Below are 72,089 nucleotides of genomic sequence, written 5' to 3' on the forward strand. Positions count from 1 at the left end.
GTATGGATGTGGAGCAACTGAAATTGTTATACATTTCTGGCGGATGTGTAAAATAGTATAACTGATGTGGGCTATGGGTGGAAGGCTCTTTGTCTCTTCAGAGATAACTAAGCTGTTTGACTTGTGAGTGTGGAACGGTAAGAGGCTGCAGTCCTGCCCTTAGGGAAAATGGCAACAGGCTCCAGTCCCAGGAAATGTTTAACAATGCAAGGGCTATAAACTTTAAGTATTTAGGGGAAATGCAAAAAGTAAATATGCTAAAAGCTTATCTGGAATATCTGGAGTCCATGCTAAAAGCTTACCTAAGATGTGGAAGAGATATATGCTAATTGAAGCCTATTGAGAACTGAAACAAAGGGACCATTTGGCCTTCCTCTCTGTATAAAAGACTTTTGAAAATCTTGTTCGGAGCTCGGGATTCAAACAGAAGTTCCCGAGTCCGGCCGGCCGTCAATAAACCATTTTTCCTTCTCAAAATCATTCCTGAGTCCTGGCCTCTCTATACTCAAATAATTGAACTTCTCTCAAATTCTACAACATAACCTCTTAAGCAAACTGGCATTTGTCAAAAGTTAAATATACACAATGACCCAATTTTAATTTCTAAATATTTATCAAAAAGATGTATGTCCACAAAATGGCTTGTACAAAAATGATCATCATAGTTTTTTCACCATAGTAGCCCAAAGCGGAAACAATTCCAAATAACCATCATCAGATGGACATGTTGTGATATATTCATGGAGTCAGCAATAAAATAGCACAAGCTATTAATATATGAAACAACATGACTACATCTCAAAAATATTATGCTGATCCCTCTATGGAATATAAATATGGTCATAGGGTGTTGTCTTGATGGGTGCAGACCCACAGAATAACCAATGGAACATGGAATTCCCATCCTGGGGAGTCCAGCTACATTCTCTCATAGAGTAACAAGAATCTCTAGAGTACATGGGCAACGTCTGGTGAAGGAGGACAGACCAATACACCAGGCCCTTGATATTGATACTTGTACTTAGGAACCTTATTCTTATGAAATTGAAACTTAGCCTAGTATATATTGCTTAAGAGTTACCTCCTGAAAACCTCCTGTCACTCAGACATGGCGTCTCTCTAAGCCAAACTCAGCACATAAATTCACTACCCTCCCCCCAATATGGGACATGACTCCTGGAGATGAGCCTCACTGAGGGATTATTACCAAGCACTAACAAGCAATGCATTTGGAAAAAGATCTAGAAAAAAGGGGGAAATATTAAATACAAATGAGTTTTTATGGCTAAGAGATTTTTTAAATGAGTCAGGAGGACATTCCTGAGATTACACTTATGCATGTCTCAGGAGGATCGCACTGACTGACATTGAAAACAGTACCTCAGACAAAGGTATTCTCAAGGGCTCTAGAGATATCTAGACACTATAGGCAGGGCAGACAACCCCAGGAAATCGGTACCCCATCAGCAGCCCTTACTTTGGAATATATGATAGCCCATCTCCCTAAAGTATCAGAGTCTTGGACTCATTTATAATTTTCCTACAAATGATTCTTCTGCCCCCATTTATTTGAAGCTATAATTAACAGTATACCTATTAAATAAATATGACCCAGAGACTTAAATCTGACTGAGTCCTGAATCTCAGGAGAGTTGCACCTAACACCTGTTCTCCAGTTCATTGGACTCACCCTGGACAGCTAACAAAAGTATGATGATGGACAGTGCCCATCCTCCCAAAACAGAGAGCATTTACAAATGCAAGCAACACAGTTCTATCCATCTGCCCCATGAGATCTAAGCCTCTTCTCAATCGGAAGCAGAATGAGCATCACCACCCCCAAATCCTCAAGATTGAGGAACGAAAAAACATAAAGGAGGGAATGCAACTATGGACTAATGTAGACTTATTATTATTCTAGTAAGGGAAGAGCTTGTAATATTGATATAAAGACAGTGGTCACCAGAGGTTCTCAGGGGAGGGAGAGAGAAGAATAGGTATAACATGGGATATTTTGGGGACATTGGTATTGTTCTGCATGACATTGCAATGACGGATACAAGCCATTATACATTTTGTCAAAACCTGTGAAATTGTGCAGGGCAAAGTGTAAACCATAATGTTAATTACAGACCATGATTAGTGGCAATACTTCAATATGTGTTCATCAATTGTAACAAATGAACCACACTATTGAAAGATGTTGTTAATGGGGGAAAGTGGGTGGGGAGGGGATATACAGGAATCCCCTGTATTTTCAGTGAAACATTTATGTAATTTAAAGCTCCTTTAAAAATAAAGAAAAAAGTGCTTATATAAAAGGAACCTATTAAATTCAGTTTTAGAATGTCAAAATTAAATACAATAAACTATGTTCTCAGTAAAAAAAAAAGTATTCTGCTAATGAAAAGAATCCAGGTAAAACAATAGTACATACTTTATACTTCCATTTATAAAGTTCTAAGACAGAAATAAACTAAGGTAGAAGCTAAATGTAATGTAAAGGCCGTGTTGGACTGACTGAAAAAGGGGTATAAGGGAACTTTCTGGATTGATGGAAATGCTATATAATGTGATTTGTGTGATGATTACACAAGTATATGCACTTGTCAAAACTCATCAAAGTGATAACTTACATGGGTACATTTTTTTGTTTGGAAATTATATTTTAATTTACAAGATAGAAGAGGGAATTCAGATTAATAACTGTTTATACAATTATGAGGACAATCCCTTCTTAAGAAAATAATATTCAGTTTCTTCTGAATCACCTGAAATAGTCTTAAAAGTAGCTCCAAATGCACAAAGTTTATGTCACTCAAGCTTCTCTATATTTGATAAGTAAATAGAGAAAGAAGGGTGTATAGCCAGGACCAAGCAGGGTCCTTCTGCTCGTGGTCTCATGGTGCTTTCCATCACCTCCACTTCTTCCTCTGCTCTCCCATCCCACCGATCCTTCCCTCCTCTTTCCTTTTCTCTTCTGTCTTTTCCTGTTTTTCTTTCTTTCCCCCTCACACATAAATGTTCATTTTAACAATTGTGTTGCACACATACACACATGAAAAGCAGCAGGAAATACTCATTTATACCTCATATCAATATTTCTAGATCTTTCCATCAGTCAGATAATTTCTCTCTCTTATTATATATATGAGTGATGATTATATAGTTTTGAAGTCTGTTTCTCTCTATTAACATTTGATTATGTCTACTGAAGCCCTTTCTAAAGATCATTTTATTGGCTGTATATTCCATTATGTAGTTTATAGTAATTTAGCTATTCATTCTGTGAATATGGATATTTAGGTGGTTTAATTTTTGATTTTTATAAACAACTCTGATAAGCATCTTTGTATATAGATCTTTTTACATTTATTTTAAAATTTTATTGAAGTTATGCATATATATATTTTAAAGGGTCAGACACTTGTATGAGGCATATTAATTAAAACAAAACAAAACACCAACCCTTCCTCACTGCATGTTTTCTCTCCCTGGAGGCAACCATTTTCTATTATTGTAGCTCCTACTTTTGGTATTTATTTCCATATTTCTAATAACTGTGCTTATGATGTCACTTGTTAATTTTTAAATTTTGAGCAGGGTCTGTTCAATTCTCACTATGGAAAATGAGATTGAATTATCTACACAATTCCTCACCATGTACCACACATATATCCCATCTACATGTCATCCCAATAGAGATTTGAAGGTCTGTCATCCATTAAATATGACTTGTCTTGCATTGAAAAGGCAGTTATGCCTGAGTAGTATTTGGACATTCCTTGTTCCTCTTATGAAATACTATCATAATATGATTTTAATGGCATGTCGATTTCAATATGCCTTTTAATGTGTATGGATATATTTAAAGCTATAGCATATTGAGAGATAAATCAACTTTTTATGGTCTTGGATTTTCTCAGACTTTTAATTGGCTTTCTGGTAAAAGGGAAAAATAGGCTCCCATGGGGTTTTCTCATTAGATAGACTTCAGTGTTGACAATAATATGTATCAGTCAGTCTTCAATCAGAGAAGTGGAATCACAGGCAGAACTATACATACATATACTTGTTACAGGGCTTTGATCTTATACAATTGTGGGAGCCAGATAAACAGTTTCTTTATGACTGTTGACTTTGTGTCTGATTCTGGAATTTGAAATCCACAGGATTGGCTGTTGGGAAGAGAAGATGGCTATAAAGTGGAGGACAGCAAGAAGAGGTTGGAACCCACAAATATGAGCTTGGGTCCATGAAGACAGACAGAAACTCATGCCTATTCATGTTGTTTGTTTAGTGGTGAGTAGGCTGCAGAAACTGGATTTCTCTTGGAGCTAAATACACACACACTTTTGGCCCAGGAGAAAGAGAAGCTGAAGGAAGATTGAAGGGAAGAGGAAGCACTTGTAGGCCTAGTTGCTGCCTCTTTGCTAAAGAGGTGAGTTAACAATTCAGCAACAACCTATCTGAGCTACAAAATAGCTGTTGCTTCTCTTCGCCCTCCAAATCTCCCACAGACTCTCTCTTTTGCATCCCCCTAACCAATCAGAAACATAGGAAAGGACTCTTAGGAAATGTAGTTCAGCTTGGCTAGAATGACATTTCACAAAGCCACTACATTATCTAATCAGGTGTCTCTCTCTCTCTGAGATGCTGTTCTTCTTTATGAGATTCTTTGAGTTCATAATTTGCTCCATAACCAAAATGGGGGGGTGGGCGGGGGACTGGCAGCTACATACATGCTCAGTGGTCGTCCATGGAGATAGTTTTCAGGTTCTGATAATAACCTTTAGGAGAACCACTGTCCAGGACTTCATGATCTTAAGTCTAAGCTTTACACTTACAGAACCCTTTTGAGAGTCCATTTTAACAAGACTTGCTGTGTCTGAAATGTAAGGTTTACAAAATACTTTCAGAAATACTCTTGAAAATCCTTTAATAAATGATAGTATACCATGTCATTACAGCTAGCCAAATAATATATGTATTTATAAGCCCTAATTGCAAGCTAACCTTTGTTGAAAACATACTACATGTCAGCCACTGTGAAAGGTACTTTTATATATGTTGTTATTCAGTTATCAAAACATATGAGAGATCGGTAGCATTAACCCCATTTGAAACCAAAACAACCAAGGCATGTCATGGCTAAACTCTATCCCACATACTTACATACAATAAGTGTTGGAGGCATGATTTAAACCACATCTACTAGATTTCGCTTCATGAGATTTTGAAGGTTGACTTAATGAATGAGGGACTAAATTCACTGCATCTATAAAAAGTTGCTTCTTAAGACAATTCCAACAGTTAAGAGCTTTTAAAGGATTATATGTAGCTATTTTTGTTTTGTTTATGAACCAGAGGAAAATATACACTTGCATCAAGAGTTTCAGTGAATCCAAATTTTCATTCTAATGCCTTGGCCAGTGTTCAGGACATGAAATAAAAGCTATAATGGAAAAATTTTGTAACATTTCATTCTGTTATGGTTTAGACATAGATATAAGACATTAAATGAGCAATTGCAGTCATTTTTGTTCTTGTCATTTGGTGATGAGAATCCTGTTCTTACAACTCAAAGGATCTCAAAACATTCATCATCTGGGGTGCTTCATTGATATCTTCTTCCTCCTGGTGATCATTATCACATTATCAGGGACACCAAGGGAGGATCAATCTCAAGATGGGGCCAGCTGCATTAGATACAAAGACTTGAGGAAGGCAGTGGAAGGTAGAGGTCTTGTGTTCTGCAGTTAGGTAGACCTCAGATCATAACCAAACTCTGCTGTCAATTAGCTATGTGAACTCTTTCATATTACTTAATCTTGATAAGTCTTGTTTTCATCTGTAACTTGGGATTAATTATAGTTGCTAGCTTATAGACATGTTGCAGGAAGTAAGAACCAAATGAAATTATGTATGAGAAAGTCTTACTACAATGAATGATGAATAGTAAATTTCAATAAATGTTAGCTGTGCTATCATCTTCATCACTGCCATAGTCATTATTGGCACAAAATTGCCAGAAAACAGTCCTAAAGGAAATGGGAGGTTCCTACAGCTGGTTCTGATGGAAAGAGCCTGTAGAGAAGCCATGTAGACTCATTCATGGGAAATACCCAGAGTGAGAGACAGGAGGCATGAGTCTGCCTTATACCTTAGCCTTCTCATCTGTAGAGGTAGAGACCTTGAACTGAGTGATCTTGAAGATCATTGAGTATTATGGTTGTTTGATGCTCAACCATTACGTAAATATTTCGGGCTATTCAATATGAAAGGTATACGTTTATTATTCATTCATTATATATATATGTGTGTGTGTGCGTGTGCGTATATTATATTAAAGACCAATTCTGTGTCTGCTACACACTATTTTAGGAACTGGCACACAACCTTGAATGAAAGAGAGAAAAATTCTTGACTTCATGGAGTTTGCATATATGGGGGGAGACATAATATATCAAAAGGAGTAAAATGTGTAGTATGTCAGATAGTGATAAGCATTAACAAGAAAAATGAAAAAATCAAGGAGGAAAGAGTGATAGGTAATTCTGGAAGGGTGAGGTTGCAATTTAAAATAACGTGGTCAGGGAAAGCCTCACAGAGAAGGTGACATTTTTATCCAAGACTCAAAGGAGGTGAGGATCCAGGGAAAGAACGTTGTGAGTAGAGGAAAGAGCAAGCATAAAACTCAAAAATTGGGGCCAGACTGTCAAGGAACATCCAGGAGAGGCCATTGTGCTGGTGTGGAGTGAGCCAGACATAGAATTGTAGAGCATAAGGTCAGAGAGGCAAGAGTGGAATAAGGTAAAAAGGCAGGGACATCATTTAAGGCTCTCTAAGCCCCTGTAAGGACTTTAGATTTTACTCCATATGAAATAAAAGAACATCTGCAGGATTTAAATAGATGAGTAACCTAATTTGATGTACTTAAAAAAATTATTACTCTAGTTTTTTTTATTGAACATAGAATGCAGATGAGTAAAGTAAAAAACAGGAGCTCTGTTTGGCTAATCCAGATAAGCATCTTGGTTTAGAGTGGTAGTGGTGGGTATGATAACAACCACCACACTAAGGAGCCAAGAATGCATATAACTGCAAGCAGGAGAATTGCATCCAAGTGGAATCTAAGCACCCTCTTGATATAGAGGTGGAGTAGACATCACCATCCCAGGGTCCACAGAATGGAGGAATAGAGTATGGATTAGAGTGGACTTACTGATATTCTATTCTGGAACTATTGTGATTAGTAATGGAAGTAAATGTAGCATTGATGTGGAGAAAATGGCCTCAGTAGCTGCTGAGGGTTGGAAGTAGGAAAAAGAGATGTGATGTGGGGGCATTTTCAGGACTTGGAGTTGTCCTGGGTGGTACTGCAGGGACAGTTACTGGATCCTCCCATGGCTCACTCGGTGGACTTGGGGAGAGTGTAAACTATAATGTGGACCATTGACCATGTGGTGGCAGCAGTGCTCAGAGATGTATTCACCAAGTGCAATGAATGTCCTTGATGATGGAGGAGGTTGTTGTTATGGGAGAAGTGAGGTGAGGGGGATGTGGGTATATGGGGACCTCATATTTTTCGAATGTAACATTAAAAAAATAAATAAAAACCAAAAAAAAGCAATAGGTTTCTGGATATACTTTAAAGGGACATCCATCAAGATTTGTTGCTGAGTTGAATTTGGAATATGAGAAATAGAGACAAAAGAAGTATGACTCCAAGTCCAGGGTTTTTTCCTTGTGCTGCTGGAAGTATAGAATTGCCCTTTACTGTGATGATGTGTGTGATGGGGATATGAGTGAGAAACAAATTGATTGATTTATAGATGATAGTTAGATAGATAGATAGCTACAGATAGAGATGTAATATACGTATCTGTTAAATTTCAGATGCCTATTGGCCATCTAAGTGAAGGTGTTGGTTACTTAGAAAAACTGAGTCTTGAGTTCAGGAAATAATTTAGATCAGGACTGGGCAAATACATTTGTGAGTCATCACCATATAAATGCCCTTTTACACCATGATATTAGATGAGATACTAAGTGAGTGAATGCAGATAGAAAAGATAGGAAACTCAACAAATGATACCCAGAATGCTCTAAAATTTCCAGGGCAGATTGATGAGGAGGAATCAGCACAGAATTCTGAGAGTCATAGAAAGACGGGTAAAACCAAGAGGATGTGGCATCCTGGAAATTGAATGAAATATGTGTTTCAAGGACCAGGGACAGACCAGGGAGTGGAAACATGAAGGTCATTGGCGATCTTGACACTAAATGAATAGAAAGCTGATTTGATTTAAAAATCAGCTTCAGTTCCTGTTCAGTAGTACAACTCCAGGTGGACACACTGAACTAAATGCTTGGACACAAAGAGAAATAGGACATGGCGTCAGAAGTACCAGCCATGTTGGGTAAAGTAATGAGAAATTTGCCCAAGGGAGCTCATTGATGAACAGAAGCTAATAGAACTGCAGTGCTCATATTGAATTCCATATGATATCCTGGAGAGTCAATGACGGCTAAAAATAAGCTTGCTTCTTACTTGGCCAGGCGATACTGAGGGTTTTTTAAAAAAATTAACAATTAATATTCTTTTATTTAAAGGTATTGTCTATCTGTGTAATCCTATATAAGATGGTTTTGAGTCTCATTTAAGGTTGTGATATCTCTCCCTTATGTCTTCTGAAAGCAGTTCTTTTTAGTGCTCATAGCATCAAACTGCTGTCTTGATAATTAAGTTTATTAAATGAATTAGTGAGTGGAGAAAGATGTAGCCATTTATTTTTCCTTTGGTGCAATCAGAAAGTTCAGTTTAGTCTGCATATTCATCTTTATTCAGCTTTACAACTTGGGATTTTTCAACAAAACTGATTTAATTTTACAGTGTGTCCTGTGATACTGTCATAAGAGCTGGGAGGTGCCTATAGAACAGACCGGTTAGTGCTCTTACTAACTGGATTATACCTGAGATACAACTTCTACCTTTCTTATTATAGCAAGCGTCTGTGCATGGTAATTACCTAACACCATTAAAATATCTCCTCCTAGCCTATCCCAGGGTCCCTGGTCATTTGCAGCTATGATGTATGGCTTTCATTATTTGTAAAACTAGTGATAGAATTTCACCTTGGGTGTTCTCTGGAATTGGGTTATCTGTAATGGTATTGTTGGGATTAGACCAAGGCAGAAGAATGTAATCATATTATTAGCAAGGGGTGGGTATTCCAAAGTATTGGTAGAGCTACAAAAAGCTTCTGATTAATTTAAGCAGACTGAAAGAAGTTCTGTACACATTGCTATGCCTCTTTCTCTTCCATTGGTCAATTTGTTTTTGCACCTACTATGTGCAATATTATCATGTTTTTTACAAAGGCACACCTTGCACTTTTTTCTGTTTGTGTCTCTACTGCTGCCTTCACCCTTCAGAGGCAGTGTATCAACCAAGTAAGAACAATATCACAATTTGTCTCACAAGCCCAGTTTTATTATTCTGAAGGTGATGTGACTCTGAGCCAGTTGTTTGTTCTTTCAGAGCCATAGTTTACTTATGTATAAAATGGAAACAACTTACCTCATTTGATGCAAACCAGCAGTGCCTTGCACTCAATAGAAATTTTGATTTTTATTTATTCCTAAACATAACTCAAGAACCAGATTTGGCTGTAAATGATACTCAACAGTTACTACAAAATAAAGTCATCTTTCAAAGGATTTGTCTTACAACAATCATCCCATTTGAAAGTGTGCCTTAAACACTGTCTGTGTAATATTCTCTCATTAATGTAACAGCAGATCCATTTATTTATTTACTTATTTTTGAAAAATCATGTGGTAGATGTTTATTTAATTTTAGTAAATCTCAAACTGTTTCTTGAAGTGGATTAACATTTTAATTTCCTACCAGCAATGAATAGCATTCTAGTTCTCCCACAATCTTGAAAGCATTTGAAATGGGCTACCTTTTGAACTGCCCATTCTAATACATACATTGTTGTACAACAATGTAGTTTTAATTTTTATTTTTTTAATTGTATTTTTTTGAAGAGACATAGATCACAAAAAATGTCACATTAAAGAATATAAGAGGTTTCCATATACCTCACACCCCACCCACCCCACTCCTCCCACATCAACAACCTCTTTCATCATTGTGGCACATTCATTGCATTTGGCGAATATATTTTGGAGCACTGCTGCACCATATGGATAATAGTTTACATTGTAGTTTACACTCTTCTCCAGTACATTCAGTGGGTTATGGCAGGATATATTATGTCCCGCTCCTGTCCCTGCAATATCATTTAGGACAACTCCAAGTCCTGAAAATGCCCCCACATCACATCTCTTCTTCCCTCTCCCTGCCCTCAGCAACTACCATGGCCGCTTTCTCCACATCAGTGCTACAATTTCTTCCATCACTAGTCACAATAATTCTATAGTAGAATACCAGTAAGTCCACTCTAATCCATATTTTATTCCTTCTAACTGAAGGTTTTCCGAATATAGGTATTTAAGATTCCCCCTTCAACTTGCCTCTAAAGCCCCTCTTCTAGAATAATCCTTGGAGTACATTTGTTCTTTGGGCACTACAGGGAAGCAACCTTCAGGGGCATCAACACAGTGGCAGAATTATCTCCTGACATTGACTGCATGCTACTCTTGTTCAGGGTTGACTGCTGATGGGGACTTGGTGCGGACAGAGGGAAGTTCCTGTCCACATGATATCTGGGCACAGGTGCAGGCCAATCTGTTTGCCTGAGAGGACATTGAGTAGCTTCTTGGACACTCACAGCAAGCCTTTCTTGGCCACCAGCCAACATATAATTATCAGTGTTTCCCCTTAGATCTTGTTTCCAGTGCTGGTCTCCTGGAAACTATCTTATCCCTGACTGTATCGACCTCTCTGAGCTTCCCATCCACTTTTCCTTTATCCAGTCACACCAAAAGCTCTCCTCACTCCTTCTCCCAGGCTCCTATACAAGCACCCTCTCACTTTCTCACTCTCTTTCCTTCTCACAGTAGCCCTTAAGATCAAGAAGTGTCTGCATTGAAATCATTGTCAAAATCAAATTATCATTCATAGAGTAAATGGCTCCCTTTTACTCTACAATCAGTTTTGAAATAAACACAATGGCTATCTTCCTACATTTTGAGAGAATGGAGAATTTTCCCAGCCTTCTTCGACAAAATGTCTAATGATTTCCAGAAATCACAGTCAAGCATAGCCTTGAAGTATTTCATGTCAGAAAATAGGTTGAACTTTTATTTCTTGCCGCATTTAGTGGGCACAACAGGAAGAAACTTTCACAGAATAAAACAACTCTGGCATATTATTTCTGTCTCTTCATTTTTGCAGCAAAGCATTTGATGTAGCAGATTCTTTAGTCTTCATCCTACCTGGAGATTAAGGTAATCAGGAATGATGTGTCTATATTGAAAGAAAAATCTAGAAGGAATAGATTTCCTCGCAGGGAAATATCACCTGTGTCTTCAGATGATTGAACAAAAAATGTTGTAAATGTATGCAAGAGAGAAAAATGTTCTATTTTCTTGGCCTGGAGGTTCATGGTCAAAGATTCCTGCCTGAAGTATTTTAGCATTTCTTTTTTTAATAGCTTATAGAGATATAATTTATCTTACAGTACCAATCATTCATTTAAAGTGTGAAATTCACTGATTTTCAATATTAAATTTACAATTCTTTTGTTAATTTTTTTCTTAAGTATTTTATTTTTTTAAAACTTTTATAAATTAAATAGTTTTCTTAAGTCCATTTTTGAATTGTTCATTGCAAATGATATAAATGCAGTTGAATTTTGTATGTTATTCTTGTACAGTAAAGCCTTGCTAAACATTTTTATTCTAATAGTTTTTAGTGGATTCCTTTGAATTTTCTATATACAAATCATGTCAACTGTGAATAGAAATACTTTTACTTCTTCATTTCCAATCTAGATGCCTTTTATTTCATTTTCTTGCCTAATTTTCCTGGTTAGAACCTCCAATACAATGCTGAATAAAGGTTATGAGAACAGACATCCTTGCCTTGTTCCTGATTTTAGGAGAGCATTTAGATGTACCATTAATATGAAGCTAGCTGTGGGTTTTCATAGTTGCCCTTTATCAGTAGAAATTCTCTTCTATTCCCAGTTTGTTAAGGTGTTTATCTTGAAGGGGTATCAGATTTTGTCAAAAACCTTTTTTTACATTTATTGACATGATCATGTGGGTTTTGTCCTTTTTCTATTGGCATGGTTCATTTTATTAATTAATTGTTCAGATATTAAACCAACCTTGTCTTCCTGGTATAAATTCCACTTGGTCACTTACATAACCCTTTACTATATTGCTGGGTTTAGTTTGCTAATATTTTGTTGAACTCTGCCTGAAATTTAATAGAAAAAGTAAAGGGAGAAAAAAGTTCACCTTCAATATTTTTCTCTTCTTTTTCCTCTAGAAGTAAGACAGATACACACACACACACACCAAACATGAAAAAAATACATTGAAAAACACATCCTTGTTTTTTTTTTCTTCAATTTGATGACAATAATATTTTTTCTCTTGCTTGTTTAATGACCTTGGCTCCATTATCAATAGAGTTTATTTGGGGTAGGATCTCTTTCCTCTCCCAGAGCACAGTGATATGTTGTAAGCAAGCAGAATTGTTTTGAGTTAGAAAAAGGCAAAAGGAGAAGAATGAAAATGCTGAGCCAATATCTGTGCAACTTAAAAAAATACATTATGAAAGTATACAGGCAAATACTTCAAATGGTTCCTACCTCCATAGGACTTGAAATTGTGTAAGGCTTAGTGCCAATTTGATTAGAGGATTTAGAAACATGGGGGGCAGTAGCCTTGGAAAGAAGGAACAGTGCTGAGTATAGGTTTTATGATATTTGAGATCTCATTTTTCCAAACTTTTATGTCTTAAATTTCATAATGTTATAGCAATAGACTTAGCAACTCCCTTGTATGTAATGCTATTAAACATAGTCACACTGGAACTTTTAGTAAAGGTTTGGCATAATAAATCTTTCCTATCCTATAATAGGGATACATGAGCAGTCTATTCTCATCCATAAAACAAAAATACAATTGCAAAAACAACTCTTCAAACCAAGCCTGAACTCCTGAATATATTTGACTCTCTTATCTCAATAATAACTATAGCTAAGATTCATAGTTCCTTATATTCAGTACTTTATTTAATAAGCAACAACATTATGAGATAGAGACTATTATCACTCACATTTTACAGATGACAAAGATAAGACACTTGGCAAACTCAGACTTAAATTTAAAATAATAACATTTGTTCCTAGTGCATATTCAAGGAAATAGACCTGAGTAAAAATTGATTATTTTCCTGGAGCATAATTTGGCAGTATTGACCAAGAGGCTGTTTATTTTTCACTATATTGTCATTGGCATATTCAAATCTCATTTATTTGCTAATGGCTGCATTATATTCTCGTATACAAATATACCGAAATATTATTATTATTGGACTCTTAGTTTTGTTTCCACTTTTCCATTACCATACATGCATTTTCTAGTAAGAGATGGCAAACCATATATTTTTAAAAATTTTTATATAATTTGTGAATACATATAAAAATAATGAAATGAAAAGATGCAAGGTTGGTTTATCTTTCAGAGGTAGACTTAGGGGACATTTAAATTTTCCTCTTCTTATGTTTTTTTAGTTTCCAAGATTTTCATAAATGAGCATGTAATATATGAAATTAATGTCAAAAGATTATAAAATACATATTTTCACTAAAAATAAAGATTTCTAGAGTTGCACCAAATGTACTCAAGAGCCTACTTGAAGAGGCTCCCTCTTTCCAAATTTTGGACAATTTGAAGCATTAAAAAGAATAACAAAAATAGATTATACAAATAAAATACATTTAAACCCATCATAATTACACTATACATGAAAAAAACACCTGTTGCTCATCATGGAGGATTCTAGGAATCAAGTCAGGTTTTGAAAACTAGTAAATAAGGGAAAAGAATCAAACATTTATTCTCCTTTTCCTTTAGGAACTTTACCTGAGGGTAATCAAATATTACTAAATACTAATTTCTATTTATTGAAGCATTCTAGTTAATAAATGAAGAAGAAATTGTAGAATATTTTTTATCTCAAATAAAATAATACAGATAATGATCATCAGTGGCTCCTAACATTTCACAAAGGAAGACAACCTACATGTGCGTCTCTTGATGGAAGTGCACATGATCTATAAAATATTCTTGATGAAATATCAACTCTGAATCTGATTAACCTAGATTCAGATATCAATTTGCAAAAAATAGAAAGGACAAAGGAAAACATTAAATGACACCACAGGGATGCATTCAGAAATGGGAAATTCTACAGTTTCTGCAATTTAGGTTTTAAGAAAAAGAAACCAAAAAGGAGGGAAAGTGTGAGTTAAAAGTGACTTAAATGACATATTGACCATTCAGATCTTATGTGAATACTGATTTGAATGAATACTTGTAGAGTTACTCTTTGAGACAGAGTATGGACAAGATATTTGATATTAGGAAATAATCTTATATTTTAATGGACATGATAATGGTATTGTAGTTAAGAGTGTTTTTGAGTTCTTATATTTTAAACATACATTTTGAAACATTTCTTTATGCAGTGATATGATGTCTGGGATTTTTCACAATAAGCCAATGGGAGAAGGAGAAAACGATAGGGATGCTGGGACAAGATTGGTCAGAATAGATGCCTGAGAAACCTGGGTGTTAGGTACAGAGAGATTTATTATAGGAGTCTCCCTACTTTTGTATATGTTCATAATTTTTCATAGTAATTTAAAAATGATCAGTCTGTATAATTTGGGGAGGGAGGGGTCAACCTTGGGTGGGAGACTCAGAATTAAAAGTCACTAGGACTGCAGGAATACTCAAAGTTAGGTGGATTTTGGTGCCAAAATGGTAGACAGTCAATCCATTTGGGATTAAAAGACTGAAAATTGTGGCAGCAGAAGGCTGGCAAGAGCTAGTAGAGTCATGGAAGTTGAATGGTGCATCCTATTTCCAGCCAAAAGCTGTAATGGCAGAAATATAGAACAGCATTTAATAGCACAGGCTTTGAAATTAGACAATCTATTCTGAATTTAACCCGTTCCACTTTCCCAGATCTTAAGCTTTCTGAACCTTATTTTTCTCATTTGTAAAATGGTGATATTGATGGTTCTCAGAGGTTTGTTTGAAGATTTCAAGATCATTCCTGTCACATAGCCCATTGCCCAGCCCATAACAAACCTTAATAAACATTAGCTCTTATTATTATAAACTAGATGTCATCTTGGCACCCAAATTCCATGGACTCTAACTAAAATTGCTCAAATTGCCATTCCACGCCAAGTGGAAAACTCAGTGCCCTCCCCCAGCTGTCTGCAAATTTCTTGGGTGGATATAAACGTCCTCACGTTGTCATGGTCCTTTCTCCTCCAAGCCAGACTTGCCCACTGAGTTGATTCATATTTCTGATCACGTCATTATCTGCATGCACTCTCACTCATCAACTCTCTCACTCATCAACCTACTCAGAGAAAAGAGCCCAGTTCCTCAATTCATTTACACAAAAAATGACATAAGTTATTTGCAAGTAGGATGACTTATTAAGTGCTGAGGCATATGGGTGAGTTACTCATGTAGCAATGCACACAGAGTCAAATGGAAAATAATAATAGCCTTCATACTAGCATACATACCAGATGCCAGGTGTCAGGCATATTACATCTGTTTTTCATTAATTTTATTCCCATTTTTCAGTTGAGAAAATTGAGAATTAGGAATATAAGCAACTTGATCAAAGATTATAAAAGAAGTAAATGACAGAACAGTTTTCTCCAAATCTGTGAGAACACCTGGCCCTCTTCATTTCAACTAGCTTTGAGAATTACCTCCCCACCTCCACCTCTGTCCGGGCACTCAGAACCCTGACTTGGGACACATCACCTGGAAAGTATATTGATCCTTTTATAAAATGTGTCCTAGGCATAGAATGTCATAGTCTTGGCTAGGTGCTATGTATCAAAATGATATTAATGATTTTGATTCCTCAAAAAACATTGTAAATATGTTGATCACAATTAGAATGTAAACAAATTGAGGAAAACACATTTTCATAACCAGACATTTATGTGAGAATGTGATATGTACTGGCTTGATGCCATCGAGAAGGGCACTTTCTATAAAATCTAGTGCAGAAGCTGCTTTGGTGAGCATAAAGTGAGAGGCAGGCTGACACCTGCCACTCTGACTGCTGTCTGCAATGCCCATTTCATGCTGTGAGATTTGCTGCTGTTCTTACTGAGGCACAGCTACCAAACCAGCACCTCCCACCATAGACTTTAGAATCTCTGCTGAATGCCAAGTCAGACCCCGGCTTAAAGGTACACCTGCTTTCTTTCAGCCCTCAGGCAGATGGACTTCTGCGACTTTGGTATCTACCACCTCTCAGTGTATTGGTTATTGCACGTTGACCAAGCAAGGAAACATATTGCATTGAACTAGAGTTCTGTCAGATCTGCTTTCAAGTGCTGAATTTACTTTGGATTTTGATCTTTTAGTTTGTTACAACAGCTACATAACATGGCAATGGGCAGAGTCAGCAGGATTCCAATACCAATGCAAAATATCTTTGTAGGACACTACAACTGCAATATTTTTCTTTAAATTCTAAATTATAAAAGTGAAAATAAAAAATCTTATAGGAAGTGAGAATTAGTTGGTCCCCAGACCAATGGGAAAAATTAGTCAGAAGTCATACATAGATGCCATAGGGCACACACCAGTTTAAAGAAGAATCCTGACAACTGGTCACAACTCAGACACAGATGCTTTAGAGTGCTTGCCAGTTTAAAGAAGAATCTTGTGAAATGCTTGTGCAAAAGCATAGCATCTGAACCAATCAATGGGATATAGAGTTCTTATTCAGACATATTCTCACCACTTATTTTGGAATTATCTATGTTCTTATTTTAGCATTTATACTCAGAAAAAAAGTGAGAAAAAGTAAAGATAGGAAAATACTCAAGATGTGGAAAAGTCTTTTTAAACAACAAAGAAAAGAAACTATGGGTTAAAAATGAACATCTTTGAAGACCAATAGAGACTGTCATAATACAAAAATTTAGGATTAAAGACTCTCCAGATGTTAGACTGATTACCCAATCAGAAGAATTATATAATTAAAAGACCCAGAATGGATGAAATATGTTCTTTATTGCTGGGAGTAATAAGCAACATAGACAAAGATAGAGATAGAGAGGAAGTTCTGGCCAGAAGGATTGTGTCTAAAAGACCAATCTCAAATCTTAAATGCTTTGCTCCAGATAATGACCCAGGTCCCTTGTCAGGTAATGATGACCTGGGTGATCATCTGGGTAAGCAATCCAGATGATACTTACGGCCTGGATGGAGGGGTAGCAAGACTTGTGATTATAGTTAAAACTACTAAGGACAGTAATGGTCATAACCCTATTGTAGCAATGAGCCAAGGATATTTACCAGCTAAGAAATTGTAAAATTAAGGCAAGAATTCTCACGAATTGGAGAAACAACTGAAGCACAGGATGTTAGATGTACGTTCCAAAGGAAGAGGTAAGTTTTGCCATTCATAGGTAGTGAATTAATACAATTAGGATACATATCTAATAATGGTAGCCTGCAACAAATACTTAGAATCTTGGAGAAAAATATTCAGAAATAGAAAGATCATTGTTTGATTGGATATCTAGGGCCTAGAAATTAAGGTGGCCCTAATCAAATCTAACAGCAGTAAAAACAGGGATTTGGTCCTCTCCTGTGGTTGCCGCTAATCTCCTCATGAAACTGGAGCTATTGACAATGATTTACAATGCTCATACTAGTAGTGTTAGAAGCAGGAGCAATAGACCAAATTAAGAAAATTATACTAAGATCAGCACAAGGTCATTAGAGAACAGTACTCTTCAAAATTTCCACAGGTGCTCAAACAGTTGGCAAATGGATATAATAAGAACAGCTAAAGAATTATCAAGATTAAAAAAATGCATTCAGAGCATTTTTCAGGTTTGTAAACCCAATGTGACCACTGCCATTGATTCAGAGTAGGAAAAAAACAGCAACAACCCTATAGCAATGCAGAAACAAAATGGGATACAAAATTTGAGGAATCCCTTCAATTAGGAATAGGGAATTTAGGCAGATAAGAATACCATTTAGAAACAATAGTGACGGCATACAAAACTTTAGACCACCTAGGACTCCTTACATAACAAGGAAGTAAGGAGTTAAATGCAAGATAAACCAAGAAAAAGTATGGTGACACATAGTGACCTGATTTCTCCAGAGAGACTTAACAGTCCGCCTCCTGGCCAAAAATGGAGACAATCGCCCATATGTAAGGATGGCCATTTTGAAAAATGATGGTAAATATGAATGATATTTAATGTGAGTAGACACTGGATCCAAGATCACAATGATTAAAATCCAGATTAACAAAGATGAAGAAAATAATAACGAAAAAGTTTATATTGAAGCTCTGGTAAGCAAAATCAGTGTAGAAACTTGGGATAATAGGTATAATAGAAGAAATGTAACCCATGCAAGCCAAATGCTTAATAGATCTTAATGTAGAAAACATATTGGTAATGGGCACTGTGGCACCAAATGTAAATAAAAATAAGGAATATAGGACAGCTGCATTAGCAAAGGCTAAATGGATCATTGTAGTATTGTTGAATGTAAATAGAATAATTAATACCCCTCAATATAATTTAAAAGGAGGTTTCCAGAATATCACCATAAAGATACAGGTGCTACTAGAAGAAAGCATAATATTTCTACCATTTCACCTTATAATAATCCATTTTGGCCAGTTAAAAAAATAAATTACTATATAGATTCACTATAAATTTCAGAAATCTCAGTAATCTACTCCTAAACTTGAATGAGTAATATCAGATATTGGTCACTAATTAACAAAGTTACTATAGGAAAAGAACATGGTATACAACCATAGATCTTAATGATGTATGTTTGCAATGCCTACTGCTAGTCAATGTCAACCCGTGATAGCATTCTCATGGGAAGGAAGAAAATATATATGTTCACTAGATTATCACAAAGATATATTTTTTTTCACAAGGTACAATAGTAGCTTAGTAATAGTAAACAACCTATTAACACAAGACTTACATACATTTTCTAGCACATATCCACACCAGGATACTATCTTATTACACTTTAGTGGCATCATTATTATTGGAACAAACAAGAACAGAAGAATACTAAATAGCAAATAATTTGCTTTCTAATGAAAAAAGACTGAATTACAATTCTTAATAAGTAACAGGAATTAGATAGTACTGTAAAATTTGTAGGAATATATTGGTTCTCCAAAGGACAAACCATACCTCATCCAATCATAAACAGTTACAACCACTCAACGCAAAGGAAGTGGCACAAAAATTGATTGGTAGTTTTATTCTGCTAATGGAAACAGCATATACCCCATATGGGTATACTGCTGAAACCAATATATGAAACTATAAGGAAAAGAAAATCATATTCCTGGGAAGAAAAGCAGGATTTAGTATTACAACACCTAAAAGTCACAATTACAACTTGCTAGACACTAGCCTTGCTCATACCAGGCTGTAAGTTTAGATTGAATGCATATTTATACAACACAAAATTAACTTGGGCATCAGAGGCTGATGCTCTTCCCAAGACTTCTGGTCTACCTTATTGACGTCTGGGTTCTTTGTGCTGAGCCACTTAACTCCTTTCAATTCTCCCACCTCCCACTCTCCCCACTGCTATTTTGGAGGTAGAAATTCTTGGAATATCCTTCAGAAAAGTGCCATTAGTCCCCTCAAGGGCAGGACTCATACTCCGGAAGTCAAAATAATTGAAAACAAACCCCCGAGGTCTTGGCAAATTAACAACAGCTCCTGGGCCAGTATAGGTGGGGCTCCACTGGTGATCCCTCTGAAATTACATGCTAATTGAACTTAAAGAAATCTAACTGTATGTTAATTTTCTTTGGAAGAAATCTAAAGTTAAGAGTCTCCTAATACATTTTTAACACAATGAATCATCCCACCTTCACTTTTCTCTTTTGTAAATCCACGTGGGGGGTATGAAAAATCAAAAGTGTATACCTGGAGTTGGCTTTTGTGAACATCTTAACAGCATCAACTCATCTCCCATTTAACTCCTCTAGGTAATATAAAGAGTAATCTATAGACTTCAACCTGTTTTGCAAGTAGAAGTCTGGAGAGGCAATTAATATAGTGAATGGCATGTAAGGAGGGCTTTTGAGCCAGAGAGACTTATTTTTGAATTCCATTTCTATCATCAGCTTGGTAAATTTATGTGAAGGGCTAACTCCCTTCTAATCAGAAAACACTAGATATTGGTGCCTCATCTGTTAAGAGGTCTAATAATACATACCTTTGGAAATAGTGAAAATGAATGAGAATGATCTAAATAGTGCTTGATAAGTGGTAGACTTCAGTGTCTTACAGCATTCTGTGAATTCTTAACAAAGTATGTATTTAATGTAATTGTTAATGTAATGATACATTATCTTTAATTGTTTAAACTGAGGGCTCATGGAGCTCAATTCTCTGAATTTACCTTTGAAGGTGATTCTTAGAGTGACCAAGTCACTCAGCAGAAGTCATAAAACTGGTTTGGGTATAGATTCAACCAGCATTTATTGAGTTAAGCACTGTTTTTATATATTTATAAAAACAGTACCAAGAGAAAATATAAACATGCATGGCTATAAGCCAAGTACTAGATATTATACTTTACTGGCATTTTATTTGATCCATACAAGAATGCTTTGAAGTGTTCTGTTATTATTTCCATTTTATATATTAAGGAATGGAAGGTGTGAGAATTAAGCATCTTAGCCAATATGCACTAAGAGTAGACATCTAGGACTGTCTACCTTCTAAGCTCCTGTTCCCTGTGGGATGCCTCCAATCTTTCTTCAAAAGAAGCTCTTCAAATTATTATCTGGGTGTGGGAACTGAAAATACTCATGGATAGCTTAGTAGAAAGATCTCAGGCCCTGAAATCCTCTAGCCTAATTAAACTATCATTCAGTTCATCCTCTTAGTCACTATGTGACCATTAGTAAGTTTCAGTTTCCTAATCTCTCTGTGTCTAGGTATGGTAATACCCATAGCACCATCAATGATTCTGATAATTCTAGTTCTGAGAACTGAATGAATTAACACATGAAAGTCACCTTACACATGTGAAAAAGAGCTCAATCAATGTACCAGCTATAAAATATTAACAGATGAATAAGCTGAAGCCTGGAACTGTGAGCAGCAGAGTGACTTGAACTCAAGTCTTCTAATTCCAAATGTGGCTTCCTTGCCACAGTTATAAGCTGCTTTCCAAACTGCTTTAGCTCATCTTTAAATATACATCTGCTTTCTTATCTATGAGGAAATCCCAGGATGTCCTAATTCAGTCAGAAAACTCTTCCTGTAGGTTCCTTTTTGCACGTGCTTTCCAGATGGGTATGCTCTGAAATGAAAGTCTCTTTCCTCACCCAGGACTGTCCAGGGGAGAATGTGCCTTATTGCACTTGGCTTTTTCTTAAACCTACATCTGGAAGCTTCCTGCAGATCCCCTTCCCTTCTGTTTTAAGCAACTTAATATATAATTTACATACCATATAAGCCATACTTAACCTGTCTTGAGTATAAGATCAATTGATTTTAGGATATTTACATAGTTGCCCAACCATCACCACAATCTTATTTTAGAACATTTCCATTACCAGAAAAAGAAACCTCTTCCATTTGTAGTCACCCTCTAATCTCAACCCTAGCCCTAGGCAACCGTTAATCTACTTTAGTCTCTGTAGATGCATTTTTACTGGACATTTGATATTCATGGAATTATACCATATTGTTCTTTCATGTCTGGCTTTTTTCATTGAGTATAATGTTTCTGAGATTCATCCATGCTGTAGTGTGTATCAATACTTTGTTCCTTTTCATTGCCAAATAGTATTCCATTACATATATATATTACATATTGTTTATTAATCTACCAACTGATGGGCATTTAGGTTATTTCCACAGTTTGGCTATTGTAAACAATGCTGCTGTGAACAATTGTTAACAAATCATTGTGTGACCATATATTTTCGTATCTTCTGGGTAGATACCTACGAGAGGAAATTGAGGCTCATATGGCATTTCTATGTTTAACTAAAGAAACCGCCAAATTGTTTTCCAAAATGTCTGTATCATTTTACATTTCCACCAGCAATATATGATGGTTCTAATTTCTCAACATCATTTTCAACACTTGCTATTGTCTTTTGGGCAACAACCATTTTAGGGTGGGAAACAGTGGGCTCGGGGGAGGCATTTTAGATGAGGCTTCCTACTTTCTTCTCTTTAACTTTGTTCCTGCTTTAGAAACTCAGAAGTGTTCACAACACACGTAGCCATTTTTAAACAGGATTCCAATAAAGTGCTTATAAGTGTGTTTACACATGCGTGTATACACAGTAGGTGTTTTGTCCATTGGAGATAGTGTTTTTTGTTTTAGTAGATTTTTTGTGTAATATTTCGTGCAAGTCTTTCATCTTCAGTAAATTCAAGTAAAGCATTAATTTTAGTTTATGGAACTCATTTTTATACTTCTTCATATCTGGTTAATTGCTTACCAGTAAAGAGCCATGCCATTAATGAAAAGAATGAATGTCTATGAGATTGTGCAACTTCACTAGTAAAAACTGAAGAGATGAATGGGACTTTAAGGTCAGTAGGTGGCCTTTCCAGCAGAACATGAGTCACACTTTGAGAATGATATCATCTTTCTCTAATGTTGCTTTACCAAATGGCATTAGATTGTCAGCATGAGCTTTTTCCAACAATTTAGAAATTGCATTTTCCCTTTTTGAGTTGTAGATATGTGCACCACACAAGCCTGCTCTCCACAACCTTGGAGAGTCTCACAACCCCACTGTCAATTCATCAAAGTCGTTCAATGCTGGGTGCCATGGGATACAGGAAAGAAGTAAAAGTTGTGCCCTGTCCTTAATGCATTAGGTGGGAAGACATGACTTAGGATAGTAAATTGTAAGGATTTAAAATCCAGGGCTAAACTCATTGCACTCTGGGAACACAAGAGTAGGCTCTGGGTGGTGACAGAATTATGAAGGGTTTCTAGACTTTCTTCTATTCTAGAGTTGGAAGAAGCCTAAGATATCCTAATATCAGGATGATCTGACATTATATCTTCAGTCATAGGAGCACTTTTGAGAATTGCAAACCTCTCAGCAATTGGAAGAAAGGAAATTTGAATAGAGGTAGGTAGACATTATCTCTGTACTTCAATTACCTATATTTTATGATCTCTAGTATTAGGTAGGAGAGAGGAAAGGGAGGGAGGGGTCTCGTTCCAGGACACCTTTTTTATGGGTTGCTTCCCTGTGGCTGAACATTGTCCCTTAAATGGGTGGTTCAGTAGACTTCCTCAATTACCTTTAACCCAGTCTCTACTTTATTTGAAACAAAGGAATGTTTTATTCTGGGACTATGACAGAAGTTGGAGAATTCTGATAATTACATCAATTAATAATAAAATCTACCAAACAACAAACACACAAATTAAACCAATCATTCCTATAACTTAAATCCCTTCTAAGATTAAATATTTGCTTTTTAAAAAGGACTTTTAAAAAAGACTTAATTACTTGTTGATTTCAATTCAACTAGACTTGAAAATAGATTAGGAGAGGTTGAGGAATTCTTTTTTAGTTTTGATTTTAAAAATTCCATTTATTTAGAAGCACTCAGAATGTCAATAAAACAGCTGAAACTTTTTTTCTCTGCACAATTACAGAGTGGTAGTCAGTTCACAGAAAGTCAAATATTTTGGATAAGCTGCAGTTCCGAGACAACTGAAGATGAAAACACTACCATCCCCATATATAACTAATTTGTGCTGTGCACCAGCAAGGACCTGCTTTAAATTTTCACGCCAGTTTACAACCCCCATACTGTACCAAGCAAGATTAGTGGCTATTGAAAAGATTACCAGGACAGGGCTACTGAAAGACACATTTGGTAGTGTGTTAACTATAAAAAAAAAGTACACTATACAGTTTAAAAACAAATTTTAGCTTTACATTTCGATTTCTTTCTTTAGGAAGGAGTTGTGTAGAGGGGGATTAAATACTTTATAGACAAGAAAAAAAAAACTATGCTAGAACCAAATTACTCATCCTCATCTTCATCTTCTTCATCTTCCTCCTCCTCCTCATCTTCTTGCCCTTCCACCTCTTCCTTCTTTTTCTTGCTTTTTTCAGCCTTGACGACTCTCATTTTGCTCCATCAGTCTTTTCTTTAGCCTGGAATGCAGCGATTTCCTTTATGTATTTGTCCTTCACCTTCTTTTCCTAAGGCTGCCTGTCTTCTGCTGTGATGTCATTCCATGCCTCTCCCGGCTTCTTTGCAAGAACATCACCAATGGAAAAGCCATGTTTGCCTCTTATTTTTTTTAAAGATTTATTTATTTATTTTTCCCCTTCCCCTCCCCCGGCCCTGCTGTTTTTGCTGTGTCCATTTGCTGTGTGATCTTCTGTATGTATTTCTCTTTGTCTTCTCTTCTTCACTTTTTCTTCACTAGGATTCACCAGGATTTGATCCTGGGGACTTCTGATATGGACAGAGGTTCCCTGTCAGCTGTGCCACCTCAGTTCCTGGTTTCTACTGTGCTTCACCTTTGACTCTCCCCTTCATCTCTCTTTTGTTGCATCATCATCTTGCTGCGTGATTCACTTGTGCAGCATTGGCTTGCCTTTGATTTGGGGATAATACACAGAACAACACAAACAAAAGGCCGAAGAAGGCCTCTTGGGTGCACTGGGATCTTTGAACTACTTGTTTGTTTCCTCTTTAGGAGGGATATAGGTTTTCATTTCTCTTTCATAAGGGGCCTTGGCTGTCTTGGCCATATCTTCAAATTTTCCTTTCCCTTTAGCAGACATGGTGTTCCACCTCTCTGAGCACTCCTTAGAAATTTCTGAAAAGTTCACTGAACCATCTGGGTGCTTCTTCTTATGCTCCTCCCAGAAAGTTTGCATGAAGAATGCATATGATGATGTTTTGCCTCTTGATTTCTTAGGGTCTCCTTTGCCCACATCTACTTATTTTTCAACTGTGAGGCTCAGGGTCATTTACCACCGACCCAGCTCGCACTGGTGTGGACTCTATGGAACTCCATCGAGGCTGAGGAATTCTGCGGTCAATTTAGCATGTTTTATGGTGTTATTATATTTTTATTATAAATTATTAAAATATACATATTTTTCTGAGTGACTTCCTAGGTAAATGCATACATTTAAAAATTCTGCCTACAGAATTGTCATAAGCCCACCATAAAATATGAGACAGGCATTTTTAATTTCATAAAATAGAAAAATTCCATACTCCCTTAGACATAGAAATAAGTGAATTATACATAGAACCTTAACTAAATTTGGAGATGAAAAAACTGAATCTTAGAGGGGAGAAGTAACTTTTTCCAAGATCACACAGCTAGAGGTAGAGCCTAGAGTCACAATGAGGTTTGCTCCAAAACCTATTTTAGCATAATATTGTGGCCAAATTTATTCCAATATTAAAATATCCTCATGATCTAAAAATTTGGCCATGAATTTATGTATATGAAAGTAAGAAAAATAATTATAAGTATTTTGGTATATTAATTTGTAACATATTCTTGTAGAAAGCTCAATGTTTATCGTTCCATTGCTTTTAGTTTTAGCTTTAGCTAAATTATTATTGTTCACAAATGAAATTTGGCTTTATATAGCAGATAAGACTATGGGACTTAAAAAAATCCCCTTTTCTCTATTCCCCAAATTTCTGCACTTCTGTTCTTTAAAATATAACTATTTTTTTGGGATTTTTTTTTGGAATGACTTTTGTAAGCTCTTTTACCATGTGTCCTCTTACCGTTATGCCACTAGTGTCTGACTCAGATTATTGCTCAGTAAACACATGTTATCTTGACAAAATGAATGGATGAAAACAATGAGTGAACCTAACTTTCTTATATAAATGGTTTCTTCCTCTAATCGTCTTTTATTATAAAGAAACTTCATTATTTAACATGAAGAAACTGAAACTCAGAGTGGTTAAATAACTTAAATGACATCAAGTAGCTCACAAGAGGCAACATTCAAAATGATTTTGTTTGACCCCCAAACCTATCCCATTATGATAGTGATAGCAGTATAAGTATTTATTCTTTAAATGAGAAACTCAGTATTTCTGAAAACTTAACATGAACTTTTCAGGAAGGTGAAAGATGGATTGGAACCAGTTGTAAGGTTTTTGGTGAACTTTGCTTAGCATTTGGACTTTACCCCAGGGGTTGCCCAAACCTTCCCTGCCCTGTGGTGGGAACATGTGAGGTGCTACTGGGGAAGGAGAGCTCTAGAACTTCTCCTGTGAAATTAGGGAATTTCTACTTGGAAGAGGAAGAGGAAGTACCAACTTTAACTAACAAAAAGTTTCCAGTTGTTTTTGAAAATTAAAAAAAGGGACAAAGAAATAGCTGATAAGTTTTTCTCTTCTCCAAGCTTACATTTCTTTATAGCAGTGAAAGGGTGGTGGAAAGTAGCATGCCTTCAGCTCCTGCCTTCCTAATTGACTGTGTTGTGTTCTGGGCTCTCACTGACTTTTTCATGGAGGCATGAGAATAAGCCCCAGATGGTTCCTCTGAAACTAACCTTTGTGCTCCAAGTCTTGGCCAGTCCATCTGGCCTTTTGTGCCTATTAATAGATTTTTCACCTGAACCCTGGTAGTCAGGAGTGGAAATGTGCTTGCTGCATAGGTTCCTTTGTTGCCAAGAGATAAATCATCAAAGAGTACTGGAGAAGTTTAAACCAAGCAGTGTCTTTTCCCAAAGATAGCAATTCCTGGCTGTTTAGGATTGTGCTAAAGGTTTTGTCCAGCAGTGTTTACCAGGTCTTTGAGAGTCATTAGACCATATTTTAAATTCTTATTCTCCATTTGAACTTCTCTCATTTTCCTCTAATACTTCCTTCTTTTTCAACCTTCTTTGGACTATGATAATGCTACCTCTTTTAATTTTTTTGCTTTTCAGTGACCAGATGCTTCAAGAAACAGTACTCATAATAATAGTTTTCATTTTTGGGTATCACTAGTTTTATAAGGCAATTATAAGGATACCTCTAAAGTATCCCCATTTTATAGCTGACTATACTATGTCTAAGAGAGTAAATGACTTCCCTATATGTGGCAGATCTAAAATATATACATATATAAAGTCATGCTTTTTAAAGAAACTAAGCTAAAGTCTTTATTAAAACCCATAATCATTATTGCTATAGCCATGGCCATGACCCTTAGTATTTTATTAATCTTTTCAACCTGAGTATGGCTTGCAGCAAGGAGAACCCCAGGTATAATAAAAAGAGCAGGATAAACTGGTATTGTGGGAGCATGTATCTGAACCCTCTCAGACCACATTAATATGCCAGTGGAATAAAACTGTAAGAGGAAGACATATATCAACATCGAAGCCACAGAAGGAGTGTCAGCAGTCAAACAAGAAAAAACAAAAAATAAAAAGCAACCAACTAGGGAAATGGACTTGGCCCAGTGGTTGGGGCGTCCGCCTACCACATGAGAGGTCCATGATTCAAACCCTGGGCCTCCTTGACCCGTATGGAGCTGGCCCATGTGCAGCGCTGATGTGTGCTAGGAGTGCTGTGCCACGCAGGGGTATCCCCCGCGTAGGGGAGCCCCTTGTGCAAGGAGTGCGCCCTGTAAGGAGAGCCGCCCAACGTGAAAGAAAGTGCAGCCTGCCCAGGAATGGTGCCACAGACACGGAGAGCTGACACAACAAAAAGAAACCCATGCCACTGACAAGAACAGAAACAGACAAAGAAGATGCAGCAAATAGACACAGAGAACAGACAACAGGGGCAGGAAGAAAAGGGAGAGAAATAAACAAATAAATAAATCTTAAAAAAAAAAAAAGCAACCAACTAAACAGAAAAATCAAACCACCATGAGAGAGATTCCACTGGCCTTGCAGAAGCAAATGGATATGGTATGAACTGCTGATGGGGAGGGTCATGTGGCAGGGAACTGCAGGAACTGTGGGCGGCTTCCAGCCAACAGTCATTGAGAAGCCAGGGCCCTCAGTTATACAGTTGCAAGGAAATGGATTCTGCCAATGCACTGAATGAGTTTGGAAGTGGTTTCTTCCCTAGTTGAGCTTCCAGATGAGAATGCAGCAAGTTGCTGACACCTTGGCTACAGACTTGTGAGTCCCTGAGCAGAGGATCCAGCTAATTCAGACTCTTCTCAGAGCCTGACCCAGGAAAACTGTCGGATATAAAACTGTGCTATTTTAAAATACATATATAACAACAACAAAAACCCACTAACACTAAAAAATTCCAAGGAATTTCTGCCTACTTGTATGCAGAGGGGACTATTTTGGACAAAGTGAAAGCCAGCAACATTTTGCTTGTTAATAAAAAGTGAAGAAGTGGCAGAGGCAGAAAGTAACATCCATTAACTGAACGTAATGCTGCCTAGAGGCAAACAGATGTATACCAGATGCAGAGGGCCTCACTGAGCTAGGGAGTCCCGGCTGAGCTCCTAGCTCACATCTGATACTTAACATCGTTGGCCAGGCTGGGAACAAACAGGGAGGTGCATGGCCAGACTGGTCCCAACATGAGTAACTGGGCTAGAGCACTGGAACAGCAGCTAACCCTGGTTGGCACAGCAACTATTGAAAGTAGCACTTCAGCATGAAGGTGACTTTTCCTGCTCTCAGTTTCCCCAGCTATGGTTCCTCTGCTCCCATTCATCTCGACTAACAAGGTAAAAACCACTGTAAATCTTAACGTGTTTCTATATCCCTTCATCCAGGCCTGCAACATTGAGAAAGGAACACACTCAATTCCTTTAGAAGCCAAATCAACTGCCCCAGTGAAATAAGCATAGTTCTCTCATCTAAGAATGAGCAGATAAAAGCAACAGCAATACCAAAAATCAACGTATATATGAAAAGATCCTACATTCAAAGGAAGAGGGCTCATCAAAGGAATCGAAGCATGTGCTTGCCCTGTAAAACAAAGTCCGTCCTGAAAGGAATACCTGATGCTACCATTGCTGGTGAGAAGTCCTGACCTGGTCACAGATGGGGATCTCTGACTAGGTCACAGAGATCTTTAAGGATCAAAGGTTAAGTAATCCTTCCTTTAATCATGTGTTCATCTCACGGGGTTTACTGCTGTTACTACTCTACATTTGCATATTGCCGTCCCAAGTAGGCAAATAGCAGAAGGACATAAGAGTTTGGAAAAAGGTTCCTTCTTTGTTACCTCATGGACTAAGAAAAACACTGCCTCTTAGACCCTCTTGCTCAGGCCAGGGACCAATCTTCTAACCCCATTTCTTTCTCTCCTCATGGGCCAGGAGTACCCAGACAAAAAATGTTGAATCTCAGAGATAAGAGTCCAGTCAGTTACCTCTTAAAAATCCTCTGGCCTCATACAAATCTGTTTGCACCCTCACGAGCATATTGCTAGTTCTGTCAATAGTTTTGAAATCAATCATAAGTTACTCCCTTACCAATTGTGGCAGTTTGTATGATTATGAATTCCAAAAATAGATATTGGATTATGTTTGTAATATGATCTGTACATGGGCATGATTGAGTTATGATTAGGGCTTTGATTGGGACTCATCATTAGGGCATCGAGTCCCCACCCCTTGGTGGGTGGTGACTCACAGATAAAAGGCATGGCAAAGGACAGAGTTGAGGGCTTTTAATGTTGGAGTTTTGATGTTGGAGTTTGATGCTGAAGTCTTAAGCTAGAGCCCTGGGGAGAGAGACAGAGTCGTTTGCCCAATAATCTACAGCTGGCCCCATAGACTACAGCTGACCCTGTGGAGAAAGGAGAGGAGCTGAGCCCAGAAGACCCAGGAAGCCTGAGCCCTCACAGACATCGGCAGCCATCTTGCTCCAACACGTGAAAATAGAATTTGGTGAGGGAAGTAACTTATGCATTATGTCCTGGTATCTGTAAGCTTCTACTCCCAAATAAATACCCTTTATAAAAGCCAGCAGATTTCTGGTATTTTGTATTAGCATCCCTTTGGCTCACTAATACACCCATAGAAATGTTATTAAATAATATACCATACCACTAGAAACTATACATTGTTTCGGTAGATGTCAAAATGATATTTTGTAAAATTTAACTTGTATTCGATATCAAAGATTTTTAGGAAACTGGGAATAGAAGGATGTCTTCTTTCCTTATGTGAATGCATAACATACCTCTCAAATGAAATTTTAGCAAAATACTTAATAGTCACATAATAGAATCATTCCTATTCAAGTTAGGAGTAAGATAACTTTGAATGCTATCACTATTATTATTAATGTACTAACTGCTTAAAATAGTAAAGTGAAACAAAAGATTATGAATTAAAGAATATTATTAAAAATTGCTAATATTATTAAGTGTTCTGTCCATGGCAAGTGTGTATTAAGCAGTTTTTATGCAGTATCTTTTTTAATTATTAAATCACATGAGGAAGTTACTGTTTTAATCTCCACTATAGATGAAGAAAATCTGAGATTAACAGAGATTATATTACATGTTCATGGACACATATCGGAAGAGAATGTTTACGTTTGTCACTAATGATTTATTATCCTACACTGAGACAATACAAGAGAATCAACTGTAAAACTTTAAAATGAATAAAGAAGCTATGTGAATTTACAAAATAAAGCATATGAAGTTTTTTTCTGGTTTTACTCTATTAAGATATACCATGATAGAAAACATTAAAAAACAAATGTACCTGCGGTCACCCCTCGGGCTGAAGTGTGGTTTGCTGGCCTGGCAGGGGAGCGGCCATGGTAGGCCTAATTCCGCTACCCCCATAATAGGGTGGTTGGTCGGGCCCACCGCCACCCCTGAAGGAAGCTCGGTATGGGCGCAGAGTGCCCTCGGGTCTCCCCTTCTCGGCAGCCATGCTTCCGCGGCCGCCCCTCCTCCCAGATGGCGCCACCCGATGCCTTGTGGGGCGGCACCCTTCTTCTTCCTTCTCCCTGCGCAGGCGCAGGGCAGAAAATTCCAACCTGCCCTTTTCCCCTCCCCCGACAGCAGCAACAGCCAGGTGTGGGCGGAAAAATCCAGCCCGCCCTTTTCCCCTCCCCCGACAGCAGCAACAGCCAGGCATGGGCGGAAAAATCAAGTCTGCCCTCCACCCCAGCAACAGCAGCCACCAATCCCTAAACCCTGCCCCTTCCCCCAGCAACAGCGACAGCCAATCCCTAACCACCACCCCTCCCCCGTCCAGTACCGCCCACTGACCTTTCGCCGGCAACCAATCAGAACAGGGCGTGGCTTCGACCAATCAGCCTTCCCCAGCCCCTATAAAACTGTTGCCTCTCCCTCAGTAAAGTGGACTTGCGTGTTTACCTTGTCTCCGAGGTAGTTCTTCTGCCGTGCGCCCTCCAGTCCTGAGAGCCCCCGACAAGGGCCTGGCCTCCCTTGTCCCCAGTTCGTCGCCTGCTTCTCCGGGCGACCCCTTCGTCGCCGGCTTCGCCGAGCGACCCCGTCAGCCGAACCGCGCAACCCCTTGTGAGACCGATCCCTCGTCTGCTGCCGGACCGACCCCTCGTCCCAAGTGGGACCGACCCCTCGTCCCAAGCGGGACCGACCCCTCGTCCAGAGCTGAACCGACCCCTCGTCCGCAGCCAGACCCCATCTCTACCGACCGAGCAAGCCGCCACATGTACCCTCACAATGATACCAAAATTTTAAAAATATTTAGAAACCAATTAAATAAGAAATATGTAAGATTGCTATTACAGAAAAAAATGTACAAAAATCACCTTTAGGATTATCTTTGATAATAAAATATATTTTCTTTTTTCCCCATTTATTTATTTATTTATTTAAATGTTAGTTTAAAAAAATATGAGGTCCCCATATAGCCCACACCCCCTTCACCCCCTCCTCCCACATCAACAACCTCTTTCATCATAAAATATATTTTCAAATGAAAAGCCCACAAGAAGAGTTTTGTAAGTTTAAGTTATGGTAAATTTGTGGAAAGGAATAAATCTAGTCATTGACCATCACTGTTTGTGAATAATGTTTGAAAAATATTTACATTTAACATTTTTGTAACACCTAGTCATCATTGTTAAATGAAAAGAGAACAATCTAGAACACAAAATATTATGTCAATATTGTAATAATGTAGGTAGCTAGATATAAATATGCCATATATTGGGGATTGAGTTATGTCTCCCATAAGAGATATGCTCAAGTCCTAAACCTTGGTTCTGAGGGTATGAACTCATTTGTAAATAGGAACTTTTAAGATGTTATTATTAGTTAAGGTGTGGGTTATAAGATTAATGTATGCTGTTTATAGGAGTCAAAATTACTCTCAAATAATAAATGTAAAGAATGAGTTGGTATGAAAGGATAGAAAAATAAACAGGATATGTGCTAAGTAAAAGGAATATAGTTGTAAATAATGCAAAAAGAGATAAATATGAGTATTTCAAATTGATAAAAATATATCCTACAAGAATACTGATAGCTGGAAAATGTGCTTATTAAAATTTCTTCACTTAAGCAGCTCTGAAAATTCTAAAACTAATTGAGCTGGTTTTCTATTAATCTAATTTTAGAAGTTTACTCTTTGTACTTAGTTCCCCGAAGGATATTAACCAGACCTTCTCAGTTTTGCTTAAAGGAATAAGATAACATCTCCAAGCAAAACCAGACAGAATGATGAAAATCTGTAACTTTTCTCAGACAAAAAAAGCCTGAATCCTTGAGTGGTTGGCTGAGAAAAGAGCCATGAAGGCCTTGTACCTGCACAAGTGTTGTATCTCAACTGTGGTTTATTAGTCACTGAAATTAAGGGCAAGCTTGACTTGCTTGAGACAACACAGGACTAAGAAACTGCACATATCTTCTCACAAGATCCCTGGCATCACTTGTTTGTTTGTTTTACTTCTTTTTCTGCTCAACTATCCCTTTCCTTTTTTGTTTTCCCATGAAAACCCTAGCTCCCATTTTCACTTTGAACTGGTTAGAGGAAGATTCCCACAGTTCCCTGCTTGTGCATTGCAATAAATCACCTCACTGAGAAACGTGCAGCTCCTTCGTGGTGCTGGATTGGGCAGGCCCTTCTATTAGAAATGTGCCATGCTGACGGTAACAGCATCACACCTGAAATAAATCTAACAGGATTATTTCAAAATGGATTAAAAAAAACCTGATAGAATTAATTGGAGAAATTGCAAAACTACTATCATCATAAACTTCTATAAATAAGAACTGCTCTAAGCATGGTCCAATGCCAGCATCATCAGCACCACCAAGGAGCTTGTTCAACGTGCAAATTCTTAGACCCCACCACTCTAGGCTTGTAAATCAGAATATTCTGTTTTTGTGTTTTGACAAGCTCACCAGATGATTTTTATGCTTTCTAAAGTTTGAGTAGCATTAAGACCCATCTCACAGAAAGTAACTTATCAATAATACAAAATTAAATAAGGAAAAGAGGATTTAAATATAATATAAAACATTTTCAAGTCTTCATGGACAAGTCACCAAAATTTACTATGTTGAAAAACACATAAGAAATCTCAATAATTTTCATAACTCAGGAACCATGTAAGTCACATTCCCACGCATTGACACATATCCAGTGAAATTAGGGATTGATAGAATATAGCTACAGAGTACTAATCTAATTGTAAATTTAAAATATTAACATCAGTCAGGAGATATACAAATTTAAATAAATACATTTTCAAGATAAATCATAATTGAATTAGTCAGCCAAAGGGGTGCTGATGCATAATACCAGAAATTGGTTGGTTTTTATAAAGGGTATGTATTTGGGGTAGAAGCTTACAGTTACCAGGCCGTAAAGCGTAAGTTACTTCCCTCACCAAAGTCTGTTTTCATGTGTTGGAGCAAGATGGCTGCCCACATCAGCAGGGGTCAGGCTTCCTGGGTTCCCCTGGGCCCAGCTCCTCTGTTTTCTCCACAAAGTCAGCTGTAGACTATCAGGTGAACGACTCTTCCTTCTTGGGGCTCCAGCTTAAGACCAGCATCAAACTCCAACATCAAAACTCCAACATCAAAAACCCTCAACTCTGTCCTTTGCCATGCCTTTTATCTGTGAGTCCCCACCCACCAAGGGGCAGGTACTCAATGCCCTACTGACACAAGAGGTTTACTTGATATAGTCTCATATGCCCAGACGAAAAGATCAGTTTACAAACATAATCCAATATTTCTTTTTGGAATTCATCAATAATATCCAAGTGCAACAGTAATAAACAGCAATTAAGCAACAATTTTTAAATTTTGGTTTATGTGATGTTAGGAAGAACATTTATAGTCAACATTTCAGTATTGGAACACAATGAAATTAAATGAACCAAATGTTCAACTTGAATAACTAGGAAGCAACAACAAGTAATCCTAGAGAAAGAAAAAGAATTAATGAAGATAAAAGGAAATTAAAATAAATAATGAAGTAGGAAAATAAAGGTCAGTAATAATTCTCAAATGTCTACCATTCCTGAACAACAAAAACAGCAAAAATTAATGAGAAAAGATACCAACAGCACAGTTATGTAAGATGTTAAGTCAAATAGTGGCATTAATGCTGCAGTCTCCAAAACTTTTGATTACATGTTTACAGCAAAGAATTTTGGAGCATTTGCTCCAATATATAAATCTTCATTGTATGAATTTTGGATTAAGTCCTCACTATATTGACCTGTTAGTGAGAGGGGTACTCCCAATGATCACATATTAAATATTAGTAAAGCATATTTTCTTCCCTATTATTTTAGATACAAATAATATAACAGTAGTTCTAATATTTTGTCCCATGTCCCAGTGATCTGCCTTGTGCACCTCTGTATTTGCTTGTGTACTAATACTACCCTTGGGCTTAGATAATCTGATTTTTCCTCCTCTAATTTTCATGTCCCTGCCTTACTTAGTTGCAGCAAAACCTATGACAGATGTTATGGTTTTAAGCTAAGAAAAACGTGTTCTTAAATGTAATCATTTCCCATGGATGTGAACCCAGTGTAAGTAGGGCCTTCTGATGAGGTTATTTCAGTTAAGGTGTGGCCCAGCCCAACCAGGATGGGTCTTAATCTTATTATTGGAGTTCTTTATAAGCAGAATGAAGTTCAGATAAAGAGAGAGAAAACCACAGGGAGCAAAAAGCTGAACATCAACAGAACCTGGAAGAAAAGGGAGAGCCCAGGAGAGGCCTCCATGTGCCTTTCCATATGATAAACTAAGGACCAAGGATCACCAGCAGCCAGCCCCAGAATGCCACAGTCTTTGGGATGAAAGCATCGCCTCAATGAAGACTTGATTTGAATTTTTTCCCAGTCTCAAGCTGTGAGCAAATAATTCTCACTGTTTAACCTGATTCATTTCATGGTATTTGCTTGAGGAACCTAGGAAACTAAAACGGCAGGTCCAGCAAACCAAATAGCTATCCTCCAAGGATCTGGAAGGCGTGCTATAGGGAGACCTTTTGTGGAGTGATGTCAATCTTTTCCTAATATGGAGGACTTCTCCACTGCCTCCCAGGACCAGTTATTAAAAGTTCTTTCTTCATCTTTGAGTTTTCTTAAAGCTAAATGGAGATCACTGACTTGAAAACTAATTGTCTAGACTCCTAGTTTGTCTTAGGAATTACTTTGGTGTAAATGATGCAATGAATAAACACACTAAGGAAAAGCATGGTTTTTTTTTTGTAGGTTCGTATAGTAGACCATAAAAAAATATATTTGGCTGGCAGTAAAATCTATCAAAGTTTTTCAGCAGCCCCATATTTTTTACATTCCTTTGCTGCCACCAGCAGCTGCCTTTACATATGTTCCTTGATTTTATGGGTGCATTACAACAGCATCAGAGCTGCCATAACATTGCAGGCACGTTTTTATGGAGAGCGATTTCAGCACCATGCCATCCGGTTGGTCCACCCGGCCTTCTGTTGCTGAAATGGAATGGCAAAGGCATTTAATGAAGAGGATAAAGAATAAGATAGCGAGTAGGTGGCCCAAGAAGAATATTGCCTTTTCTCCATGCTAAGGGAAGGGGTTTGGAGGTTACCTTCTTATCTAGCTCATCAGGGGAACTGGTTTCCCTAAAATGCCTCAAGGGCAATGCTTCAGGGGATCCTCATTTCTGTGAGGAAATAGCCCATGAAAAAGCAATGCATAACCTTCATAAGGGCAGCATGATAAATGTATGTGGTTAGATGAGGGTGCTTATGTTCCAGTAAAGTGATCTTAATGATTATACCATTATCATCGCATGTAATAATTATGTAATCATGTGTTTGGTATTGAATATTTAAGAGGGAAGTGTTTCTAAGAGTGTTGCAGTTGGGAGCCCCATTTTTCTTTTTTCTTAAGATCTAGGAAGCAAGGGATCAGATGGTGTGTGGGTGGCCTTGTCTTCTTGTCCAGAAGGCCCACAGACACCACCTCCTTCTCCCAGATTTTGTCTCCACTTTCTGCACAAGTTGTGGGCTTGAAGGTGTCTCGCCTCTGCCTCATGAGAAAGATGTTTCAAGTGCTGAGAGTGGGGAGGAAGGATGCGGGGATGTGTGTGAGAGAGGAGATGATGATTTCCCTCTTGGCATAAAAGAAAGAAGCTCATGCTACACTCTTTAAGGCTCTGAGCAAGGCCTCAGCTAAAAGAAGAGAGAAACATAAATACTGTTCTTGGAGAAGTCACACTTTAATGCAAGTGTAATGTTTCCAGAGCTGGATTTTTAGATTACCAGACTCTACTGGTTTCAATGTAGGGAAGTTAAACTCCTCAAAGTGATAACTGTTTTAATAACCCGATGTGGACTAACTACTTTGAGCATTAACCAGGAATTCACTGATTGATTTTAATTTTGAAGCAGTGTACTTCCAGGGATAGTTTTTTATTCAACTTCCACTGTTCCAGGCTCTATGCTAGAGGCCAACTAGCAATTTGTTGACTTCTTGGTGTTAATTAATTATGAATACCTTGGGCTGAAAAGAAAAACAGCATTTGTTGGTGCTGGAAGGGACTTCGGAAATCAGCCAGTACACACTCATTCCATATTACAGATGGAAAAGATGAGGCACAGAGAGGACAAAGTGATTTGTTTGGGGAACAAAGCAGACTGGAGAACAGACTAGATGAGAAATCTTCTAATGACTTTTCTACTGCATATTTTCAGGGTTCCTTTAGACTTGAAAGTGATAGTGTCATAGGTTACCATTTCTGATTTGCTTTTCATGCACTTTGACAAATCTTCTCAAGAGGATGTGTGTTCTGTGCATATGTTTCTGGGAACATTGATAGAGTGCAGCCAAGCTCACAGCAGTACTCTTCCCATTGCATTCCATGTGTGGGGCCTCATCTCTCCCAAGTTGGTTGTCCCTAGCTAAAAGCTTCATGACCTTTTTCTGTTTTTCTTTCTACCACCCAGAATAGCTGACATTCTTCTCAATGGTCCAAACACTTATTATCTGTCTTGATCCCTGTAAATTTCTCTGCTGACATTTAAATTCAAAAAGCACAGATCAGTGGTGTCCTGTTTTATTATTGTTATGGCACTCATGATCTTGATTTCTTATGAGCATTAATTTATAAATAAATCAGAATGCATATTGCCTTGGCTTTATTGTTTTATTTTTTGGTAAATTCTTTACTTCATAGGTTAAATTTATGGATTTTTCTTTATGTTTCTTAAATTCATGGTAGGCATTTTCTTGTCATAACACTCATCCATCCCTCCATCACATCAATACAAATCTAGAATTAGAGGGTTGCACTGGTTTGAATTTTCTGGTAAGAATCCAGGGAAGTAATGTGAACAAGAAGCATTTTTGAGTTTGTAAAATTAATGGCAACTCAAGAAACATACTCTGTGCTAAACATTTTACAAATGATACCTGTAAACTTTACCACAAACTTTCAAATTAGGTGTTATTTCCCAGTCAAGAAATTAGGAAAATGAAGCCAGCAAACCTGGGTTACTGATACAAATTTTCACAGATAGCCAGAGGCATAGTCAGGATTCTAGCTCCTCATTCCAGCTTCCAAACTCATGCCCTTTCTACTGCACCACATGGCCAGGTCATCCACTAAGAACATTTATATAATTTCCCTCCTTCAGGCCTAGCAATAATCCTCTGAGGTGGTTGCTTTAAGTCTACTTACAGATAAGGGAACTGAGGCTCACGGAGAAAGTAATCTATCTGAAGTTATACTCAGATATTATATGGCAGAATGGAGGTTCAAATTCAAGTTCTGACTCCAGAGTTCATGTTTTTCCCACCTGACCATTTATCTTTTATGAAAATCAATCCAGGGACTCACTAATGGGGCACAGATTTTCTCCCAGGGATTGGGGCTAAAAAGAGACCTAAAAACAGTTTTATTTTTGAAGATTCCTGGCCAGCCAGCAGATGGTGCATGTCAGTGAACCTTTCCATGGAGGTGTTTCTTTTAACCTTCACTTCCCTGTGTTTCTGGTTTGGCCAGAGCCAAGATTCAAAGCAGACTCTTCTGGGCAAATTCACTGAAGAGAAACCTCCAGGCACCCTCTTCCCTTATAACAGCTGACTGGGAGAAAGACATCTGTTCCCCTCTCAATTGGCTGCAGTGAGCTGGGGTTTTATTCAGGCTTAATGTCTTGAGAATGGGGGATGAGGTCCATTCCTAGCCACTGTGGGGGTTTAGTAACTCACATTTGTTGTTTCAGGTTCTTCTTCTCTCTGTCCCTTTTCCTCCTGGAGGTTGTGCAGCACTGTCCTGGTCTGCTAACCCCCAAAGCAGGTCCTTAGAAGAGATTTTGAGCCTTTCACTGTTGTTTTTGTGAGATAGTTGAGCCCTGCCTGCTTATTCTGACACCATCTCCCCAGAACTCCCCCCCATTTACCTTTTAAGTGAAATGGTAGTTATTGATTCATCTGATGATACCATCAACTCACATCATTTTCTTTTTACTCCAAGTTACATTTTCTGATTCTTTAAATTTATGTGTCTGACATTCCTGAGTATGGAAAAATAAGTGAAGAGCCAAAGAGGATATGGGGTTGTCTAGCCAGAAGATGTGACAACCAACAGAAGCTGAGACAGGTTTCCAAGTTTTTTCAAGGGTCACCATATGGAGGAAAGATTAGCTTTCATTCTGAATGACTGGATTTGAATTATGACAAATGATGACTGCAAGGCAAAGGGAAAAATATTTTGGAGGAGAAGAATTTTCTAAAAGTCAGGGCTGTCTAAAGAGAAAATGGTCTGTCTGGAGTGTGGTGATGTTTAAGAGAAACAGGATGACCACTGGGTCTGTCTGTTTTAGGGGGGATTTGATGAAATTTAAGGACCTTGAAGTTGGATGATTTTCTGACATGGGTTTGCATTCTTTCCCATTCATCACTGGATGCTTGCCTACTAATTCTGCAGACTCTGGGATGTGTTCCCTAACAATTGGCACAGGTAGCTTAGAAGAATGTAAAGCCAGGAGGGGTGGATCTCTGATTCAGTGTCAATCGACACTGGGAATGTCAATCTACAGGACAAAGAAGAGGAAGAATATTAGTGCCAAGTATCACCAATGGGCCTCTGTCACAGTCCTAGAAAAGGGAGGAAGAATATGAAATTATCTGTGCTTCTTTTCATTTGTGGTTTCCTATGTTGCTATAATCAACAAAGAAGAAAAACTACTCCATGGGTGGTATTTTTAAAGAGCACAGAGTAGACAGAGCTTCAATTTTGAGTAAGGTTACCATTGGCAACACTGACAACTTTCTCATTTGTCTAAATGGAAACTATAAAACTGTTTTATGTAACAATATAATAATGCTAAAATAAAAATGATCATCTATTGGTAGCTTACTGTTGTTTAGATACCATTATTCTTGACAGTTAATATTAGATGAGCAAAGTAAAGTGGGGAAACTTTATATAATAAGGTCCCACAGCTTCTCAATGGCAGAACTAGGTTTCAAATCCATGTTCGTTTAAAATCAGAGCAAGTGCCCTTATTTTCTTCCTGTTGCTGATAATTTCCATTTGTTGGGTATTTATGATACCTCTTGCTTTTGAAATAAAGGTTTTGTTAATATTTTCTATTGCTATTTAGTGCCTTCTTTGAAAAGACACTACTAAGGTACCCCAGTAGGTTTATTCTGGGTATATTTTGTGACTATGTGGATTGACCAACTATAATTAGGACAGTGGAAAAACATTATTTCAAACAATGCTTTGTGTAGTTACTTTGGTTTCTTCTCACCTTAATTTATTGATCTGTAAACAAAAAAGGTATCTTAGTGTATGTTCCCTTGAAAGCAGAGCCCCTGACAAGTACTTGAGGAAAGAGCTTTTTCAGGTGGTTAACTCAGGATGCAGATATAAGGTTGCAAGGAAGGAAGAAAAGCTGGACCAAGGGCACATTTTTGAGGTCTCTGCTGTGAGTAATAGGGTTCAAATCTCTGGCACCCCAGAGAAGCGTAGTGAATGCCTCCCAGAATTATCCCCAAAGGTGGGGAAATGGGAACACTTTCTACCCACTTTTGCACCCTATTAGTTGAGGCTTGCCCAGGAGCTCCACTTGCATGGTGCCTAGTGAGCTGAGCAGAATGTGGAAAAGTAAGGCTCATGCTTGAAGTAGGTAATGGGCAGAGTGAAGGAAGCTTAGCTTTCCCAGTACTGACCACCATAAATTGCAGTTGAAGTCAGAAGTGGGTTTAAGGAATGTGATTTGCCTACAGTGGTATCTGCAACATAGAATTCAAATATATGTTCTTTAAAATGTCTTTTAATATAAAATATGTAAAGCCATGCAATTTTGGAGCTTGGATCAATATTAGTAACTGTGTGATCTAACTTCTCTATTTTTCAGTTAAGGAAGCTGAGGTCCAAAAACAGAAATGATTTGGTCAAGCCACACAGAGACTTATGGAGGACTTCAGCTTCAAGTCCAGGTCCCCTGACTCTGAACACAGTATCACCCTGGCTACTTCCTAGTTGATCCTAATTAATGCCTAATTAATGATTCCATCCCTTTTTCTAGTCTGGAAGTCCTGGGAGCTGGTTATCTCCATCAATTCAATCGAGCCTTTTCAAAAGTAGTCCCAATGGGATTGCCTTGTCCAGATTTGTTAATTTCTCTGGAGACTCCAGAGTAAGGATAAGATGATAATTAAGGAGAGAAAGAAAGTTCCTTCTTCAGCATTGCACATTTCTCCCATCGTTCATCTTCACCCCATGTAATCTTCTCAAACTGCCATTTCCACTTGTATTTGCATACATCTATTGTTCGCAGCAGAGGCTAGGACAGCATGAGGAGGGATTGCCAGAACATGAAATCCAATAAGAATACTGAGTTCCATCTTCTGAACTAAGAAGGGCAGTAATTAAAGCAGTATTTACAATGCAATAAAGGCAGAGCTAATTACTGCCAAATGAGATTGAGATGATACTCTTTCCCAGTGAAACTACACTGGGCTCAGCCTTCTTTATAAATCCTCCAACTGTCTTCTTTGTTAATTATGATATTCATAATCCCCTTCTTGGCAATATTTGCCTAATTTATTGCTACTCAATAGGAAATAATTAATGGAAATTAAGATACAAGTGATGGAGAGAAATCAGGATGGTTGTTTGGACCCAAGGATCATCACAAACACAGATGGAATTTTCCAGCAGAGAAGGGGGCTGCTGTAATGACTTTAAGCAAAACTAAGGATATACTTTTGAATAAGCAGCAAGAATTGTTTCCTATTCCATAAAAGGAGTTGGTGTCACTTTCAAACTTGGTGCCACCTTTCAAACGTGGCACTGCCTTCAAACTTGGTGCCGCCTTCAAACTTGGTGCCAGAGCCATTAGAGCCCTTTTCCCTCTTTCCTTTAACTGCTGAGCCAGTTTTAACTAGTTCCTCTACTAGGATGTTGGTGATTGATCAATAAACCATGAGGCTGATTTTAGTTTCTATTTCCCTGATTCCACATCACCTTCATGTGAAAGCTAAACTTAACTGTTTTCTTACAAATCCTCCCTCTTTCTTTTAGACTCATTATAGTTTTTACAATTGAGTTTCTCAAATTTGCTAAAAGATTCCTCATATTCTTCAGCATAGAGATCATCCTCTTTAAGGGGGCATAAATTGTTTTGCTTATACTGCATGGGAATCTGTTTTGTTAGGACTGTTTCAATGAGTTTTTGAGCTAACCCTTGGGCACATGGGATGATGCAATATCCAACTGCTATGAATACCCCAGCTACAATGATAAAGGAGGTCAGGACAGACAGTGCAACCCCTTTCCATTTTCCAAACCAGCTTTCCAACCATCCCATGAGGGGATTATCAATGACAGAATTTTCTGCCAATTCCTCAGATAAGGATGTTAAGCCCTACAAAGCTTTGGTGATAGTCCCGTCTGGTGCCATATTATTGGGGATGAATGTACAACAACTACTCCCAATCATAACGCAGATGGCCTCTTTTTCAGCTAGTGTCATGTCCTGAGTCATACTATTTTCCCATGTCATTTGATTAGTAGCATCTAATTGTTCTGCTATTCCCTTGACTGTATCTCTGGTGTAATTAATAAATCTTTGCTGGTTGTAATACATTAGTGAATCCAATCCATCTTTTTGCTAATGGTGACCCACCAGAAAGGAAATGACTCAAAACCTGCAGCTACTTGATTTCTAGCCTTAAATTCATCTGGGATTCCCTGGGGAACCCCTATACTATCTAGATACATTTGGTCATCAAAGGAACCAGGTAAAGTTCTTATCTTTTTTTCCCCCCTGGTTTTGTGTTTCTTCCTCTTTTTTGAATGCCAGGGTAAATGGAATGGCCAATTGAACCAGAGCATAGGTACCACCCCACTTCTCAAGTAACACTGGTTGGAGAATGCCCTTTCCGCAATACCACCAGAGGTCTGTTTGGGGTGTGGCCAAACTAGAGAAATTACCAGTACTATCCTTACATTCCACATTCGTGTATATAAGGCCATGGTCCCAAGATCCTGGAGCCTTTTGCCCCATCTAGAGAGACAGGCAGAGTGACTTCCTGGACCAAGGAGGGAAGTCAGTACAACTTTGATGTTTCCTTTCTTGACTGGAGGGAAGAGAGAGGACAATGTACTACAATTTTCACCAGAAGTAGCATTCTGGAAGAGGAGTACCATGCACTTAAACTCCCTTTCATGCTTTTCCATACCTAACAGAAAGGTATGATATGAGCAGTGGGCCTAACTTGCGCAAGTGCAACAGTTGCTTTTGTTCAGACTCTGGACTGTATATTTGTTCCATTTTACACAGGCACTTGTGTCCCTATAACCTGTCTCTGTTTCTCTGGTTTGCTTTAAATTTTCTGCCTTGAATATCCTCAATACCTTGGGATTGTTCTGAGTTAGGGAACTGACCTCCAACTGAGTTCCCTCTGGTGTCACTAAAGAGCTAACTGGAGAGGGTGTTGTTGGTGTCATGTTCAGTGGGGGAAGGAGGACCTGTGCACAGAACCTCCCTAATTGATCTTCATCAGTAACATCCACCTCATCCCGTATGTCCTGTCAGGGGAGGAATACCTGTTTTTGCCCCCCTTGTTGTTGATTTCTAATTTGTCTGCCTTCCTAATGGTTGTTATTACTGGGTCACACTGAAGACTTTTGCAATCTGGTTGGGTATTACCTTTATAAAAGGTTATTTTAGTTTTTAGTGCTTTCCATCTTTGTGAGTCCCATCTCCCTTCTGGGATCCATCCTTTATGTTGGGTAGTCTGCCATACAAGAGGGGCAAGGAGGGCCAGGAATCCCTACTGGCTCTGGGCATAGGTACTTGTTTTCTCCACTCAGCCATCTCTGATATTCTAAATCCCCACAGTCTTGGCAAGCTTCAAACTGCACAGTCTGGGACTCTAGGTCTTGGGTTACATTTACTACCAATTTGATGGGGCTTTTTGCATCCATTGCCAGTATAATAATTCTCATTTTCAGACTGAGCTTTGAACCCCTCATCTGTCAGTCTCTCAAGACTCTAAGCAAAGTGGTATGGGTAACAGTTTGCCCTCTATGAATTACATTCAAGTAGAGGAATATCTCCAGTAAGATACAGTGTCTGACCATCCCCTCTTTTCTCAATATGTCCTCCCAACTATTGTCTTTTCACAGTGATCCTTAAGGGATCTGAGGTTGGAGTTATTTCCAGGATTCAGATGGTATTGTTGGGTACTTATCTTCCAGTTCAGATACTGATCCTTTTACTCAGGTGTAGTGAGTCCAGCCTCTTTCTGCTGTCCAGACTACAGTTTCAGTTGACAACAACTGAACTTGATAGTGTCCTTCCCAGGTTGGCTGAAGTTTGGACTCCTTGCACGACTTGATCAGGACCCAACTGCCAGGTCGGTGTTGATGGACAGTGAATTCAAGAGGTGGGGTTTGGGCCAGCAAACCACAATGCCTGAGGGATGACAACGTAGAAGACAAAGCCAGTATATAATTCTTAAGAAAGAGATCCTTTGACTCTAAGATAGGGACTTTTCCAGTCTTCCTAGGAAGAGGCAAGCTAAAAGGCATTTTGTAAGGGGAGATTACCAGTTCTATCCTACGGGTAGTTAAGACTTGCTTCTCTTAAACAACCAAGGAAATGATAAGGTTAAAATAGAATAGAAAGACCCCTCAACTCTTACTCAACTTTAACCATAAAAATTCTTTTTCCAAGCACCTTCTTCATTTTCTGTATTTGTTCAGGTTTTGTACCATATTTACTCTTTCTTAATAAGTAGTCATTTTATCTTAGGACAAAATTACTGTCTTTTTCCTTAATAATAAGAACACATTCTATACACCCTACATACACAAGCTACCAAAATGATTTCAGAAACTATCTCCAAGCAAACCTCTTACAACATCTTATAATTATCCATAACCACATAGACTATAGTCATTTCATCTCAAGTCAAATTTCACCTTCACAGAACACATTCTCTTAAACAAGCTTATCAAGTTTTAGTAGAGCTCTTTTAAAGAATTTTCATTTCTCAATTCAATATTACCATCCAGAGGTATCAAAATATATACTAAACAAACAGAAAAACAAAAAAATCAATTATGAAAACAAGGTTGACACAGAGCCAATCCTCATCTGCCCCATATCTTGGCCAAAATACACTGGCGGTCATTTCCTTTTTGCCCTTTCCCTTGGTCTGATCATTATAGGTCCAGTGTTTCAACATCCTCCCTAATGGACTATCTGGAGGAATGCCTCTGGGAGACCCTACAGATATACCCTTTCCTCTTTCCCTGGTTGGCAACTGCCCCTACTCCCCATTCTGGGTCTTGTCTGGGTTTCTTTCTCTCAGATCCTTTCACTTTGTCCTTCTGCAGCCCTTTCCTTTGCAGGATAAGGTAAATGTGAATTGAGACTCTGTACTCATTTTGCTTGCACAGTATGCCATGCATCTCTTGCATACATATCAATCCCAGACTCATCAGAATTTCCTGACCACTGAGGCAATACTTAATAGTCCTTTTTCTTACCTTGATCCATGCACAGAGTTGCCTGGTCAATGAGAAGCAGGATTTTCCCTTCCCCTTTCCTCATCCACAATCAGCAGATCTAAGCATCTGGTCTTGGGTCTTTCCAGCTGTCTAAGGTGGGCCCCCAAGAGTGGAATCTGAGACTACTCAATCAGCAGGGCACCTCTTCCCCTCATCCACCTTGGGGGTCCCCCTCTGAAGCTTTGGATCCTGGATGAGCCCCCAAAATTGTTAGAAAGAAAGCTGTACCTGTAAGATAATTAATGCTCACCTAATTGTAGTGGAGAAAATAATTTTATTAACAATCTTGCAAGAATGGGTGCACAACCAGAATATGGAGGTTGGTATGTTGAGTGGCAGGACACAGCAGAATTTATTCCCTAAGCCTAGCATGCAGATCCCTCCCCTGTTTCTCCATTGGCTGGGTACTCCAGAGGTTATAACCTATCCAAAAGATCTAAATAACCCACATGAGTCTCCTCCCCCAATTGCAACTCCCATTCCTTTCATTTTGGTGACCCTGACTTCTACTTGTTTTTATCCAAATAAGGAGTTGGCACCACTTTCAAACTTGGCACTGCCTTCAAACTTGAGCCACTTTCATACTTGGCACCAGAGCTGTTAGAACCCTTTTCCCTCCTTCCTTTAACTGTAGAGCTGGTTTTAGCTAGTTTCCCTCTTAGGATGTGGGTGGCTGATGCAATAAACCATGAGGCTGATTTTAGTTTTTATTTCCCCAATTTCATGTCACCTTCATGTGAAAGCTAAACTTAACCCTTTTCTTACATTAGTTTGTCAGGCTGCTATGACCAATGTCACACAATGGGTTGGCCTAAACAATAAGCTTTAGTAGCACATGGTTTTGGAGTTAGAAGTCCAAAATCAAGATAATGGTTAGGCTTGCCTTCTATTGGAGTCTGTGGCTTTCTGGTGCTGGTGATCAGTAATACTTGGAGGTCCTTGACTGGATCTGCCTCCTAGCACCCGGGGATCTCTCTGACCTTGTGTCTACACTTCTGGTTTCTGTTAACTTGTTTGTCCTCTGGCCTTCTCTAAATTTTGGTGTTCCATTTCTTGTCTTTAGAAGACCTCCAGTAATATTGGATTAAGACTCACCCACACTCAGTGGGGTCACATCTTAATTAAAAGCCACATCTTCAAGAAGTCTATTTATAATCGCTTCACAGCCACAGCAATATGGATTAATATTAAAACATGTCTAAATTGAGATACATAATTCAAACTACCACAACAATGCTTAAAACCATAAAAAATGTTTTTAGGCTCTGACTCATACAAAAACAGGCCATGCCATGCCCAGCTTTGGCCTGTGAGTCATAGTATGCTGGTCCCTTCAATACATTATGAATCTATCACTCAGCCAAACAATAACCTGATTGGTGCAGAACCAAATAATAGAGCACTCATATCCTATTCATTTATTCCTGTCAGAGATTAAATTTAGGGTTGAAAGTAAGATGTAGAAGTAGGGAGGGTGCAAGAGAAATAACTCTAGGATAATGGTGAACAATATCATTTTTGTATGATGAGGCTTTCTAGGTTGCCCCTTCTATTTCTTAAAGTTGTGTTAAAGATTAAGAAATGCAGTATCTGCAACTTTAATTAAGAATTGTTATATTATTTCACCATTTCCTTTCCTTTCCCCTATTATTTATCTTTTTATGTCTAAATTTTTAGAAAAATATCTATTAACATTAATCTGAATATCTGAGGCTATACTGTTTTTAATAACATATTTTGTGTGAGAGACATGTGATAGTTTGAGCGATTTGGGGGCAAGGAGGTGATTTGGTATCGAAGTTCAATCACAGGTTTAGGGATATAATGACCATATTGTGGCAGTATTTCCCAACTGTGTTTTGTGCAGGACACTTCCTTTGGACCCCTAGTCCCCTCCTAATGAAGGAAAGACCAGGTTTCCAAAACATTTACAACCCCAATACTTTCCACATTCCAAACACATTTTCACCCCCTCTCCCCTGTAGCCTGGGGCAGGCAGTATCACCTGTGGTTGAGATGGTTCTAGCTGCTGGGGATGCAACATGAAGAGGTGTTTGCAATTGTCATTGAGAATATGGTAGCAGGGAGAAAGTCTGGGAATGGTGGATACAGGGTATTGCACAAATGACTTACTCCTTTCTTCTTTTCTTTAACTAGAAGAGAACATTTTTGTTGTACTCCTTCCCCATGGAGAATAGCAGGGACAATTTTCTTATATCTGTGTGCCAAGTCATCCACGCTGTCATATATTTAGATGAGCAAGATTTGAAAAATCAGATCACTGATGGCCTTTCCACAGCTTCACACAGCATAACCCAGTGATGTGGGGTGGGAGGACTGGTTGGAATCAACCAGCTTGTGGATACCATTCTCAATGTGTGTTGAGTAAGTGAGTTACAATATCTCAATTTAAATATTTTTGTTTTATTTCTGAAATGAAATCACATTCTATGTCTCAGAGCCAGGTGAGTCACTGGTGGCTATTTTAAGGCATTCCCAATTCCGTATGTGCTTTTTTGTCCATTGTTCACAGGAGGAAGGGAAATGTGGTAATGCAATGAATCTTCTGTTCTTCTTCAATAATGGTTCAAGGACAAGTGCTGTGAATATTGAGATGTAACTTAGGACTCAGTGTCAATAATAGCTCCATATTTGAAAGTGTTACAACATGATGTGTGGAAAGAGTGTGAATTTTAGAGTTACATAAATGTGTATTTAAATTTCCTGCCTACCATTTACTAGTAGAGGAGCCCTAAGGAAGTTTCTCAATTAATCTGAATCTCAGGGATTATAATGCCTGCCTTGAAAGGTATGGAAGAAGATTAGATGACTTGCTTGCTGTAAGAGAAGTGCCCAACACAAGGTTCAGCTTCTAGTAGTTGTTCAATATTCCAGCATGTTAATAACAATAATAAATCAAATGAGCCTATGCACAAAAGCTTGGTCAGGAGCTACCCTTCTCCACTACTGACTCTTGCCAATAAGTGATAGGTAAGACGTGTGTTCTGCACTTACTTAGGAACACAAAGTAAGCATCACTCTTTTTCAGGCCAACATCCTTTGTACATGCCTTTAAGCACAGAGCTGTGTGAGGCAGTGCAGTACAGCAGATTGGACAAGCTTAGCTCTGTCTTAATCCCAGGTTTGTCCCTTCTCAGTTCTCTGTCGTTGGGGGAGTGTTTCAAACTCAAAATGCTTTTATTCCTTCTCTGTAAAATAAAGATACCTAATCTGATCTCTCTAGGTAATTGTAAGGGTTACATCAGACAGCAAATCATCCACTGCTGTATCTCATGCAAGCTAGGTCCTCTGTGTAAGTAGATTTTCTTTATCTTCCTGTTCAGAGTTTGTCCTTGGTATGATTTTGCAATAGGTGTTTCTCTAAAATCCCCATGACTTGATTTCCTTACTTCTCTGCACTTTTTCCTTTTAGTGTATTGGGTTTTCTGGACTGAAATGGACCCAAAAATAGTCCATTTACATTAAGGTGAAAATTTCTTACTTTATTCTCTTTCTACCATTTGGCACTCCCTCACAGGTGAACCTTCCCTCAATTACTATTAAAGAAATATTAGTTTATGATCACTAAAACTGACAGTGTATCAGGGTCAGTTATGAGAGGTACCTTCAGCCATTTGGGATCCCTCCAGATGGGGTTGGCTTGGAGACAGGCTTATACATGGAGGCAACTATAATCCAGGACCATAGTAAAGTGGTCCACCAACCTACACTGAGCTGAACAATAAGCCCAAATAATTAGGTAATGAAGCAACAGTTGATAGGGACTGTTAATTTAATCTGATACTTGTAATGTTTTACACAGCTATAATCCTTTACTTAAAACCCTTGAAGCAAATATGTTTTGGAACTCAAATTTTTCATATTTTAGAAAGGTGCTTCAGTACATATAGTGCATATTATACAAAACCCCGAGTGGGGTCTGGGGCAACTCCCCATTCAAACACTACTCTCTCAACAAAGTAGATAAATAGTCACATTAATTGCAATGAATAAAGATTTAAAAATAGCCCTATGTCAGTCCAGGCCAGGATTTTCCATGAAATGAGATCAAATCAGGGTAGTTTTGACACCAAATTAGTCAAGGAAATACTTTTGGTTTTCAGAAGCTCCTTGTATTTTGCCTTTGTTAATAACAGACTGTCAGGCTATAGCAGGGAGTGGAAGGTACAAAGCCAAGGTCAAACACAAGTCAAGATAACCAAAATTCTCACATGCTGTTCTTGCACTTCAAGTTCATCTATTCAATAAATATTTATTGAGTGACAGCAACATGCCAGCTGGTGATACAACAGTGAACAAGATGGACCAAGACCCTGCCTTTATGCAGTTTCTAATGTAGAACCTGGAACATTATACACTCCTCTTCTTCCTTCTCTTTCCTTTCTTTTGTGGGTAAAGGAACTGTTATCCTTCACCTGCTTTCACCTTTTCTGTGAGCTTTCCTGGGTTGCCCAGGAAGAGAAGTAGTTTCCTCCTCTATGAGCCTAGAGAAATTGCTATGTGTCTCTCCAGTGGCATAATGCACCCTGTGACATATTCTTTTCTTACCCAGCTCCCCAATTAGTCTGTGAGCTCTTGAGGAAAGGGATTTTTGGAGTCTGGATGCCTAGTACAGGGCTCAACACATAGTAGGTACTTAGAAAGGGCTTGGTGAATGAACCTGGGGACGATTAAGGCATCTTGGAATTTCAATTTCGTTGAATTACATTGGAAATAAAAAATGGATTTAGCGATGCTCCCATTTCTGTATCTCCTGATTAAATGACTACTTTTTTCTGAATTGTTAAATAAAACCAAGTATTATAATAAAGCATATTTTAGCATCATACACCAATAGTGAATCACCACTGTTGTGGAATTTAAGAGAAGTTCAATTATTTGAGTATAGAGAGGCCAGGACTCAGGAATGATTTTGAGAAGGAAAAATGGTTTATTGACGGCCGGCCGGACTCGGGAGCTTTCTGTTTGAATCCCGAGCCCCGAACAAGATTTTCAAACGTCTTTTATACAGAGAGGAAAGGCCAAATGGTCCCTTTGTTTCAGTTCTCAATAGGCTTCAATTAGCATATATCTCTTCCACATCTTAGGTAAGCTTTTAGCAAGGACTCCAGACATTCTAGATAAGCCTTGGTTTTTGCATTTCCCCTAAATACTTAAAGTTTATAGCCCTTGCTTTGTTAAACATTTCCTGGGACTGGAGCCTGCTGTCACCGTCCCTAAGGGCAGGACTGCAGCCTCTTACCGTTCCACACCCACAAGTCAAACAACTTAGTTATTTCTGAAGAGACACAAGTCAAACAGCTTAGTTATTTCTGAAGAGACAAAGAGCCTTCCACCCATAGCCCACATCACCACCAAAGAAGTTTTTACCTTTTTCAACTGCCTTAGCTATACAATATTATTACCCTTTTGCACCATCAGATATTAAAATCATATTAATTACCAAGAACTGTAGTAAACTATCTAAAAGCTAACTATTATAGTAGTACGTTTGAAGGTTAGTGGTAACTGTTGGGTGTAATTCACCAAGCACAAACATAGCTCCTTTCTTCTCAGGAGATAAGGCAGACTGTATTGTTTTCTAGAAGATTAATTATCATTTTGATATCTTGGAATATGCAATCAGTGTCATTTGGCTGACTAGGCTTTTAAAGTTACAAATTAGAAGTTAAGACTATGAAATCACTTTCAGAGGCAGTTGGGAATAAGGACTGTTTATTTTAGAGCATATCTCCTTTCTTTGCACACTTTATTATTTTTTTTCGTATGGTTAAGAACAAGGGTCTGTCTTACTTATCTAGGACTGCTATGAAAAATACCACAAATTGGTTGTCTTAAGCAACAAGAATTTATTGGCTCTCAGTTTGGAGGCTAGATATCTAACCAAAGTTTCAGTAGGCGATGCCTTCTCCGAAGTTTGTAGTGTTTTGCAGTGACTTGATGGCAATCAATCTCTGTCTCCATCACATGGTGATGTGACTCTTTCTGTCTCCTCTTGTGACCACTACTTCAATGACCAAATTTCCTTTTCTTACAAAGGCTCTAGTCATACTGGATTAAGGACCATTCTGATTCAGTTTAGCCTCATCTTAATAAGATCTTCAAAGATCCTAGTTATAAAAGGAGTTCACACCTGCAGGACAGGGAGTTCGGACTTGAATTTGTCTTTGTGGGGGACATTATTCATTCTACCACTGGGTAGGAAGTAAGTCCTGGGGTCTTATTTATCTGCATCTGATTGGCTAGCATTTTAGGGTACTTCAGCTCTATGGGATTTGATGTTTTATCTATAGTGTAGGAGACATATCTTCCCTTCTTGTATTTCCTAATAGTAGTGTGAAGGTGAATGTGATATTTCCTGAAAATATCTTTTCAGCTCTTGAAAGGGTAGTTATGTCCATTCACGTGTAGAGTGGAGAGAATTCAGGATCTACCCTGCTACTCACTGGTGTGCCATCTTAGGGAAGAGTCTTCATTTCTCTGCCGCAATTTTTGTTGCATTAAATAGAAATAACATTTTTCACCCTATCTATTTTGAAGGACTGTTATCAAGCACAAATGTCTGCAAAAGAACTTGGTGAGATCTTAAGACCACGTAGTCCCTTTGGGGATTCATATGGGCTGTAAAGTCCAAAGTAAATATTAGGCCTTTAAGGACACCAATCACATACTTGAACAAAGACTCAGCATGCTCTCTGGGACTGCTTCCTGAAGCATGAATTATAATAGAAGACACTAGGAATTGATGATCTTATCTTGCTTTATGTGAGCTCAGGCCAGATTTCTCAGCCCATGAGGAGGCAGAGTCAGAATTTGGCCTGTGAGTCTCAGAGAGACACTAATCCAAAGTTCTAAGAGTTTGAAGTCAGAACAATAGATTAACCAAAAAAAAAATTCAAAAATTTTTGCTATCAAGTTAAGCAAAAAAGTAAATGAAACAGAGGAAAACAAGATTTGGGTGAGGATTGAAATAAACAGTCTTTCTAGAGATTTAATGCTGTGAGTGCTTAAAATCAACTTGAACTTTTCTCCCAAAACCCTGATTACAAAATTTGCTAAGTTTTAGTGCAGCATGTCAGAGGGACATCTTTGTCAAGACCAAGGAGGTGGATTGACTTAAGTCTCCTGTGACCTATAGAAGCCCAGTGTTCTTGGACATGTGGTGGATCTGGGGTAAAGTGTTCTCTTCTCATGATTTTCTGTAACTGCTTCCTCTTTAATGCATGCTATTCTGTGCTATCCTATGTTGACCCAGGAAGAAACTTAGTTCTTCTCTTGGATTCCACAGAAATTTCACTTAAGAAACTATTTCTGGACATGGACGTTATTGAAAATTTGAGCTTTGTTTCAGTCATCTTATAGGCTTATTGGCTATACTGGATTGATTTTAGTAAAGATAAGGCTGGGATCTCCAACTCTGGCCCTGATTGACTCAATGAAGGGAAAAAAAAAACCTGTTTTGGTAGTAGGTAAAGCAAATAGAAATAAAATAAGGATTAGGCAACGGAAGAACTTGTGTGAAGTTTGGAAGGCTGAAGGGATGCAGAAACCATGGCTTTCAGAACGTTGTCCTGTTTAGGCAGTGAAAGAGAAGTGCCTTAAGGATTTAGGTTTGTCATTGCTTTTCTCTGCACCCAGCCTGTTTTCCTGACTTTTGGCCCTGGTGACAATAAGGGTCTTAGGCTTCCTACCAGGCAATTCTCTGTGGTTCCAAACTAGGAGGTAGCTCTACAGGTACAATACCACCTCACTAGATATTTAGATTCAAGCACTTTACCTGTGGTTCTAGGTATTTGAAGGCATGCCACTGTCCACAGACCTGTCCATGAGCTCCATCTTTGTGGTCACATTTCAGGTGTGCTTGGCCTGCGGCTGTTCACCCACACCAGTAACTTCAGGCAAACTGGTTAGTTAAGTTTTCCCTGATTTTCCCACTCACCCCTTTCAGGCATCACTTTCTCAACTCCTGCCACAATTGTATAAAATCTAATTCTTATGTTAAACTGTTGTTTCCTGTTGTTTGTAGTACCCTAACCAATAACAGCCTTTACCTAATTTTTTAACTTCTCTCCCCATACCCTTCCTGTTAGCTCTTATCTTCCCCTCCTTGCCTGTAGCAACAAATACACTGTTTCCTTTTTCTCAGGCCTAAAGAAATTTTCCCTGAATCAGATCCTCAAGTACTCTCTTCTACTTGAATCTAATATCAGTAGTTCTAAAAATTCAGTTAATTTTCTTCTTTACAGCAATAAGCACTAGATATTTCAATTCAAGCACTTCACCTGTGGTTCTATATATTTGGAAACCTGCTGGATCTTAGATTTCCTCCATTTCCTTGATCTGCTGCTATTATTTTTCTTAGATTAGAAGGCATTTTATCATGAGCCTCCATAGCTATTTGTGGTAGGATAATAAATGCCCCTTCCCTCAAAGTTATATATATGTCCTAATCCCTGGAATCTGTAAAAGTTACTTTATTTAGAAAAAAGGATCTTTGCAAATGTGATCAAGTTAAGGATCTCAAGATTAAGAGATCTTTCTGGATGCCCTCATCATGAGTATCATTATAAGAAAGAGGCAAATGATTAGACTTCCAAACAGAAGAGAGAAAGCAAGTTGACCATTGAGGTGTGATTGGAGTGATGCGGTCACAAGGCAAGAAATGCCAGAAGCCACCAAAAACAGGAAGAGATGAGGAATAGATTCTCCTTAGAGCCTCCGGAGGGGACAGAACTTGGCCACCCCCTTGATTTCAGCTAGTGAACTGATTTTGCACATCTGTTCTCCAGATCTCTGAAAGAATAAATTTCTGTACCTTTAAGCCATCAAACTTGTGGTAATAAAGTAGCTGCAGGAAATGCATACACTGCTCTAGGGTTTTTTCCTGTGAGTCAACTGCCTACTAAGCCTGGATCCCTTTCTACTTGCCCTTGCCTCTGTGCCCTCAATTATGCAGTTCCTCTCCCAGCAGGCTACCAGCTCTAAATGTGGTCATTTAAATAACCCTTCAAAATTCAGCTCAGGCATTACTGTCTTGGAGAACTCTTTCCTGAATTTTGGTTTGTTTTAAATGCTCCTCCTTTGTCTTCCAAAACCACCTATGCATCTCTAATAGAGCACTTGTCATGCTATATTGTAATTACTAAAAAGTTAACTTTTCTATCTCCCCAACGGCAAGTCCCTTGAAGACAGGAACTGTGTTCTGTATGGTGCTAACATCTAGAATTGGGCCTAGCATACATTCAAAACACAGTAAAAATGTTGGTTGTGTTGCAGCAAAGCCAGGAATTCTGAGTGGCAGAAAAAAAACAAATGGCATTCGGAGAGGCGGAGGAACAGATTTACTATGCACAGGCCCTCCTTTTTTGGGGTGACCCTCCTTGATTGGTTGGGTCTGGATTTTTTTAAGGCTGCTGCTAACAGGGAGACCTGCTGTTTCATTCACTTTTTCACTTTCTTTTCAGCAGTTTCATCCCGATTGATGAATACTTTGTTTGTGAGTTTGAGGAACTGGGAGATGTTTGTCTCTGTGAACTCATTTAGATTTTGAAGTTTCTTTCTGATGTTTGACACCACCTGGGCAATGAAAGCTGTGTTGACCATCCTCCAGCTTTCCGGGGCTTCTGGGTCGAAGGAGGTATGGATCCTGAAGGCCTCGCAGAATTGCTTATAAAATTTCCTGGGGATTCTTCAGGTTTCTGGGTGATGGAGGTCATTTTGGACATGTTTGTGGGCTGCCTCACTCCTTCCCATACCCCTCTGAGGAGGGCTTCTCAATATCACTGAAAGGCAGCCCGTCCCTGATCTGTGTTAAAGTACCAGGCTGGTTGAGCTTCCAGTGCCACCTCTCAGACCCAGTCCTCTGGCTCCAAGACACCTGTGAGGGGCTATTCTCGCAACCACTTTCTGGCTTCCGTGAGGATCTGGCATTTCTTATTGAGAAGGGTTAGAAGATGTTGGTGGCAATCATCCCAAGTGGGGTGGTGGGTTTTGGAAATAGACTCCATGCAGTTGATAAGAGCCTGAGGCTTTTCTGAATATGAAAGGGTGTGGTGCTTCCAGTTTAAGAGATCTGTAGTTGTGAAAGGCTGATAAAACAAGATTGACCTCCCAGGTTGGACAGTCCCATCTGCACTGATCTGGGCTGGTCTCTGTGTTTCACAGAGGGGCGTCTGAAGCACAGGTTGCACTGATCAAAGTCTGACCACCAAAGGGGTCTCAGGATCTCTTTCGGGGGAGGCTGAAGGGCCCAGGGAGACTGAAGGTGGAGGAGTCTCTGGGAGATCTGCTTGTGGAGGCTCTGGGGTAGGGAGATGTCCTGGAATGACTGGAACATATGGTGAGGGTAACAGGTCTTCCTCTGGAGGTCCTTGTAGAATAATAGGTTTTTGAGGTCTGGCTGTTTGAGCTACTAGGACCTTACTCTGACCATTCCTTCTGACATAGAACAAACCCAAGGGGGCAGGGTTTGGGCAATTCTAACCAGGAATCAATGTAGGGAAACTGATTAGGGTGGTTGGGGGCCCCAGTGATTACACACCAAACTGCATGAACCTTGGTTACATCTAGGGTCCCTTCTGAGGACCAGTCAACACCAAACATGGGCCACTCCAACTCGCGCAAGTTCTGGAGAGTTCTGGGGGACATACGGACACCATAATCCCCAGAAAAGCCTTTCTTGAAGTTTTTTAATATACAATCTAAGACTGAATTTGGATTGTGATGATCCCATCCTTGAGCAGGACAAATAAAGGAGGAGTGCCTCTCACGAGGCCACTAAGATGCCCATCTGTCTGCTTCTCTCATGAGAACTTAGGCTTGTCTTAGCTAAGGGGTCCATGTAGAGTCACATTAGCTGTTATGCTGTATGACATAGCCATGGAGTGCAAGTTGGGGCCCACTCAGACTCCATAGCACAGGCCATGGAGCCACAAACTGGATCAGCAGGGGCAAGCCTCTGCAGTCCCCATTCATTTACTCAGTCACTCAGAGGTTATACAGTCCCATCCAAGGGACTACCCTATCCTGGAATCTCAAATCTCAAGATTTTAGATGATCAATCTCCCCTTCCATCTAGAGATGGGCCTGACTGGGACTCAGAACCCTAGTTTTACCTCTCCGGTGTCTTCTGATGTTGTTCAATCCATCTGTCCACTGAGTCAGGCTGGGGCAGAGGACATGGCTGACAGGGATCCTTCCCCCAAAGGAGGCCCCATAAAGAAGACAGGTGGCACTGCCTCATTCATGTGGAGCTCTCTGCCAGCTGCACCTGCCAGTCCCAAACCAGAGGCTCAAAGGGCCAGCACAGTTGAGTTTCCTGGCCAGGGAACCAAATGTTGCAGCAAAGCCAGGAATTCTGAGTGGCAGAAAAAACCCGATCAGCACTCAGAGAGGTGGAAGAACAGATTTATTATGTGTGGGCCCAGAGGGAGAGTCAGTCTCCAAATTCTGAGCCCCGTTTCTCAGTTTTCATAGGTTTATAGAGGATTTTATGTGGGACTAGCATGGCTCTTGCTCATTGGCTAATGTGTTGCTAGGCGAAAGTTTGCAAGCAGGGTTATAGAAACAGAAGGCAGGTGCCAGGCCATGCTCTTGCAGGCTGATTTACAGAAGTGGGGGCAGGAGTGGCTGTTTAGATACTTTTCTGCAAAATTAGGCTTTTTTTATTTCTCAATGGTTGAATGAATGAAAATATATAATAAATGTGACTGAATGGGGGGTGGTGAAATAAATAACTCATATTGGACATTTTTCCATTTGTAAATTACTTTAGGAAAAAAGATTGGAAAGTTGTAAACACAGAAGTTGAGGGATTTTCTTGAGATTGCAGTTATTTCTGCTAACCAATTCTTTCACTAACATGGGTTATAAGAGATAATTGAAGAATGAGCTTGCTCCAAGAGTTTATTCTTTCCTCAATGTATTATTTTACTTACCAAATATATGGTATACATCAAATGTGTGAAAGATATTACTGGAAAGAGAGAGATGGGCAAAAAATGATTCCTGCCATCAAGGAATGATCCCAGTCTATTTTTAGATAACAATAAAATGCTATATGTTAAAAGTGATGTTGTAGTTCATTGAGAGGAAGAATTTCTGGTAATAAGACATCAGGGAAAACTTTTGTGAAGGAGGTAGTATTATAGCTGGGATGGCAAAAATGGACTAACGAGAGGAATACAAGTCAACTAGTAGGCAGAACACATGTGGAAAGGCATGACAATGGAAAATGCAGGATGTTTACTGAAAATGGAAAGTAGCATAATCTTCCAAATTATAACATTCAGATTAGAAGAGTAGAGGAGGGTAATTTTGGAAAAATGGGTTGGATCTAGATTATGGAAGACATTGAATGCTAAATTAATATGTGATCATTGATTTTACTCTGTAGCAGTATGGACTTTCTTTGATTAAAGAAGTAACATTCTTAAAATCTTTTTTAAAGAGGGGAAAAGAAATATCAGAGTAAGCAGAGACTAGAGGCAAGAAAGTCTTTAGAAAGATCTTTATGGAGGTCTAGGTAAGAGAAAAATAGATGGGCAGAGAGGAACAGGGAATGAAGGAAAGGAACAAAGAAATTTACTCAGACTTAGCACTTTGCTACCAAGCATGAGGGAGGATCTGAGGCAAAAATAACCCTGGGATTTTGGATCTGTTTGAATGAGATTCAATCCTTCCAATGATGAGCACAAATTAGGGGGAAAAATAGGCATGAATATGAAGAATTTTGTGTACTAATTGATGGTCAATCAGCCCAATAAAAATTCAGAGTAGTAGATTAGGAGAATTGATAATTACAGTCACATTTGAAATTGTATATTGTTCATACATTACCTTCTGGAGGGGCCCCTGATTGAATTTTAGAGGCATCAAAAATGCAGAACTGTATCACAGTAAACACCATTTTGACCAGAAGTCCATGAACCAGGCTTTGCTTCTTCCCAGGCTATGCTATAAAGACTGGGGTAACCAGATTTTAAGGAACATTGGTTGTGGCCACTCTACTAATCATAATAGTGGCTCCAAGTCAAACACTTAATGTCTATTGTCATGGAACTCTTCTCTTGACTTAGCTGGGCCCTCTTTTGTCCAGAAAATGTTAGGTCTTCACTCTTGCCATTAATTGGAGCAACTCCTCAACTCTTTCTCTGGCTGTACTAGATTCCTAAGGCTGCCATAACAAATTACAGCCCACGGAGTGACTTGAAACAACAAATTTATTCTCTCACAGTTCTGGAGGCCAAGTCTGAAATCGAAGGTGTTGGAAGGGTCAGTTCCTTGTGGAGGTTCTGAGGGAGGACCTGTTCCATGCCTAGTTCCTTGTGGTTGCTGAGAGTCCTTGGTATTCTTTGATTTGTAGATGCATCACTCCAATCTCTGCCCTTGTCTTCATATCACCTTCCTCTCTGTGTCATCTAGTTTGGGTACTGTTTGTATTCCAAGGAAATTTGCTTAAAAGGACACTTGTCATTGGATTTAAGGTCCACCCAAATTAAGGATGAGCTCATCTCAAGGTCCTTAACTTAATTACATTTGCAAAGACACTTTCTTCAAAAATAGTCATATGTGCAGGTTGTGAGTGGACATGTAATTGGGGTGCCACCGTTTGACCCACCATGCTGGCTTACACATATTTTAGCTGCCCTAGGTATTATATGTCTTATAATATCTTAACATTTAGGTTCTCTGATTTACTCCACCAGTTTTGGGTCTTAGCATTCTCATTGTTTCTTTTTTCATACATTCAGCTCTGACTCTAGCCTCTTTTTCAGTGATTCTTTTATATTCATTATCTATCTCCCAACTATGTTGTAACAATCAGCAGAGAAATAAAAGCTGAAAGTGCAATGGGACTAAAATGGCTTGAGAATGGAGAGTCAATTTGTTTTCTTTTGCATGCTAGCTGGTAAAATGGAAGTGGTGTTTTGGAGCACTGAGGTGAGAAGTATCTTTATACTTAGTGGAAAAGACTATTATAATGTTTTTGTGTCTTAAAGACAAAGAAAGAGATGACATTCATGCAGTCATGTGCCATTCTTGTCTTAGATAGGTAAGGGTAGAAATATGAAAACAGAAACTTGAAGCATTATTTTGTTAACAGGACCTTGTTCTTAATAGGAAAGCAATTTAGTATCATCCATACTATGAAAGAAGTCTAATTTCAGTTATCCCTTGTAATAAAAGTTATGCTTTCTATAAGGTCAGCTAATACATGAAAGTTAGCATTTACTATCCAACGTGGAGCTACGTTCGGGGATCCAAGTTCTCTTTCATATGCCTAGAAGATAAGGTGATCCTGTGTTACAGGGAAATAGAATTTATTGGGCTGGAGTAGACCCTGGTTCTGCAGGTACTTCCTCTTGCTGTTTTCCCTACATCCCACATAGGTAACATTAGTGATAAAGTTCACAGGTGTTGACTAGATGAAATTTGACAAATGATGGACTTCCTTTTCTTCCACATAATGTATTCTAAAAGACTTAAATGCCATTTGGCTTATCCAGGAAAGTTTGCCGTTTTCTGTTACTTAATCATATTCTTTTCCTGTGACCTGCAACAGCTGTTCTTTCACCAATTACACCATTTCTTCCTGATAAATTAAAAACAATTCTAATTAAATGCTATAATGAAACCATCAATCTATGCTACTGAGGCAGAACTGTAATGTAATTAGTTATCGATACCACAAAGCAGAGCTTTGTTTGAATGAGAGGAGGATAGGTGATTGGCTCTAGGATTCATGCAAGGCACACAATTAGTGTTGGAGACACATGAGTAATTCATCTAATTGTTTTCTCAAAGGACATTTGTTATGTTCATATGGCCCATAGGAGCATTGTAATAATAATACTGGTTTGAAATATAATACAACTGTTCTCAATACCACCAGTGAGATCTACAGGAACAAATGTTTTTTTTTTCCCTTTAGATAGCCTTGTTAATAAATAATTTCTAAAGAAGAAACAATTGATTTGAAGAATGAAGACATTTATGGAAGTGTAATGAGGAATTTTCTAGTTTGGATACTTTTTGTATTCTAAGGAAATGATAATAGTGAAGGTTACTTGAAAACTGCGACTATCTCCTATTATTAGTTTTGTGCATTTCATCTTTGCATTGTGGTACTTTGTGCACAGAAAGTACTGAGTAATTGCTACAGAAAAAATGCCCTAGTGTTTTGAATAACTGTATTGGGTGGCGCAGTTGGATCTTCCATAGCACTTTAAAAAAATGAAAAACTAGTAATAAAAACTGTACCAGTGAACAGACCTCATTTTAACAATTCAAAAATACATAACCAAAGTATAAATATTTTAAAAGTAAAAAAAAATCTATTATCACACTAAGATTGGGTTAACATGTCCTCTGGCATATGTAACAGATGCTTAGTGTTTTAAATATATGGATTTTTCCCTTTAGAATATCAGTAACAATGCTAAATGGTTAACATGAATGAGATTAGACTTTTGTTACTATTACATGTTTTGTATATGGCACATTAAATTGTAATCTACATGATTAATTATTTATTTGCTTAGTAACTATAAAGTGCTTTGCATTGCCAACAATAGAATCTAGTTTACCAAGAAGAGAAATTTAAATTTATGAAATTAAAACATATAACTCTCCAGGAGCATATGGAACCAGACTCTTGAGCCACCGATTCAGGGATAATTTTTACCCCACTGAAGAGCTTTCTGCAGGGAAAATGCCACACTGTGATTGTTTGGCCCCAACTGCATGTTGGGATGTCAGAAGCTCTGCCACTGCTACCCACAAGGAACTGGGTGCCATTCTACACAATTGCCAAAATATCAACTAACACATGCTTTGATTGTCTGTCACCATCGCCGGAACCCAAATGTGCTCAGGCATATGCGAGTGGTAGTGTCTGTGTTACATATATACCCCCTAGTAGTAGTGGTGTCTGGGGATGCAGGTTCTCTGGCTTCTACAGAGTGGCTAGATTCCCAAAAGTAGAAAATGATCAAAATAAGAGGGTGTTTAAGGCATGCCGTGGAATCACAAATGATGCATGCTCATCACACAGGGGCAGTCCAGGTGGACAAGTTTTATACAGAACTGAAAACTAACAGTCTCTTGAAATGTTTGAACTATTTTCAAATAAAAGCGAACATTAATCAATCTACAAATGCAGCTACTTTAAGGTTTTCACAGTCCTCCCAGACTGCAGGTTTGAATATTTGTTGTATTGAATATGGCACAGATTGGCCTAATCAATAAGAAAATATTCTGGGATTGCATGATGCAAGAGATACACATAGATTGTCAGACTTTCAGTGGTACTGTGACACTTCCTTTGTGAAGGAATTTATAAACTCTAAGGGAAAATAGCATTCAATAGATTACATTGGTATTGAAAGGATTAGTTTATTAGGGAGTTTGAAAAGAATTTTCTATGTCTGACTTAGCAAGATATCTAAGGGCAAGGTCAGCATAACCAGTTATTGGTATTGGAGATATTCTTAGAGGGGAAAGTTCAACTTCTGATCATGAGCTCTATTGAATAAAGCAAAGATTTATTCCTAGAGATGTTTCAGGTGTACCATGCAGTCTATGGAAGAATATGCAATAGGAAAGAATGGCTTTGTCTCAAGTTTCTCTATTTGAAAGAGATTCAAAGTTCAGTTCTATAGAATTGCTTGGAGGCAAAGGGATCATCAAAATCAGAGTACTTTATTCTAATTTATGTTAATTTTGCCCACCAAACCTCAACTTTATGCTAATTTTCTTCCATATAACCTCATAGACATTTTTCTCATTTCCTAGGAAAGTTCTGAAATATTAAACCATGTGTTTTTTCAACCCTCTTGATGATTCCATCCTCCTGATCTTTCTTCTTATTCAAACAGCTAGGGCATCCAGAGCCATTGCCTCAGGAGAAGGATGTGGCAAGCCAGAAAGAAAGAAAAAATACCCTGCCAATCTTTTCCTGGCTTTGGTTTAAAGCCTAAAGCACTTAAGAGAATTGAGAGGACTCCAAGCAAGCAGAGACAAAATGTTTGGAGAAACATAATGAGACAGAGAAAAGTGTTCTACCTCCCCTGCTACCCCTGCACAACTTGCAAACCCACCCCATATATTACCATGACTATCTTTTCTAGAACAGATTCACCATAGCTGAACTTTAAGAAGTAGCAGTATACCTGGAAATGGCTACCTGCCGAGTACAGCCAAATGGCCTCAGAGAGTACCCCCAAGAGACCCAGGAGCTGAATAATTCCTCCAATACCAAGCACCTTACAAAAGCAGTAGAGACCATAGGGTGCAGGTAGATGGAGTCCCTGTGGCTACTGTGCAGACCCATAACCAAAGACCAAAGAAAATAACAGGCTTTGCAGTAGAGTCTACATGGAGAAATGACCTCTAGGACCACTTCTGCCTGCCTCCCCACCTCCACTCCTGCAGCCTCTGTCCCCTATCTAGAATTTCTCCAGGGAGAGGTGAGGAAGAACTCATCCAATTGACTGAGATTAAGTTTCTGCCTTCCAGGTTTCCATAGGAAAAAAAACCATTAGGTGCCTTTTTAAGGTGTCTGAACTGTGCAGTTAGATCCCAACTACACAGAGAAATAGAAGAAAATGTTTTTCTGTTTTGTTTTGGGATTGGAATTTATTCAAATACCATTTGTATTTTGTTGAACATATATGGATTCATCTGCCATTCATAGCTTTAAGGATTCTATCCTACATTTTCCTTACATCTTAATTGAGCAAGAAGAGTGATAAAAAAGAACAAAATTCCATGATGCTGGGAAGCAGATGTGGCTCAAACAACTGGGCTCCCATCTGTCATATAGGAGGTCCAGGGTTCAATGCCCAGGCAGACACAAGCAGACACAGAAAAACACACAGCAAATAAAGACAGAGAGCAGACAATAAGTGTGCATGTGTGAGAGAGAGAATAAATAAATAAATCTTAAAAAAATAATTGCATGATGCCACTGGATGTATAAAATACTGAAATGGGGAAAAAAGAGTCAATGTCAATGGGAACAATTTTCTTTCTCTCTATAGGACTAACTTATTCTAATGTACTTTCTAGTCTTAATTTTACCAATATATCATACACTTTTTTAAGAGATTTATTATTTATTTATTTCTCTCCCCTTCCCCCCACCCCCAGGTGTCTGCTCTCTGTGTCCATTTGCTGTGTGTTGTTCTGTATCTGCTTGTATTCTTGTCAGCACCACTGGGAATCTGTGTCTCTTTTTGTTGCGTCATCTTGCTGCATCAGCTCTCTGTGTGTACGGCACCACAGCCTGCACTTTTTTCACATGGGGCGGTTCTCCTTATGGGGCACACTCCTTGCATGTGGGGCTCCCCTATGCAGGGGACACCCCTGCATGGCTTGGCACTCCTTGCGCCCATCAGCACTGCATGTGGGCCAGCTCACCACATGGGTAAGGAGGCCCTGGGTTTGAACCCTGGACCTCCCATGTGGTAGGCGGATACTCTATCTGTTAACTCAAATCTACTTCCCCATATACTTTGTAATGTATTACATATTATATATAATCCAAATATTACTTCAGTGAATTAAATAATTTATATGTATTGGTGGGTGATTGAGTTTTCATGAAGGATTCAAATTTATCCACTGAAGTTTAAGCTCCAACTCTTTATCAACTTTTGCAACTCTCTTCTAATCCAGTCACCTTTTAAAAAGTGAAAAAGTTTTCTGTTTCAATACAAGTTTACCCTGCTTTAAAAAGAATACACATTTTTTTTTCATTCTTCTACTATTTATGGAAGGCCCACTATCTGTAAGTCACTGCACTATGTCATGCCTGAGATAAAAAACAAGATCCCTCCCCTCAAGGAGCTGGCATTCTTGTAGAAAAGATTAGACAAACACATATAAGGACAATGAAAGTAGCAAAGGGTGAATTCCACAAGAGTGGTACAGATAAATTGCTATGGGTGTGAGAGGCTATGAAGATTACAGTATATACCAAGGTTTAAAAAGAGATATAAAGTGTACCTTTCAAACTGTAAATACTGCGAAACAGCATGAATTTGTTTACTTTGCCTCTTGAATAGTTCTGACTACATTATAATTCTCTTTGCTCTAGGTCTCATAGATGGTCTACTGATACCCATCTATGAAACAATGTTTGTATTTTCATTTGGGAAGGTTCAGCATGTTGGCCCATGGCAATTCCCTGGAGAGATTGTTGCACTCAGCCTGGAGGGTGCTATTTTGGTGTGCTGGGGGAATCTAATCTCTACCATTCTATGCAGTAGCAAAAGGGATTATTTTATATGCACATTATTCATTTTGCTTGCTGAGAACAGGTAGGGAAATAACTTTTTGGTATAGTAAACTAAAAAAAAAATTCTCTTATAAATGCAAAGTTCATGAGGGAGCTTTCATAGTTTTATTATAGGACTTTCTTTCCTGATTGATACATCAAATGTTTATAGTTTCCATTTACCTGTTGAGCTGTGAGGAATCAAAACAACTTTTGGCATTTTGATACCCATGACACAGGGTATTTGGAACACACAGAAATAAAGATTTTCCCCGCAAGAGACAGATGGGATGATTAGTCCTAATTGGACCATATGTTTTTGGCTGTCCTAAGTTTGAGTATGTTGCTTTCTCTGCCCTTTTGGGTTATCTGGAAAGTAATTTCTTTTCAAGCAAAAGATATATAGAGGAAGCATTGGGACTAAAACTCAAGTTCAACTTTTATGATTTGTTCCTATAAGAGCTAATTTATTTCTATTGTATATAAATGAAAACTTTGCTCAAACCAACCAAAATTAAGACTGGGAATTTCTTTGCTTTTGTAATTGGGACAGCCAGGGCTCAAACTTAGAGATATATTGATCTAGGGACTCAAAATTACCATTAATTCTATGGAATTTTCACCATCGCTTAGAAAAACTGGCCTCAGTTTTAGTTTCATTTGCAGGTGCTGTATGGTGATCCCAGAAATCTCTAGGCTAATGTTGTATTAGGTTCAGAGCTGACAAAAGAAGGAAATGCACTAGGATTGCAGCACTTTGGTTGAACCAATGTGGGTCATGTGCCCACCAATTCTGAACAAGTCACAATGGCAAGGCGATTCCTTTTGATGATTGGCTGGGCCTGGGTAATGTGAACTCCCTCTGGAAACAGGAGCGATGCCCCACCTGAAGTCCACAGAGATAATAATAGAGTAATAGAATAGAAATAATAGTGAAAGTACCTTCCCCATAGAATTGTTCCAAGCATTAATGAGTTAATATATGTAAGCACTTAGAATGGTGCTTGGCACTCAATAATTAGTATATGTGCTAATTCCATTTACCTGTTGAGCTGTGAGGAATCAAAACAACTTGTTAGAAGAAATTGCCTGTCACTTCTTGGCTTCTATAGGATCCTCTGGAAACCTTGGATACTAAAGGAAAGGTTCCTTGAAGACAACAACAAATGTTAGCTATGGTAATCATTTATTGTAAAAAATAGTGTGCTAAGACTGTAATGGTATATATGTTATATATGTAATCATATAAATGTGATGGTGTGAATGTAATTAATATATATCCTAAGAAGAGAAGATAATGACAGTGATGATGGTGATGATGACAGAATTCTCAATCTAATAATCCCCCTTCAAATTCCTTAGCATAGAGGATTCAAGTGAGCAGATGGAATTCTAGCTCTCATAGAATCATCTTGGAGTCAAACAATTGGATATACAAAAAAGTGACCTACAAGTCAAAAACTTTGCATGCCCATCTGCCATCACCTTCACTTAGCTGTGCAGGTTTCCCCATCCTTCTGTCCTCTCTGCTCTACCTTCTTTGATCATAACGCCTCTTCTTGCTTGGCTTGTTGGCAGTTGGTGAAAATCAATAGGAAATGAAGAGGTGGGAAATGATTGTGTTCCTTGTCAAGAGTTCTGAGATAAACAGTAGGCCCTGTAGTTATTAGATGACTAATGAATGCTCTTTTCCCTTGCTGCACTCAAATGTGGGTAGTAGTATTGAACCTGGCCTTGGTCAACTGTGGTATTGATTTCCTTTTGTGGTTTCAGATTCTCTTCTCAAGTAACCTTAACTAAAGACTTGAAATAGGAAAACGAATGCGAATAAGACAGAGTGTACACTGAACTTCAGAACTAGGTTTTAATTGATGGTATTTGATAAAATCTTAGATTGACTTTTCTCATGTATCTACTTATTTTACTTCTTGATGCCTTTTGATTACTGTTTTACTATAAAATCTCTTTTCATGGTGCTTCATTAATATGTAGCAAATCATTTTTCACTTTTTTAAAAACAATTTCATTGAGATATAATTTATATACCATAAATTTCACCCATCTTAAAGGTACAATTCAATGTTTTTGGCATATTTATTTTATTATTTTTTTTAAACTTTTTTTTTAAGATTTATTTATTACTTATTTAATTCCCCCCCTCCCCTGGTTGTCTGTTCTCTGTGTCTATTTGCTGCGTCTTGTTTCTTTGTCTGCTTCTGTTGTCATCAGCGGCACGGGAAGTGTGGGCGGCGCCATTCCTGGGCAGGCTGCACTTTCTTTCGTGCTGGGCGGCTCTCCTCCCGGGCGCACTCCTTGCGCATGGGGCTCCCCTACGCGGGGGACACCCCTTCGTGGCAGGGCACTCCTTGTGTGCCTCAGCACTGTGCATGGATGTTTTTGGCATATTTAAAGAGTCATGCATCCATCACTCCAATCTAATTTTATTATTTATTTATTTTTTTGTCTGTATTTGTTTTTTTAATGCTACATTAAAAAATATGAGGTCCCCATATATCTCCCACCCCCTCATCCCACTCCTCCCTCCATAACAACAACCTCCTCCATCATCATGAGACATTCATTGCATTTGGTGAATACATCTCTGAGCACCACTGCACCTCATGGTCATTGGTCCACACCATAGCCCACACTCTCCCACAGTCCACCCAGTGGGCCATGGGAGGACATACAATGTCTGGTATCTGTCCCTGCAGCACCACCCAGGACAACCCTAACTCCCGAAAATGCCCCCACATTACATCTCTTCCTCCCACTCCCTACCCCCTACAGCCACCATGGCCATTTTCTCCACACCAATGCCACATTTTCTTCGATTACTACTAATCACAATAGTTCATGAATAGAATATCAGTAAATCCACTCTAATCCATACTCTATTCCTCCATCCTGTGGACCTTAGAATGGTTGTGTCCACTCCACATCTATATCAAGAGGGGGCTTAGATTCCACATGGATGCTGGATGCAATTCTCCTGCTTTCAGTTGTAGGCACTCTTGGCTCCCTGGTGTGGAGGTTGACCTTCTTCACCTCCATGTTAGCTGAGTGGGGTAAGTCCAAAAAACCAGAGTGTAGGAGTTGCAAGTCTGTTGTGCCTCAGGGCCTGGCTATCACATGGTCAGTCCAGAGATTCAGGTCCCCTGTGTATACATTAAAACCCAGCACCAACCACAGTTCCAGTAAAAGTAACAGGAGAGGCTATGGACAAGATCACATCTGAGTCCAGCTCCATCACACAGAAACACAAACTCCAAAGTAGGGCCAACTGAGATGGCACTGAACTCCATCTGCCATGACCATAGAACCTGTGGGTCTCTGTAGCCCTCAGTAGAACCAATACTTGGGGTTGTATCTATTTTATCTTCTCTGGGACTCTGTTCAGGTGTGCATAAGGGCAACCCCTCTGATAACCTCCCAGCTCTTTTTGGAGACTCATAGCCATATAAACTCATTTGTCCTTTCCATTTCCCCCTTGATTCAGGTAAAAAGCATTTTTAACTCCTGGTATTATATGTAGACAGAGATATTCTGCTGGTCTGAGTTGGCCCTTTTATTCAAGGTCATTTTCTAGTTACATCACCAGCTGGTACTTGGTAGTAATCCCTCGGTGCCAGGGAGGCTCATCCCTGGGAGTCCTGTCCCATGCTGCGGGGAAGGCAACGCATTTACATGCTGAGTTTGGCTTCAAGACTGGCCACATTTGAGCAACACGGAGGCTCTCAGGAGGTAACTCTTAGGCACCCTGCAGCTCTAGGCCTTGTTCTTATTTCAGGTGCACAGGCTTATGAGCATAGTCATTTGTATCAAAGGGCTCATTGTTGGACCTTCATTCTTTTTTGGTCTTTGCCATTGCACTTGGGGGATTGTTGGTGTTCCTTTAGGGACTGTGGTAGAGCTCCCCTGGCTAGGAACTCAGCTCTCCCTCAGTTGTTTTTAATTGTAATCACTATGAAGATATCCAAGCATTTTTATGTAGCCTGGATATATGCCCTGGAGAACTCCCTGCCAACCATGTGTCCCCTGTCAATAACATCCCACACCAGTATTCCTCCCCTGCCATTGTTGAACCTCTTTGTGATCCAAAACTTCTTCAAAAATGAAGCCCAATATAGTGCCAGGTTCCATTAATAGTAAAATGGAATATAGTGATGAGTTTAAAGGTTAGATATAGAATACATATTAATTTAGAAAAATTAAGGTAAAAATAAATTGGGGTATCAAAAATTTTTTAAATGCAAAAGCTTTGTTTTTGATGTTTTGCCTTCCATCACTGCAATAAGTGTTGCCCTGTATGCAAATTGGCAAAGGAACTTCTTCCATCTTTTCCTCAGTGTCTATGTTCTTTCTTTTTCTTTTTCTTTTTCCTAATTATTAAGCTTATCTTCACAAAAGTTTTAGATCACAGTAATTCATATATACAGTATACAGTACTCCCACATATCCAACATAAAACCCTTTTCCCTTCCACAGCAATAATCTTTTTACACGTTCATACTATATTTACTGAAACTGATGTACAGATATTGAGACAATAGCTTTCAAACAAGGTAACATTTGGGTTTACATTGTGGTTTATATTTTAGACTACACAATTTTCTAAATTTTCAGTTATCTTATGTTTTACATTATGATTTACATTTTAGTCTTCAGCCCCTATACATTTTTGGTGTAATTTAACATGTCTCATATCCATCCTAGCATAATCTTGTGGAACACTCCTATTGCCCTCACAGTTACATTGATTCCACCTATTCAATACCTCTTTCCCCCTCCCCTCAGGGCCCACAGTGACAGTCAGTCTTCATTGCTTGAAGGGCCATGTTCAGAGATACTTGCAACAGTGTTGAGGGCTTGACATGCTCAACTGCCCTAAAGCATTGGGAGCCACGATTTCTCTTGAGAGATACAATTCCCTTTATTTGAGAACATCAGTCCTCCCCACAATGTGGGTATGCCTTCACTCTCATTATATGGGTCTCTATCCAATGATATAACCCACTATGGCAAAATGAGCATTCACACACTCCCTAGAAGCCTGTCCTGCATCAGATTATCCCCTTTAAGCATTTTAAACAGGTAACCTTCCTTATTATATTTTTGAAAAGGTTTTTTCAGCGTTATACTCTCAACCAAATACCTGACAATCTCCTATGTTCATGTGTTCCCACACCCTCCCCCCAATTTCTTGGGCAATATTACCCATCCTCCCATCCCTAGCCCCCCTCAATCCTGCAAAGCCCCACCCAAAGGTAACCCTATTCCCCCATTTTATCTCTTCCTTGTACAATCTAATTTTAGAGGATCTTTATCACCCTAAAAAGAAACTTGTGCCCATTAACAGTTGCTTCCTATACTTCCACCAAGACCGAGGCAACTCTGCATCTGTAGATTTGCTTATTGTGGACATTTTGTATAAATGGATTCATGTAATATTTGGTCTTTTGTGTATGACTTCTTTCACCTAATATAATGTAAATTTGCTTTCTTAGCATTTCAGCTTTTAAATTGACTGGCAAAAACCTGAAATCATGACTAATTTTCCATTTGGATTAGTTCACAAGCACCTTGGATTGCTGTTTACAGTCACATTTCTGAGACTCAGACTGCTGAATGTTAGAAAGGACTATTACATATAAACTATTATTTTAATGAAATTTCTTCTCAGGGAATAGTGAAGGTTTTTATGTATTTGGGGTCTTTCTGAAGGAGTTATATTTGGGTTTCAAGGACTCTAGTCACCTGGTTATAGGTGTAGTAGATACTACAAACATTATCTTGGCCTTTCCCTCTTTCATCTCCAATCTTTGACAGATTATTACCCCTCCTATCTACAGAACTTGCATGGCCTGCTAGTGGGTCAACCAATGACCCTGCACAGTAAAGATTATCTGCCTTGAGAACACTAGAACATAACTAGAGAGCCATAGGTTTTTACTCCTAAAAGGCTTCCAAGCAGATTTCAATCTGGAGGGAAGGACACAGATCACTAAAACCTGGTTTCCTGTTGAAGTGGAGTAGCCCATTGGCTCCTGAAAATCTGTCTGTACAACAATTGGTGTTGACAACATATGATGAATTCTCCTGTAGTCACCTATCATTCCCAAAAGTCTCAGAAAATGCCTGAGAACAAAATACAATTCATTAATGTAATAATAAACTTTATTGAGTAACTACTGTTTGGTCCTAAAGTGGGGGGAGATAATAAGAATAAGAATGATTACAATTACAACATTATCTAAAGCAAAAGTACTGATATTAATAAGTATTAATAAATACTAAGCACTGTGCCAAGGAACTTACGTAGATTTTTTTTTTTTGTAGTTATGCACAGATATGCAATGATGATAACAATATTTAGCATTAACTGATGCCTTGCTCTGCCTGGCAGAGTTACAAACCCTTACATGTTTTACTGTTTTAGTTTGCTAAAGGTTGCTAATGCACAAATATCAGAAATGGGTTGGCTTTTGTAATGGGAATTTATTAGGGTAAAATCTTACAGTTTCAAGGCTGTGACAATGACCAAATCAAGGCATCATCAAAGATGCCATCTCAACAAAGGTAGGCTGCTCCACTTGTCCTGGACTCCTGCCACTTGGCAAGGCAAAATGGTGGCCAGTCTGTGCCTTCTCCTCTAGGCTCACTTTCTCCCCGAGCTCAGCTGTGGGCCATCAGGCATATGCCTCAACTCTTCCCAGGCTACATTGCTTTAACTTTGGGTTGCTCTGCTGATTCCAGCCTCTGGCCTCTCTTGCCACCTCTTGGAGTTCCTCTTTCTCTGTCTTTCTGGGGCTGTATGCAATCCTGGACTCTTCTTTTACTGTGTCTCTCTGCTTTCAGTCATCAGTTTATATAAGACTCCAGTAAAAGGATTAGGACACAACCAGGATCCCACTATCTAATCAAGTATTCTTAAATGAAGTGATCTAATCAAAAGTGATCTAGTCAAAAGGTCCCTTAACTGAATCTAAGTAAAATTTCCAACATAAATAGGTTTACATGCACAGGAACAGGTAAACTAAAGAACATAATACTCTGGAATCCACAAA

General features: G+C 38.6%; 1 pseudogene; it reads right to left on the reverse strand.

Annotated features, from left to right (window-relative positions):
• Window positions 1–24,296: 24,296 nt before the first annotated feature.
• Window positions 24,297–58,650, reverse strand: LOC101419658 (high mobility group protein B1 pseudogene; annotated as a pseudogene).
• Window positions 58,651–72,089: the final 13,439 nt, after the last annotated feature.

This window comes from Dasypus novemcinctus, chromosome 10 (assembly GCF_030445035.2).
Source record: "Dasypus novemcinctus isolate mDasNov1 chromosome 10, mDasNov1.1.hap2, whole genome shotgun sequence".
Lineage (NCBI taxonomy): Eukaryota > Metazoa > Chordata > Mammalia > Cingulata > Dasypodidae > Dasypus > Dasypus novemcinctus.